This window comes from Hetaerina americana, unplaced genomic scaffold (genome assembly GCF_022747635.1).
Source record: "Hetaerina americana unplaced genomic scaffold, ioHetAmer1.1.p SCAF_1, whole genome shotgun sequence".
NCBI classification, from domain to species: domain Eukaryota; kingdom Metazoa; phylum Arthropoda; class Insecta; order Odonata; family Calopterygidae; genus Hetaerina; species Hetaerina americana.
In genome coordinates this window covers 116,461,199-116,533,287 of record NW_027286069.1, presented here as the reverse complement: position 1 = coordinate 116,533,287, position 72,089 = coordinate 116,461,199, and positions in this window count along the sequence as shown.

The window sequence follows — 72,089 nt, the reverse complement described above, 5'->3', positions numbered from 1 at the left end:
CACGAGTAATAATAATAATAGCCAATAAATAACAATGGATTGACGTTCACGAAATGAAGCGTGGAATTAAAATAAAAAGCCGCAATAACATATTCTGCTCTCAACTATTAGCATACCCATTCATTAAGAACGCGGTGTTTGGAATAATTTCCCACACACCTCTGCGCCAAGGAGACCAAGCTAGAGGGAGGGGTGAACGCCTAGGACAGAGGGCGTGGCCCACACGGCGAGTACGAAGGGCACCAAGGGGTCCTCGCCCCCGTCCCCCCTGCCCTTTCTCCCCTGCTCGACCCCCCTGCCCCCTTTCCTCTGCTCCAAACCCCCATCCCTCCGCCTCATTCTGTCCACTTCCCCTCTTTTAATCTCTGAGAGCACATCGCACGCTGTGCGTATCCACATCTTATTTACGTACTATTAAGCACCTTCTTATACCAGATACCTGCTGGTAGTTTATGTATTTATAGGACACATTCAAGCGTATATATATATATATATATATATATATATATATATATGCCCCCTGACGCCATCTCTTGGCTGAAAGAATCGGGGCGCTTGGCGACATATTAGACCCACGGATCTCAGGGTAAATTGACTATCCTCGATAGCTCAAGTGGTTAAGAGCATCCGCCCGGCAAGTGGAAAGATCCGGTGTTCGAGTCCCGGTTGAGGAAATATTTTTACTCTTGTGATCCGTTCGATTCCGCCTTCCCCACCTCTATTGTGTTCGTCCTTTATACGTGTTCCTATCCCTTTTCCTTATATATGTTTCTGTGTATATATGAGTATTTATTCGCCGTTTGGCGGGATTTCGTGTTTGAATGTATATATATATATATATATATATATATATATATATATATATATATATATATATATATATATATATATATATATATATATTCATATATTCTACATATGTGTGTGCATATATATAATTTATATATATATATGTATATAAATATACATATGTATATATATGTGTGTGTGCGTGCGTGCGTGTGTGTGTGTAGATGACGTTAGCAGTAGTCAAAAAAGAAAAAACACAGAAAGAGAAAAGAAACTTACAAATTTTCGTATTTTCGGTGGTACAAGCCACCCACCTTTCTCAAGGAGAAGAACGAAGGAAAATAGATAAGATTGAAAAAAATTTTTCCATGATTCGTTTTACATTAAGGTAATATTTATTTTTATAGGAAAATAAGGAAACTATCGAAATAACGAGGATATTGTATGTCATCATTAAGGTGAACATTTATTATTTCTATTGCAATCACTGTACCTCTTCTTCCATTTCCAAAAAATATATAGTTCTGGTTTGGAGAAGAATGGAGAAGGTGAAATGGACAGAGAAGAAAACAAATGAGGAAGTACTTGGTATGGTGGGCGAAGAGAGGGGTTTGTTGGGAGAAATCCTATGGAGGCAGGAAAAGTGGATGAAGGTGGTGTTGACCGGCAGTGGGATGTTGAAGACTGTGATAGAGGGTAGAATGTTTGGCAAACGAGGAAAGGGAAGGAACAGGATAGGGATGTTGGACGGGATGAAGGGAGGAAGAAGGTACTCAGAGCTGAAGAGGGACCTGATGTAAAGTAGGATGTTTTGTATTGCTAGGGGTCACAAATTGTTTAATTAGTAATTATGTCCATCTAAAAACCTACCTTAACCGGTATATTACCTAATAATATAATAATCATAATAATAATAATAATATAGTTCTGATCACATACATTTGGACTCTTTCAATAAATAGGGAAAGGAATAATTAGTAGGTTATGACCGAATATAAATTTTAACGTTGGCGAGATATATTAATATTTTCATCTCATCTTTCTTTAGGTGCGACGAAGCCTATAAAAACCCCTGTAAATGACCGTAAAAGCCATGGAAAAATTTAATATTTAGCATCATAGATGCGTGTTTAATATTGCACAGAGATGATTTTAACTAGCTTTAGCTTTCTGAATTTCTCTTGCTGCTTTACCATGTTCGTGTTCATATTGGCAATTAGCAGCCAACTTCACTGACGGAGATGGCGCCAATTTTGTGACAAAGGTGATATTTACTCACTGGAGGGAGAGGAAATCTTTTTAATTAACTCCTCTTCATCCTTTGTAGTACCCTTACCCTCAGTGAACCCTCCAAGTGGACCAATGGACAACAATATCGCACACAAGCATATAAAGAGCGTTAAAAAGGGAAGAAGCCAAATGAGGACCGCAATGTGAGGAATATTTTCCAGTAACGGCCTCCGCTGATGTGAGTAATTAAGGGCAGAAAACATCATTATACGCTGCAAATTTCGGCGAATCTCAACAAGCCTATTCACCCCAACGGATAAGTGCATAATATAACGCCATTTTCCCCTGTAATGTTGAATTCAATTCGACGTTACCTCATGCACTCAGTAAACTGCACGAAATTCTGACCACTCAAGCGAATTACTTCGCGAGAAGGGAGAGAGTTATCAACCGTATCTGCCTACAGTTATCAAAGTACATACCGAATAGAAATACATAAAAAACTTAAGACATTTTCGAATTAATTAAAATCAAAAGGTGCAATTCTCACGAAATCAATTGTAAGTGAACGTTATCTTTTTTTGCTTTGTTTTTGGATCAATGCCAACTCAAAACATTCGTCACTGGAAACGAAAACTATGGGTAAAACTTTTATTAAACAAGGAAACGAGTGCTGGAGGATGATCAAAGTATAGTTTCTAGAGTTCAATGATTAATTGACAAGTTTTGCTTCCCTCGGGGGTGGAAATTAAATTTTTAATTCAATTCGGTTAAATCTCTTGACGTTTTTCTGTATCTCGTTCTGTAATTCACTCGTAGAGGGCTCATTTCGCCATTTAATATGTAATGCACCCCTGCCACACACCCTAGCGATAGGTTGCAGTGTACTATGTACAGTAATGCAAAAAATCTCTCTTTTCTTTTCTAACTTATTGTCGATGATGCGCACGAAATGCAAATTCATCTCCTGCCCCATCCCAACCAACCTGGAGATGCAGCATCCTCTCAGGGCTAATGAGTACATTTCGCACAATGATTTTTGAATGCGTGCTTATTCCTTGGAAGATGTATTGTCGCCCTCTCCCAATTCCCCTTTCCCAGGGCCAGCCATTCCCGCCAACATCCACCGGGATGGCGGGACGCAACGGTGGGCCGTGGATGCCTCCCTCCCCCGCCCCGCCGCAAAACGCAGCAATTGTTCTTCCTCACTCTCCTTAAAAAAAGCCGATGCAAGAAGCCTATTGTCGCCGTCTTGGGAGGTCCGCGCTCTTCCCAGCCGCAGCGCACGCAAAATGGAATGAATAAATCATGACCGCCTCGCAAATGAAATGCGGTAAGGTGGAAGGTCTCATTTATGATGCCTTTTTTAATTAACGAAACGGGCGAGACGGTAATTGGGTTTACTTTTAACACCCCACCCATCCCCCCATACTCCAACCCTATCCTTCCCCCGCACATCCCCCCTCCCACCCCTTAGCTCGCGTCGCTCTTGGGTGCGCCTGAGTGTCGGAGTGGCGCTCCAGCGAGCCCTTTCTTCCGCTCCCCCTCCCTCGCTGTCCATTTTGAAAAGTCGTATAAATTCCCGTTCCCAGTCCATTCGCGAAAACACTCTCAACTCATTTTGTTTCCCTCAAACGCCGCAGAACTGACGATTCGAAATTACAAGGCGGAAATTTTTTTCGTTTTTTATTTCCCTTCTATTTTCCATCGTTTTTTTCATACCTAGCGACGCGTTGTCGAGGCGTCAAGTGCCTTCGCTCATTTGTTTCGTTCTTCCCCGCTGAACGCGGCCCGCCTCACTCGCACTCCTCCATCCCCCCAAACCCCACCACCTCCCCACTCACCAAAGAAACACCCTTCTCATCCATTCCATCATAACATCAAATCTCTAAATATATTTTGATACCTCCTGCTCTCCCAGCGAGCCCTTCCCCTCCCCGGCACTCAGTCGCGAGTATGCTCGTCTCGCCTATCCTTCTTTCCCACACGTGCCCACCCCTTAAACCACACCCCTCCACCTCATCCTCCCGAATAAATTACCATTCCCAACGCGAGAGGAATACGGAAAAGGCAAAGGAAAAAAATGGAGATAATGCGGTGGAGTTTTGGGATAGGATAAGGAGGTCACATTGCGGAAAGGGAATATCTCTCTCCCCCTCTTCTCACCCCCCCCTTCCCGTCCACCCTTCCGCCGCCTGCCTCGGTTGCTCGGGCGCGGCGTTGCGAGGTGACGGAACCGCAATTCCGTTAGCCACCGCCGGGCAGCCCCTGGGAGGCCGATGGGGCCTGATGGATTTTCGCGGCGGCGAAGAATGCGGCATCGCTCTAATCGAAGATAAGGGTAGAAAGGACTCGAAATTAAACGCGGTGCAAAGCTGTGCACACCACAATGCGGCCCTTTCTGCTGATTGGGGACTTAGAATAACTCGAATGTGCTGCATTTTCAGCGTAGACAGTGGACACTTTCACCTGTTCCTTTAAAACAATGCTCAGGGTATTATACGTATATGTATCTGGTTATCCATGGTATGAATAATGAACTTCATCGAATTAAGAAAAATAATGAATTTCATCAAACAATTTTGAAACTTCATATAATTAAGAGGATTGAAAAAAAATAATTTAACATGGTGGAAAACCTTCATGATTACTTTTCCACGCAAAGTGTCTTAAAATTGACCTTAAAAGTGACTGTTTACGGGGATAGGTTCCACTCCAGGGACAAAAAAAAGAGCTGATACCCTCACAATCACTCAGGAAAACAATCACTCACTCACATATTCAAAAAAGGGCCTCACTACTGGGAAAATATTACTCATATTGAGAATATTCAAGGGCTAAGCAACAAACGGGGAAAGTAGAGGGTGTGCGTCGGATGCGCGTATTTCGGATACAATGTGGCCCTACTCAGCAAACTGAAGGGAAATAGGCAATTGAAACAACAGAAGGGGGTAAGTGAAGTAAGTCAAACCATCACAGCAAATATACATACTCCTCGTTGCGGGACGAGTGGTGCTAACTTATTACGACCATGGGATTCTTCCTTGAATTTATTATTAAAAAATGTAACTTGACTTTAGAAGTGTGTGACTATCCTGACAGCGCGAATAGAAGTTTGCGTTCCTTTCTCCGTTCCTAAACGGAAACATATAACCAGGCAAAAAATGGAGAACTCATCGGAAGACGCCTCCACGTACAAGGATTTCATCCTTGCTTTCGTCGGGAGACGTCCAAATAAAGCTACAAATCGGAAGAGTGGGTGCGGGGGGTCGCGGGGGAACGGATCGCCGGGCGCAGAGGGGGGATCCGACGAAGGGAACGGCTCCTTTTCGAAGTTGGTTGGCATCGACGACTTTCGAGGGAGAGGGAGGGGAAAGGGAGAGGAGGGATGTGTGGCCTGGGAAGGCGGCTGATACGACACCCGGGGGGGCGGGGGGGAGGGAGAGAGAGAGAGTGAGGAAGGGGGCGGGAGGGTGCGGGGTGGTTCCTCAAGTACGCAGTCTAGAAAGTTATAAGCGAAAGGTTTTCAAATACGAGCGCGCAAGTCGGGGAGCAATAAAAGGAATCGTTTTCAGCAAGTTATACTCCTCGGGAGTTGCCGCGTCAGATCGAGATGAGGGGCTGAAGAGGGTGGGGAGAGGATAGGGGGGGTGGGTGGCCGGGAGGGAATCAAGACCGCCAACTGCAAGGAATGGACTTTTTTTAAGACCACGTCGATGTGAGAGCATTAGAAATTCATTTTTTGTGAGCTATCATTCCGCTCATGTTATCGTGGTGAAACCGAGGGTTGAAAGTTGCTAGGAATGAATAAATGTAAAAGAGTCTTAAAACAATTAAATCAAATCTTCTATTGAATAATATCACTCAAACCAATGCATACGCGGATCACTCTACGTTATAGGCAAGAAATATGTGTTTTACTTTACCGCTACGGCTCAAAATGGAGGGAGTTAGCGCAAGGTTAACGCAAAGTGGTACTTGCTGAATAACTACCAAAGAAATGGGTTTTATTAGATTGGGAATGCCATTTATTTTGGCGAATCGTCCGCATTCAAATACAAATACAAATTCAAGTACCAAAATAGGCCCTTATTTAATATAAAAATCAAATATTTGAAAATGAAAACCTTTTCAGCATTTCAACTCGGACATTTTCTTGGCATTGCATTAATGAATAATCCACCAAAGTGTAAGCCACGTTGACCTCAGAAATAATAATTAATTAACCTAATTACACTTATTCAGTAATAATAACTCAAATTCCAAAATTAAATTTAGGAATCCACTTTTTTATAAATTACGAAAAGCATTTCTATGTATATTTGTCCCACCTGACTACCAACTACCCGCGTCGGTGCATCTTTTTTTCTTTCAACTAATCATGTCTCTATGGAATCCTTGATAAATCCATGAATCTAGGTACTGCACACACACACACACACACACGCATCAAAACAAATCCCATTAAACACATTAATCGAGGTACATCCAACTTTTTAAAAGATTGTCAAATCATTGTCACGAAAGAGCACCCGTAACCTCGATGATCCTCCGTTGCGCTGCAGCTGCAACATTTCATTCACCTCTACCAAAATAACCTAATAATTTTGCGCCCCATGTAGGCTAACTGATTGATATTCACCCGCACCCGGCAATCTTTGGGTCGAGAATGATTTTTATCGATCCACAACTAATCGACCGTGTATTCACACAACATGCTGGAGCACATAACCGTGGAGGAATAGTTAGGTTGGCCGCACTGAGCGCAAGGCCGGGCGAGCGGGAGGCGGCCGGACGGTGCGGGGGTGGCGTGTGGACGGAAATATTGTCACCGCGCTTCCAATCCCCCCCCTCCCCTCTTCGAGTCTGTAATGGGGGCCTGGAACTGCTGGGGAGGGATCGCGAAAGGAAGGAAGGAGGGAGAGAGAGACAGAGAGGAGGAAGAGGGGAGGGTAAGAAGTGGCAAGGGGATCTGCGGGCCGCACTCTCTCGCTTCATTAGCTCTCGCCCTTCTCGCAAGCAGTCCTTTCCCGGGACGTCTATGAACACAACCGCTTAGTTGCTTCCAACCAAATTTATTGTTCGCGCTAAAAACGGAACCATAACCATTGTAATTGGGCGACAATCACAACAGCGGAAATGGGAGAGAAATAAAAAAGGAGTTTTAATTTCATGCATTCACAAAAGTGGCGATGACAATGACTACATCCATTTCCGCCCATGAGTCCATGATTAATGAAATGTGTAATCTGTATTAATATATTGAATATATTAAGGCCCGCCACGGAGTATACTAAGGATTCAGACGAATAAATTTCATTCGGATGTAATCGATACTTCATAAGTTATCGAACGCGATTACGTAGCTTAGCGTAATTTTGACAAACATTCATAAATAATCAAGAGATTAATCCTTAAGTGTCAATAAGGCATCAAATTATTCTCTGCGTTTACATACTCTTTGAGGTTATTTCGCAAATTTTCCTTTGTTGTGAACAAGTAATAACACCTTGCTAATTAGTACCAATGATGTAAAAAATGTGATGCTCTAAATATTACTTCCCTAAGTACAGCCCATTGCATTGAACTAAAAACGTACATTTCCACATGATTCCATTGTCATAGTTTTTATTAATATTGCTGTCAATTATAAGATACAATTTTCCCCATAATCATTTTGAAAAATAATCATGTACTAGGATCCTTAAGAGATATGACATAAATCCACTAGAAAATCAACAATTTAAAAAATTCTTCATGCTCAGAAAAAAATAATTTTTATGACGCACATTAACTGGAAAAATGAAATAAATTTGAATTTAGAAGAGAACGTTTAATGATGTATCGAATCAATCGGAATATTCTGAAAAATATATAACATTTATCAAAATAGTTTTGCTCACATGAATTCGTGACATTTAAATTAAAGGAAAGAGAGGACTACCAAAATAGCACAAATTTCCACGAGTTTCAATGTGAATGCATGCATTCCAAAATATATAAGTTGTCATAGTATAACATTACTATCTCACACTCATAGTATAGCATTATTTATTTTTCAGTGCATGGAAAATAGCAATACATTTAGACTAGCAGATAAAATGAAAGAATGATGACTAGTTTGCTACATCGAGGCATCTTCATGTATTATACTAAAAGAAAAGAAACTAGGCGTCATTAATTCCTCAATTTATTGGAACACTAAGGGTGAAATTATAATTTCAAAGTGGACTTTCACAACTCTTAGGCCTCAAAAATTTACTAAAATCTTCCTGCTTTTGTATTGCTCGTTCGTTTTTAAACGGTGTAATAAGAGTGTTTAAAAGAACATATCTTATTTGTTATTATAACAATTAAATTGACATAATTGAGACAGCTTTAATATGCTATCAGGTAAATGGTAGTTATATGAAAAAACTGATGTACACTATGCAGGAAGGTACACACTAAACTGAAGAAAAACTAGTAAACCCAAAGAAAACACGAAGAAACTGGATGGCATTTTTTTCTTCTGGGACCTTGATACTATCTACACGCTCTGTCGAGCACAGGACTACGTCTTGCCGTAAACATCAAGAAAGTACTATAGCGCACGTATGGATATATATATATATATATATATATATATATATATATATATATATATATATATATATATATATGTACACATATATCCCAACGATAAAATTCTCACCTTTTGAGAGAAATAGTCTCCGTGGACTGAAAGGAACTTCTCGGCCTCCTTCTTTCAAAAATCCCTCTTGACCAAAAAGTTAGCAAGTGAAAAGAAAGCATCCAGAAGATGCCTTTGTGCTTCCGTCTTTCAAGAAGTTGCAACGTCAGCCTTTACCGGAGAGAAAAAAAGTAACGCTATCCTGTGAAAGGAAATGAGTTTGGGGGAAAAGTTAAAAAAAATGTAGCATAAAAAAACTTTAACTATTCAAAATGGTTTCCGACCCGAGGGGATGAAGTGTGGGAAGTAGGTTGGTCGTGCAGGGGGAGGGAGGGTGGAGAGGGGGAGGGAGGGATTAGGATGGAGGTAAGAGAGTGGAAATGCAATGGTATGCAACGCGGCTCGCAGGCACGAGAATGAATGCATCTGCAGTCGCGGCTTCGGAGGAGGAGGAAGCGAAGGAGAGCAGGTGTGGGGGAGGGGAGGGGAGGGAGAGGTAACAAGGCAGCAGGAGGGTGGACGATGGAAGTGAGGAGGAGGGGGAGGACGAAATGGAAAAGTTAGCAGCGGCAAGTGCCGAACGGGGGCCTATTTCCGAAGATTGAATACCACTGAGGGTCAAAAGTCATGGCTGCTGCGATAAGGGACCTCCACTGCACTTGAAGTGGAGGCCAGGGGCGACGTAGGGGGTGGGGAGGGGCGAGAAAGGAGGGGAGACACCCCCATCCCCTTCCGAGCATCCATTCCCACACATCGCCAAATGCATTTCCGTACTCTATCTTACAAGCTCCGTCTCTACGAAGCAACCGGGTAGATACCATGGAAACTTAGAAGTTTGTTTTATTTGGGGCAGAACACGGCTACAGCTAGTACCTGGTATGCTTTTTACGCCTGAGGTACAGTATTCCCTTGTATTCAAATCAATTCAAACCTTCTTGAGTGAAAATGCTGAATAGAGAATCAAAAGTTGTATTCAGTGACCGGTTTCAGTCAAAAATGAAGTAATTGAATAATTCATTGACTACGCGAAGTTAGTAGGCGGCGTACTATTCCAGCCAACGCCACTGATTAACATATCCACTGATTATGGGTAAGAATGTCACTTAAGATTAACTACATGCATAAATGATGGCCTATGAGCAAAAATTCAGGTAGTACGCAGATAAAAAACGTAAAGGAAATATTATATGAGGCATATATGAGACAAATTTTGCAGCTAGGGCAAAACTTACCCTCTCATTATAGATAGATAGATAGATAGTGGTCTTTATTTGGGCGAAATTGAGACCAAATGGTCCCTTCTTCCATTTAACCCATCGTCGTATACATATTATATTAGGCATTAAACTTATAGTTACATTCATATGTACACATAAATACATATAGACAGACATCAATTCATTTAGCACAGATTTGCACATCGAAAAGAAAAAAGTATATATATATATATATATATATATATATATATATATATATATATATATATATACACACACACATACATACACATACACACACATACATACCTATATGCATACACATACCTACACATTATCAATATTCATTCAAGATTTCTATGACGGCTTCTGTCCTAAAGGCAATATGACATTCGTATGTTATTAATCAACGACTGACTTGGCTCTCGCTATTTTGATGTATTTGAAAAACATTGACGGAGAAAATAAAATACGTTGTATTTTTTTTATTTTGAACACACAACCTAGATCATGCATATAAGTTAAACGATGCATAATGCGTTAGGTAAACTCAAAATATTATGAACGATGACGAAAAAGACTACTATTATGGCCATTCGCTCTGTGTATGTTTAAAGTTTTCTCTGGGTCTGCTGCCAGAATGGAGGTAAGAACCTAGGAGTTGACACATATCTGGATGTAAAGGGCTATTCAACCGCAAGTTCAGCATACTAATTAAAAATGCCCACTAATCCCTTCCCGCCTCCAGGGAAACACCTCTCCACCGCTTCCCTTGCAACATCTTCCCCTCTCACCTTCCCCCGAGGAGCGTCATCCTCCTGCGACGGAAGACGGTGGCCTGCTCACCAAAACGTAACATATATTTCCGTCAATATATTTTTTGTTTGCGTCAATGTTTTAATAATTTTACAAATGCCCATACATTTTTTCCTATAAAAAATATAAGCCCAAAATTGCAGCGGCATCACGCAACGTGTTTCTTCCACACTTAGTTTATTCAGTACCAGAGGTCGAAAACTATTCAACTCCACCAATTGTTAAATGTCGCCACTACTTAGATAATGGACTTAATTTTACACACCTTTAGTTTCTGGTTCGACTCTAGATCAGCCACATTAACTTTCATAAGAAGTGTACGCACATAGAAGGGATCCAGTTACGAATATTAATCAGGGTGAATTTTTTTACAGTCTGAAATTGTTGCATTGTAACTCAAATACAGTGTATGACTCCATTAAAAGTTACTGTCGTGGCATCTTCCAGAGAATTCATTTAACCACGTTTAGGTGAGACCGTTTATAATAATTGGAATAATGTCTCTTTAGCAATGATGTTGAAAATGTGCTCCTAGTCCGATGTTTCTACGGTACGAGATATCATTTAAATAAAATTAGAGTTTTTAAAGGTATAACATTGATTTAAGTTGTTATTTTTCCCTAAGACAATAAGGAATCATAATAAAGTTGTCTGAAAGCGCTGGGAGGCAAAGTATTTTTGGTTAGAAGTAGTCGGGCGTATAATCAGCCCCTGCCACACACTCTAGCGGTGGATTTGCGTGCAAGCTTCATTGATAGCACTTCGGGTCCCATGGTGGTGCCCGAGGGGAGGTTTCACTTTTATGAATTGAAAATAGTGTACTGGTGAAAAATCGGGACTACTAGAAGGTTGGGGAGTCGTCGCGATGCTGTGGCAGAAGGTCCATGCAAGCATACACTCGACTCTACTCTTGGTCGTCCTTCAAGACTTTGGGGAGGACGAGCTTACCGCAGGTTTTTCAAATCGCCAAATTTTCTTGGATAAAGATGTGCACTGTCATCTTATCAATACCAATACGATGTACGACCATGCGATCACACTTAACCAACGGTTTGAATTCAGCACTTCACGCGCACGTTGCCCGTTGTCATCTATTTTGACGCTAGTGGTCGTCCCGGGTGTGGCCGGGAGAGTGTGGAGGACAGGCATGGGGTTTGTCCTCCACACTCCCTCGGTCATCTTTGAAGATATTTTACCAATTAAAAACTGCAGCTTGTGACATGTTTTCATCTTTTAACACTCGTAAAACGACGCCTAACGACTTCGTACCAGATTTCTCCAGTCCAACACAAAATTTGATGGCGTACCGCTGTTCAAAATCGTTCGCTGCATTTTTCGCTTGCACGGAGTCCTTCAGGGATTCAATAAAAACACGATCCAGCCTGAACAAATACTCGCAGGCGATTGGCGCTTGGACCGTTTTGCATGTAATTGCGCAGTGCGAGGCTCAGTTATATTGGGAAAAAAATGTTTTCGATATTTTTTATATAAAACTTTCATATTTAAAAAAACCCGAAGAACAAACAAATTATGAAAGACCCTTGCACGGATTTTATCCTTCGACAATGAGTTCGGATACAGTTCCATAAAAAGAGTTTCGGTGATTTTCTTAGGTACAAAGTTCACGATTCCCCTGAGATCAAAAAATAAGAGTGGGCGAAGCACGAAGACTAGGGAGCGTGTGTGCGAAAGAGATAAAGTTGCCGCACCCTGTCTTTGGCGAGGTTTGCTTTTTTTCCTTCACCTCCGCGCTGTTCAAAAGCAAGGACTCCGAGAGCAATGATCCTTTTGCGGGAGGGTGATCTCCGGAGAGGATGCTTTCGCCCTTACTTGGACCGAGTGGATAGGTACAATTCGGTGGGCGGAGTGGTTGGCACAGTTCGTGGAGAGGCTGGAAGATGGCCGAGCCCTGCTAAGAGGTTGCCAAGGGGAAAACTTTTGATTGGTAGTGTCTTATATCCTTCGCCCGAGCGAAGTAAGAAGTAACTGACCAATTATTCTGAAGCCGGTGCTTTTTCTTCCATTCATACTTCCGAAGAAAGACATCGGCAGACGCACACATACACAAATAAAGAGGCGAAAAAATTCTCCCGCTCCACACATTCTGACGTCGGCCATCCAACGTCGACCCACCCCCCACGCCCACTCACCCCGTGCCACAACTCATGCATCGCTCCCGAACTTACTCTTTCGCCGTTCGAAGATTTTTCACGGAAAAAATAGAGCATTTATCACATCCAAGAAAAACTTATGAAATGCGAGAGAGGCAGTGATTTTTTTCATGCTCGCAAGACGAGATCGAGGGAAATTCAAGAAGATGTAACTCATTAAAAACAAAAGATAGCCCACGATGACCAATATTTTTTCAAACTCCGTGTTTTTAACGTTTATTAAAGTCTCCACGAGTCATCCAAGAAAATAATACTGGGCGAAGTGAGTACTTTGAAAATGAATACCGCTTCTCTCATGAAATATTTGGTTAGACAAATGTATAATCAGACTTCACTTTTAGAAAGGAGCCATCGCTAACTTCAAAGTCATATATTTCTGTTGACAAAAGCATTGCTAAGGCTGACTAAATTTTATATTTTTGGCATACTCTTCATGATAGAGTAGAGATCTCCCTGAACTGGTTTAAGGCGTGCTAAGTTCAGAGATTTAGGATATGGGGACGCATTCCCTTCCGTGTAGTCCCTAACTACAAAAAATACCACCGCTTTGACCACTTATATCCTTGTCTCCCTATGGCATGGTCTTACAGAACCACAGATATATTGGCTCGGGTTAAAAAGCATATCGAGCCAACACGGTATGGCCATAAGATACGTCAAACTCGAATTCAAATCAAGCAAAACTAAATTAAACTAAACAAATCTCAAAAATCGTCATTAGGTGGATATTGATTTTTGCGCATGCGTTCACAATGGATTAAAACTTTTAAAATAGCGATTGAGTAAAAATATGTATGAATATTTGAGGATAAAAAATGGATATGTATCTTATAAGCTAGTATATGAAAATTTTCATGTGAAATAAACAATATCAACATTTAATGATATTTTTAAATGCGTATCAAACAACTACAGTGGTGTAGATATTATTACTAAAGAGTTTGAAAGCATCAAAAAATTACTAAGAATTTAAACGCCGAAACAAATTTACAAAGAAAATATTCAAACAGTCGAAATAAAATTTTATGGAAAAGAGATTTAATCATATTTTTAAATGCCTATCAAATAACTACAGTGATGTAGATATTATACTTACAAAAAGTTTGAAAGCTTTGAAAAAGGTACCAAGAATTTAAACGCCAACACAAATTAACACAAAAAATATTTTAACAGTAGAATAAAAATTTTGTCGAAGGGAGAGGGTACCATTACAATTAGAACCCACTACGATTACGAAATTATGAATCCAGAGGATCAAATAGCTTTATCAGATGACCTTAATGCCATACAACACTGGGGAAACACTTGAAAACTAGAATGAAACGTAAAAAAGTGCGTAATTTTTGGAAAAAGATCAATTCTCTCGAGAAATCCTCGGCATACTGACATGGAATAAGTAGCCTCGATTAAGTATCTTGGCGTTAACCTTAACTCACGACCTTTCCTGGCGAAAAAATGCACTTAAGTTGTGGCCAAGCTAACAACAAATTAGGCTGTTTTAAAAAAGTACAGCGTAAATGTGATGAAGGTAAAAGATAAATGTTATCTTTCGCTGGTTAGGCCTCATTTAGAAAATGCCGCTAGTGTGTGGAATTCCCATTAAATTGGCTTGATTGCTTAATTGGATCGCGTGAAGCGTAGAGGAGCTAGATTTGTAAAACTTTGTCATGATAAACGTAGTCGTGTGTCCAAAATATAAGAGCAGCTAGGCTAAAAATCACTCACGGAGCGAAGGCTAAATTACAGATTAAATCTTTTGTATAAATTGGAAGGGTGTCTTTTGAGCAGTGATGCTGCAAATGTATTATTACCCCTATCGTTCTACCGCCGGATAGATCATGCCAATAAAATTAGAGGGATTGAGTGTAGAACAGATAGATTTAAGATATCATTTATTCCACGAAATATAACACCTCAGTGTAAATTACGTTTCCTGGATAGCTCAAGCGGTCAGAGTATCCACCCGGCAAGTGGAAAGATCCGGAGTTCAAGTCCTGGTCTGGGAAATATTTTTGCACTTTAGATTTGCCTGATTCCCAACCTCTACTGTGTTCGTCCTTCATATGTATAAGCTTGTGTGATATATATATATATATATATATATATATATATATATATATATCACGTTCTAAAATCAATATTTCTTTGGAAACCACAAAATATACACTAAATATCAAATTTTATTTCTTAATAGTTTTCATTAATATTGCAATTGTAGCTCGTATTTATTAAGCTAAGAAATTTATTTCCTAAAAAGCTATTTCTATACTTCATTGCGCCTTTATGGTCACCGGTTTTGAATTTAACAGCACGCAATTCCAGGTTTACTATCGAACAAGAACTATTGCAAGTACCTAGCTAAAAAATGACACAGTGTATCTATTAGTATGCTTCCTATTGCCATTCATAAATTATGACACTTGGAAAAATTATATTTGACTATGAAATTCACTTCACTCAAAAGTTTAGATATGAAAACAATTCAAATGTTCGCATAATCGTAAAATTCAAGTTTTTATCGTATTAAGCCACGGAACAATAAATCACCGCGCGAATATGTCAATAATAGGAAACGAATCTGTAATGAGTAAGACGTATTTAAATGAAATTTTTGGTGCTTTAGGTTTTCAATGCGCTCGCGTTCAAACGTGCTTTGGAGGAAAAGGGCGCTCATCCGGAAGGTTACCTTATTAGACCAGCCTGGCGCTTCCCCTCACCTTAGCGCCGCCACGGGAATAGCTTCGAAAAAATACAAAGGGCAATAATCTAAAAATGCGTGTTTCGGTTGCTCAAATTCCCGCTCGCTCATTTCTTCATCCCCGCTCTGCAATATGCATGCAGCTTTATTTCGGCGCCTTTTCCCCAAAAGATCACGCGTCCCTGCCCCCCGTTCGAGATGCAATATTAATCGTCTCATTCCCACCGCGGTGAGGAGAGTCCTCGCACCTCTCACCCGTACCATCCCTCCCACTCTTAAACCCCCCATTCAACTCCCTCTCCTCCCTCCTTCCACCAACCCCGGCCACCTTCATTCCGCTAATCTGGAACCTCACGCCTCGCGCTGCCAACCAAAAAAGCGAACCCTCTAAAATCCCCACTTCCTCGACATCCAATTCCCCACTCTGTCGCACCATCTCACGCCCACCTCTTTACCCCCCCCCATCGCCTCCCTTGGGCAAATTCTCCCCCCTCCTCCACGAGTCGGGCGAATCCCAGAACGTCGCCGTCTTCCTCCTCCTCCACGAATACTACTCCAGCTATCACAAAAGCTCCCTCCTCTGCCTCCATGCAAAATTTATTCCGAATGAAAAGCTTCAATCTGGGATTCTTGCGAAGTTTTAATTCCGCATTCTTGACACTTTTCTAACGTCCCTTCCTCCCCTCTTTCGCCTCCACCTTCCATTATTAATATCCCGGCTTACCCTACCTCAACCCTCCCTCCTCTCCCCCGCGAACACCCCCGCCCCGCCCCACCGCTCGCCGCCTCAACCCATAAACCAAACCTTGTGTCCTCCAAGAGGTCGCCCCGAGAGCTCTTCCGCCCTTGAAAGGAAAGGGTGTGAATCCACAACTTGCTGGGCACCCATACGCATCACTCATGCCGAATAGCATTTTTCAAGTGTTTTGCTTCAGTTTTCAACGATGGCCTTGTTCCTTTTCCGAAAGAGCGATTAATATCATAAGAAAATAATTACTAATTCAAAATAACCCAGCAATTAGTATAATCATCCATTCTTTGAACTTTCATTTGATTCAATGCCTAATGGTCTACTTTGTTGTAAAACGGTTGCATAATTTGATTTAATAGGATTCGTATTAAATGAGATGAGTGCTCTTTTAATTGGGATGATTGATATTTGAAGTTAGGCACAGAAAATATCTTAACGAAGCAACAATCGGCAACAGCAAAGTCCGCTATTAAATATTCCATTTAACATAATATAACTTAAATCCAATAACTCTTCCAAAAATATGATATATTCCCATTACTCAATCATAGGTTTTCCAGTCAAAGTACAAACGCTCTCTCCAGATTTAAGGTATTATACCATTCAAATTAACTTAGACCTATTGCTTTATGAGAATACCTCAAAAATCTCTACCTAAGGACCCCAATGAGAAACTTGCAAGTTGGCTCACGAACACCTCCGGCTTCCATTGAATACAGGGTTCGTCCGGAAAATAAGTGTACTGATTTTTTCCCGCCGCTCCAGGCGCGCCCAGCACCGCTCTGACGGACTACGATTGGAGGGGGGTATGTTGGCAAGCGACGCTGAAAAAGGCAGTCGGCCCTGAGCTGTGGTGTAGTGAGGAGCTTTGTTAACGCGAACCTCCACGCTCGACCCACGTCACGGAACGCGATGCCGAAGCTTTTGGAGCAGCGTTATTCCATCAAATTTGCGGTAAAGCTTGGGAAATCGTCTACCGAAACTGTCGGTATGATTAACCAGGCTTACGGGGAGTCAGCCATGTCCAGAAACATGATCTTTCGGTGGCACAAGATGTTCGTGGAGGGCAGAGAAGAGGTCGACGACGAACCACGGCCTGGACGCCCATCAACAACACTCACCGACGAAAATGTGCGAAAAGTTCACGATGTACTGAACTCTGATCGTCATCTTAGTGTTCGGATGATAGCAGAGCAGTGTAATGTGCCAAAAACAATAGTGCACGAGATTATTAGGGAGCAATTACAGATGCGAAAAATTTGTGCAAAGTTGTTGCCGAAAGTGCTCAGTGATGATCAAAGACTCAATCGTTTGGAAATCGCGACACAACTTGCGGATCACTGCAAAAATGATCCACATTTTTTAGAGAACGTTGTTTCGGGTGACGAGACGTGGATATTTGAGTACGACCCGGAGTCGAAGAGACAAAGTGCGGAGTGGCACACCCCATCATCACCCCGTCAAAAGAAAGCTCGCATGAGCAAATCTCGGATCAAGGCGATGCTCATTGTCTTTTTTGACAAAAGGGGAGTCGTCCACTACGAATTTGTGCCTGAACGACAAACTGTTAATGCTGCATTTTACGTCCAAGTGGTCGACAGGCTTCGAAAACGAGTCGCCCGCGTCCGGCCAGCGATCAAAAACATCTGGCGGCTGCATCACGACAATGCGCCGTCTCACACCGCGCTTGTCGTGTCGGACTTCTTGGCCAAGCACAGCGTGGCAACGCTGCCGCACCCGCCCTACAGCCCGGACTTGGCACCACCGGACTTCTTTCTGTTCCCGAAGATAAAGAGGAGTTTGAAAGGAACGCGATACGGGACTTTGGACGCCGTCAAAGAGGCCGTGACGACGTGTCTTCGAGAGGTTCCCAATGATGCCTTCGCGGGAGCGTTCCAGGAATGGGAACGCCGCTGAAACAAGTGTATCGACTCACAAGGGTCCTATTTTGAGGAATATTAGCGTAAGATATGTAAAAGTGTACAAATTTTTTTTCCTGAGCTCAGTACACTTATTTTCCGGACGAACCCTGTACTGTACAAATGTGTACATCCGACTTTTCAGAAACTAAAAAAGGTAAAAAAGGTGGGAGACATGAACCACCGCGTGGGCGCGGTGGTTTATGTCTCCCACCATACCCTGCCTTGCCCATGTAGATGTGTGGTTGTGGAATTATGTCGTTAAAAAATTCGTTCTCCTTGGAATCAGGAGAAGAGCCTTCATTAGGAAGAGGCGATCAAGTTTTTTTTCTTTTCCATTAAATTGTAAGGTAAATGTTAGGCAAACGAGAAAAAGGCAGAAAGAGGATAGGGATGTTGGGCGGAATGGAGGGAAGAAGGAAGTACTCAGAGATGAAGGAGGACTTGATTTAGAGTAGGTTGCTGGATTGTGTTTGTTGGGAGTCACAACATATTTATTTGGTAGCTGTGTCCATCCAAAACCTACCTTCACCGGTAGATTACTTAATAATAATAATCCATGCCTCATTCACTGATAATATATCCACAATTATTAAATGATTCGGAGGACGAAGAAACCTGAGAGGAATCAGAGATCTTCGATTCATTTCTCCGTTGATCAGATTGGTGTTTGGACTCGAATTTCCAAAGCGTTGTGTAAAATATTTTATCCCATCCCACCACATTTATTGCACCAGGAATTTCTCTACTGACTGCCTGATATCTCAAAGTAAAAAATATCTTTAAATTCTGGCTTTTCAACAGGCAATTCTCTCCCATATATTTTCGAACCTATCCGACTGGTACCCTAGTTAAATACCTAGTCTCTTTTCTCTCCAGACACCAAATAGCAGATCGAAATCACTGAATCATTCGCGCGCAACATAGTGTGAACGCGACCCGAATCCCAGTTCTCTCGTCAGCCTCATAGTCGCTCCATAGCCCTGAGTAATGGAGTCACCGCAACCCAAAGTCTGGAGGTTTGAGCCGCAGTTGGGAGTGCGCGCGTGCAATGGCTAATCGAGGCACGGCATTCATGACGCGATCCCTTAAACCGCACAGTCCAGTTTCTACAAGTGGCAACAACAATTTCCATCTCCGTAACATCCAGCGCCGGCCACTTTGTCCACAAAACTACCCAAACCTAACGTCGTCTATGGCGAGCAATGGAGGCCACGATTGCAGTTTAATGCGGTGCTCGTGTCCCCTGGGATCTGGATCGGGATGAACGCTAATACCTAGGAGTACGTGAGTACACACCATGGACCAAAACTAAGAGGGACACAACTTCGGGTCTTCTAGAAGAGAAGTCCGAAGATTAGTTGATCTTGGGGCATCGAATGGAGACATATGAGAAATGAGAGGATCTTAATAAAGTTGAATGTTGAAAACACAATAAAATACATACACTATAAGGGAAAAAATAAGTGACTGGACGGGAACAAGCATAAACCCTAACTATTTTTTTAAAAGCATGATACGTGAAGAGGTTGAAGGAAAATAAGGATAAAGAAATAATAAATTCAATTGGGGACATTCAAAAGAAGACTTAGTGAAAAGTTTTAGCATCAGAGCTAGACAGAAAAGGGTCTTAGATGACAAACCTTATATTTGGAAGATTGTAGATGGATTCACATTAAAACGTCATACAAACATGAAAATAGAAAACTCTCGAAGGTTACTTCAATTCTTTAATACAATGAAAGTATACATCACTAAATAAAAACATATTACTTTCATTGATGGCAATCAATTGAAACACAATGATGTGATAAGAATAATTATCCCTAAAAAAATAGAATGTCAAGTTTTCTGATTCTGTGACTAGAAAATGCGGAAGTTATTAATAATGAAAAATTAAAATGAACAAAAAAGAGAAGAATAAATAAAGCCAAACAATCTCCATGATTGGTCTCAATAAAGCAATCCACCATAAGAGCAACAAAAAACGTCGACAAAAATAGATCCGCATTCCCAGAATGTCCCATTCACAGCTGTACAATGCTCACAATTTGACACGCAATAAATCAAATGTACTATTTCTCAGGGACCCTTTTTTGTTTCCCGTTTACTTCTGAACAACTTCATTCTTACCCGCAAGTTTATAACGTTCGGAAAAGACTCGCCAAGTTTTTGAGAGCGCTTCATTCAAACCAAGGTATGTATATTTTACCACCATCGATTTCAGCATAAAATTATATTTCACGTGTATAAAGATAACGCCTCAATTGTAGGTCCGATGTAAAATTTTAAAAATGTTATTTTTTTTTGGAAATGCGTATTTTTACTCTACGAATTTTTTTCCGTTTGGAAAAAAATTGATTTCATCAAAAGTAACGTACATCATAGCCCATACAAGGACAATAGCACTATCTCAATGGGATCCAGGTGAAACTTGGTATTAATAATTATTAATATTCTAAACGCTATGATGGAGATGGGATGGAGATAGGATGGAGAACTACCCTTTTCATTGGCTGATTCATTGAGAACGTCCAGCAATATATAGTGACGTGATAACAAATAACATTGGTGATTGGTGCTACGCGATAAAGGCAGCATTAAAAGAACATTGTCCTTGCCAAAATAAAGGTTTATGCAAGTGGCATCAAAGTTAAATGTGAGAAATCAAGTGAAATGCTTTCCATAATCGTGGGAAATAGCAATTAACTGACTATTTCGTCGTTTGAGGAAGTTTGATTACTGTGATAAGAAGAACCACAACGTTGGTAATGGAAGATGACAAAGAATGTTTCATTTTTCACCACATTTATTCCACAAGCTAATGGATTACGTGGTAAAATGCCTAAATACACATACAATAAAATATAATACGATTTGACTCACATGAATAGGGCATTACTAATTAAAAAGACCAATTATTCTACGAAAGTACTGGGCTTTAATCTGAATGCAATTATTAATGAGTGAACAATGAAAACTGGCACCTGTGAAAGGGAAAAATACATGTTGGTGATAAGCAATTGAAAAATTAGGCATTTCCATTCTGCATCAACACATTCACATGCTTTCCTGAAACATTACTATTAACGCTTATTGTCAGCCAGCCTCATGGAACGCCAATCGTTAAATAGCAGTATTTTCTTCGCCTCCTCCCCTTTGTTCTGCCTCACCCCACTCAACTCCAAAACTACCGATGAAATAAATCAACTTGTCCCTTTGTTAATCACTTTGTTTGATATTTTATTGCTTCTCATATTAGTGCACTCAATTAGGGATGGTTCTCGTGGTTCTTGCGTGTATTCGTATCCCAATGAGCCGCTCGGAAGTTGACATGACACCCGACATTAAGCAGAAACACCACGATACAAAAGGCGGGAAGCAAAGGAGGGTCAGCCGACAATAAGCCCTACTCACATGTTCGTGTGTTATCAATCCTATTTGATAGGTTTTCATTGAAATGGTAACGATTTTTGCTGCGTTTCTCAGTAAATCCGAATCCATTCCTTGAGCAAAAACTGTTTAGTGCAAAATTTGGCAGCAATTAAGGCCGTTTTGCAAAACAAAAAGTGTTCTACCGGTTATGTATCAGCTAAGGACGTCATTTTACTTGGCTTTTATTTGTTATGGTAAAATTTATTCCCAATGATCGATTGGCCATAAATCATTTAATTATGGAGAAAAGGATAGAAAATTATTTATTCATCAGGGCATCATTTTTTCAACGCCATCAGTACTTTTGAGAATTTTTTAGAAAACGTCAACCCGTCCATAGTATACACGCTTCCTTGCGTGCTACAGGGTTTCTGGCCGAGTGTCTCCTCACACCTGCAACGGTGGACTGGCGATGTGCGCCACAGTCTAAACTCAACCGAAATGATAGTGAATTTTCTTCATCAGCGCTGGGAGTTAGGACGGAGCTGATGTCGTGTGCGACTTCATGCGTAAAGGTAAGCAACGGGTCCCGGGAGAGAGATGGCGGTGGCCATTTCTGTCTGCCCTTTCCCCAAGGGGGCGGGGGGGGGGGGACCGCGCTCCTTGGATGTCTACTAGGAGAACGCATTTGCAAATTGATGGAACGTAGCTTGTTGGGGATAAAAGGGAGAACGCGAGTGGGCGGGGGGGGGGGGGTAGGCTGCTGACAGAGAAACTAGAGGCGGTCGCAATGGGAAGTTACGAAAACGGGTTATACCGGGAGAATGCAAAGAATCGTGGTACAAAAACGCAGTTCCGAAGGATATTAAAGTCGAAGCAAACGGAATTTGGAAGATATTTGATTAGTAACCTAATTAGCCTAAGATTTCAATAGGGATCATTAGAGTAACGGTGGCGGAAAAAACTTGCGGCATCAGGAATATAACCGTAGTTAAAGCAAGGAGTATTATTTTATTTCAATCGTTTTTCAAGCCATTAGTTACTGCGAACTATGCGGCCATTCTATATATATATATATATATATATAATATATATATATATATATATATATATATATATATATATATATATATATATATATATATATATATGCACACAAATATTTATTAGCATTCTGAAGTAACATAGTCATCAGTGTTTCCTACTTGATCACACTGTCGAAAAGCAATATATAATGAACTTCAATATTTATAGAAGTTAATGTGAAAATCTCACACCAGAATCACTTAGATCCACACATTCTTGCTTAACTTTCACAACTACCTTAACAACTTACAAACTGCGAAAGAAACGTCGCACTCGCAGAAGCACTGAAGAACTCCCTCAAAAGCAATATAATGTTTTTAAAAAATGCCTCGTTAAATTAACCTCAACTTTCAAACCATCAGCCGTTACCTCAAATGTGAAAATTGTTAGAATAAGTACGAAAATGATTTTCTAATTCGAAAATCATTTTGATACAATTTTTTTTAAATGCTGAAATATATTTCAACGGCAAATCTAAATATTAGATTATTCTTCAAACATATATAATAAACGGCAGACAATGTTAAGGTCTACATACCATTTGAATCTCAGTGTTGAGCTACGAACATTTTACAAAAAGCGCCTTTGGGAGGAATTCGAAGTGATTACCATAAGATTTTCCATAGCTATTCAAAGAAAAACGCCGTCCAATGTTTTTATGGCGGTAGTCTAAGGAAAGATAAATAGCGTGACCAAGGAAGAAATAAACGAAATGAAAATACAATTTTCAGCTGAAAGAGAAGATCTCATTCCTCGTGGGTGTTGGAAGGAGGAATATTCTAACCTTGTCAACAAGTAGCGAATATTAATACGTAAAAATAACGGATGTAGAAGAGAGAGAGAGAGAGAGGCCGTCTATTCTAGAAAGCAATCATACTACTCGTAAGAGGTAATTAAAAAAATTAATTCTAGAACACCCCGGAGCAAACAAATAAATGACAAAAATTAAGAGAAAAATATGAGGGGGTCTGAATGTTTTCAGAGGAGCTGAACGGGCGCTTCACAAGGCAAAAGAAGCCACACGGAGATGCTTATATTAAATTCCAGTCCTCACGTTTCTAAAAATATAGTATTATTAATACGCTCATCAGAGCAGAAACATCTACCAGATGTAAAACCTTGCTAGCGTAAAAGCCTGAACTAGTAATAGAAAAAGGAGGCACGCGTGCCATTATTTGAATTTGGATTATTAAAATTGCAAAGAATCCTGTTTGTGGTTTTCCAGGTCACATGACTGCGCAATTCATTTGTTTACTTTTTATGAGCAAGATATCAGGACTAAATAAACGCAGGTTTCATTCCAATACAAATCTATATCGGGTTAAAACATTCCAGGTGGCAATATACACTTGGCAAATTGTGGGAAACTGTGCATCAGTTTTGAACCAAAACTCAATGCAAGTTTTAAGTTCTGTGGCGAAAATATGTGAAAAGGGATCAAAATGAGATTCTATGGGTGTGGAAGGACGCTTGGACCTCAGACTTTCAAATGACATCACAACACATTAGAAGAGCGTTCAAAACGAAAAAGCAGTGTGTAGCAGGTGATCGATTTTACGGATAAAACGAAGAGATTTAACAAGGTTACCAAAAGCATTACAGACAGGCAATCAATCCTTTTCCATGCTATTAATTATATAATGTATAACTCGTCAAACCGTGCAAAGTGCTGATCATATGAAAGATGACGCTGCAAGGTAAATTGCATTATGCCATTTTTTTCATTTGTTTCATTACAAATGCACAGATGTTGAAGGGTGAAGTTGAAACCTTGGTCAAGAATGTACAGCATTCGGTTGGGAAAATGAGAGTGGAGAGGGAGTTTAGCAGAAACAGAAATGGAGCTTTCATTTAAATAAGCTAACACAATTCAAAGCGAAATCAATAACATTTAAATATTTTCCATTGCTCCTAAGGCTTTCCTTTTTCTCATTTCCATTTCAACTTTGCATGTCGCCGCCGCTCCATTTGGAAAGAAAAGAGGATTCCTCGTGCACATTTCCACGCAGTGGGGGAGTGGAGAAAGCGAGAGTGGGGTGTGATGGGGGGGGGGGTATTGTGTTCAATTGGCGCCTCTACATGGGTGAACGTGGCGCACTGCGCCTCCGGAATGGGCGGAGACACACGCGGGGGTTGCGGCGGTCGTCTCCGCCCACGACGATGTCCACCACTCGGTTATGCCCGAGTAAACGGCCGTCCTGCTGTGCATGCTTTCTTCCTCTCTCTCTCTCTTTCTCCCTCCCAGAGCAAATTAAATGGCGCACTTATGCGCACCACAGCGGGGAAATAAAGACATATTTAAAAAAAATTAAATATCAAGTCACTGGAAGAGAAGGAAGTTTTGGTCGATGGACAATCATATTTCCCAGATATTGGTGAGGTCGCAAAAATCAGGTTCAAGTAAAAAAAAGAAGTTATTTTATGAATTGATTTTTATGCGCAGTTCAATTTGGCTCATGGACTTAAGAGTTTTTCATGCCAAGAGTCATGCGTAAAAATTTTAACCAAAACTGAATTACCATAAACAATTTTCGGATTAATTTTATAACCAACCCGTATTAAACATAAAAAAATATTCAATAATGATGATAATGTATTAATTGGAATCATAGGTTAAAGTAAATTGGCCCTTAAATCCATTATCTTTTACGCTGAGGCATCGTACTCTAAAAAGACGAATGTGAAGAGGGTAGTTTATTCAAATAAAAGTTTATGCACAAGAAAAATACATCCTTTCCCATACTTGAATACGACTTACATGCGTTTTTAACGCAAACCACAGACCATATTCACAATATTTCGGAATACTTTTCAATGACATAGATATACGGTCTAAACATACTTCAGTAAAGCTTTCATAAATAATAAATTTTTGGTTCAAAATGGGGTTAAAGGCATTGTAGAATCAAATCATGTGAAAAGAGATAAATAGTTAAACATTTTATTGTTGACATTGGTCTACAATCTTTGTGCACTTTTTAAGCAAGCTAAAATACCACGTCAATTTTTAATCATTGGGCGTCGAGCTAAACGTTCTCGCGTCACGAAAACTTTCACGTATCAAACAAATCAAGTTCCTGGATTCGGACATCATACGAAATGATTTTCAGATTAAATTGAATGCCATGCCAATCATAGTCCCTTTCTAAGAAATGCCAACACCACCCTTACGGATACTCCCTCAGTTTACGGATTTTCAGGGATGCGGATATTGCGAGTAGGAGTCACTTAATAAATAACACACCAGGTTCACACCCTGACAGCGTCATTTTAAAACATCGAGAGCGAATAAATTGTTTCACAAATAATCAACGAAGCAAGTTAAATCAAAATAAAGAGAGGGAATTCCACACCGCATGCCGCATCCACTCGCACAGCCAATAGTTTCATTTGGGCAAATAAAAAGGAAGCAAGGTGATAAGTAATAAAACACGATTTATTTAAGCATAATTTTTCAGAAGGATTTCAAATCGAAGATTTTTCTTATTTTCACGGTTGACTGTTCAAAAACTTAAACTGTCGAAATCATTATTCCCACTACTGGGTAGATAAGTCGTATATTGTAGTGAAACAGCATTCAGTGGACTCCTTAAAAAAAATGGTCCTTAAGAATAAAGTTTCCCTGCATATTTTTTGGAATGTTTAAACTGGATAAAAATATCCGGCTGGTTATTTTTTACCTTTTGTCTTGTTCTTTCTCTTTTGAGGTAAAATAAAATAACTTTAATTTGTTCTCCACTCTCAAACACGAAAGTGCTCGACACAAACTAAGTCATTGCTACTTCAGCCTTATTGATGGACTTAATTTTAAAAAATACACTATAACAACGGAGTAAATTCATTTTTTCTAGAATTGCTGATTTGGATGATGACAATAACAATTAATATAAACTCTCAAATAGAATAATGATCCGAGACAGAATGTGGATAATAGAATTTTTGAATAATGACAACTGATTATCCTACCATTCGCTTTACTAGCCTGATAATGGTCGACTGAAGTCAGACAATAAGTGTCAATGAGTTAAAAATAGGAACTTCACAATTATTGAGATATTTGGAAATCTCAAAAATTCAAATTTTTTAACGATGGTTTTTTACGTATTAATGTGAAAATTGGAAAAGAAGTTAATTTAAGGTACACCGTTCACCGCAAAAAAATTGATACAATTCAAGGAAAACGGGCCTAAAAAAATGAAGTTCCTTTTGGGAGAATCATCTAGTCCGTACTATATACTGCGTTCTATGGCTCGCCCTTTACCTCCACAGCTTTCAAAAATACTGAAGGAGCCCGGCATGGCTGGTGAATGTGACCTTCAAAAAGTGTGTTTTATCAGTGAACCGAGTAATAGAAAAGAAAGGAAAAAGATGAGACGATGGAAGGAAAAATGGAGTGAAAGGAGACACAAGGAAAGTTGCAGGAGATTGGGAGGTGAGATGAAGGGTAGTGCGCGCGTGGGAGGGAGGGTGTGGTGGGAAAGTGGTGAAACAAAACAAGGTCTGGAAGCGAAGAGCATTTTCCCCTGAAGCCGGAGGGAACGGAGGCGGAGAGAGACGGGAGATGGCGGGAGAGAAAGTAAAAGGAGATCGAGGGAAATGAATGGGAAAAGGTATTAGAAGGAGCAGGACGCGAGGGGATGGAGAGGGCGGGGGCGGGGTGGTCAATGGGCAGGACGGAAACGAGAGGGAGGACCGTGGGGAGGAATTTGGGTCGATGAGGGGGTGGGCCGGACACCACGAGTGCAGCCCGAGGGCAGCCCGATGGCTGGCGGCTGCGAGGCGAGAAATGTCGGTGGCGGCGCAGGGTGGGAGGGGGGTTGGGGGGGGGTTGGGGGGAGAGTTGACAAAGGCGACGGTTTGAAGGAAGCGAGGCGGCACTGCGCCGGGCAAGCGAGAAGCGGGCGGGGGTGGATGGAGGTTGCCTCCGGGGGCGGGCGGGGGGTGTGGGGGGTGGTGTGTGTGTTACGATTGAGGGACACGTCACCCGCAGGATGGAGACGGTTATTCTCGCAGAGCAGCACCAGTGTCTCTTTCTCTCCCTTTCTTCCCCCAAGAGTGTGGGAGGGGGTGGGCGGCGAGGATGTTCTTCTTCTGTTCGAATGACAGACCCTAGGGGGGAGGGGGGGGTGCGGGGTGGGATTGAAGTAAAGCCCTCCCTCGGTCCATCAGCGCGGCCACCGGGGTGGAGGGGAGAGGAATGAGGGGGGGGGAGGGGGTGGAGGCGCGTCGCGGGTGTTCGCGAGGGGGTGGGAAGGAGAGTGATTCGTGGGGGCGAGGGAACACCTAGGCCCCCATGTTTGTTCCTTCCGGATTCAACCGAGCGAGCCATTATTGATTCCGCAAATATGGATTACCTTTAAAAGATATCAAACTCGGGAGGAGGCTTCCCGTTCCTCTTTTATGCGTCCGTGTTGGATTTTAAGGGCATTCCCTTTGTCTCGTCTACTGAAATGGAATATTTATTTGCGTCAATTGATTATTTTTCAGACTTTTTCCAGACGTCTTGGAAAAATGTGCCACATTTCGGAGGAAAACGTACTTGTTTTCCGCTCCAGGTACAAATTCAAGCAAAAAAGGTTTTCACTACATTACTGTGAACAACTCACATCATATAGGTACTACTGCATTCATTCATAGGATAAGTATTTCCTATAATTCCTAACAGCAATATCATTATTGCCATTGATTATTGATTTACATCATTAACGGAGTCATTTACGCGTTAACGTGCATAATGCTACGTGGTATGCATGTTTTACAGCATTTATGTTTTAAACTAAATAACCCAGAGTTGAATGTAGAAGACCAAACTGGTGATATATATATATATATATATATATATATATATATATATATTATATATATATATATATATATATTATATATATATATATATATATATATATATATATATATTATATATATATATATTATTATTAATAACATATATGTTATTAATAATAAATTAAAAATGTAATAATGAATTAATGTGATTATTTTGAAATTACAAAGCAACGCCAACATCAAACCCCTTCCAAAATCACGCACCGTGGTGGCACCACAAACTTTTACAATCCAAATTCTCAAGCCTTCCACATCAAGTACGAAACATTATTTTTTATAAATAAAATAGTATAAAAGTCACCGACCGGTAAAGTTATCACGCTGTCCTTTGTCGGGAGGCACTCCTTATATTTTATGGAAAGGGCCCAAATATCCCTTCAGGTGTTCCATTCAACAATACCTATTTCATTTGCTTATTTGCTTCGTGGTCGTTTTTTTCCCTTAAAAATTGGTTTTCCTCTCTCTTTCTATAATTCTTCCCACGCTTCGTCATTTTTAGCCATTAAATTCATCGCCCCTAATCTATTCATTTTTCTACTATTATCCAAACTCTTCCATTTCAGGATACCCAACATTTCCGCTACGCTATCTTACCTTTAGTACCTTCCGAATACGTATCTCACTACCTTTCGTTTCACTTTTTCTATCTTTTTATATATAAACCATAAACACAGTAATAAACCCGAAGGTCGGTTTGGTAGGTGATGGTAGAGTTCACCCAGTACTAAGCCCGGCGGAGTGTGAAATTCACACATCAGGGTAGGGGGGCCAGTTCCTTTCCCGGTTATGGTTTCCCAGGGGAAGACCTGGTACCCGAAAAATCACTTAGTTTTGGTGGAGCTGCAGGTGCCCAGAATGCCTCGCCCGAGAATCGAACCCGGGAACCCTCCGGTCAGCAGTCCAACGCTCTACCCACTGGACTACCGCGACCTATATAGATATATATATAGGAACAATTTACCGTGTGAGTGTCCTTTTAAATATTGCTATTCTATGTCTCTCTTGAAGAAGGCCCCTGAGAGGGCCGAAAGCTCGAACAATTTACCGTGTAAGTGTTCTTTTATATGTGTCTATTCTTTTCTATTTGCGTTATGTTGTGTCAGCCAATTATATATATATATATATATATATATATATATATATATATATATATATATATATATATATATATACATATATATATGTGTGTGTAAAACATGTATATTACAAAAGTCATTCTTTTGTACAAAAATTGGTAATTCCATTTAAATTCGACTAACCCAATTTTTTGAAACTGAAATACCTTCATCAAATTAAACACTCCGAAATTCCAAACTAAAAAAATTTTTCAAAATATTTCCAACGCAAAGAAAGGGGATGTAGTATCCCATGAAAATGTAATTTGATTACCATTCAGATCCACTGCGGCGATGTCCTCAAGAGGGCAAAGATATCTTCAGAGTGAAATGGGTGGGAGGGGAGGAAGGATAGAAGACTGGAGAGAAAGAGAGAAAGAAAGAGAAAGAAAAGGTGAGGGTCACGGGGACGAGGGCTAGATTTTTGAGGAGTTTTCAGAGAACAAAAAATATGTACACCTTCTTCTCGGTCCAAGAAACGAACGAAAATTAAATATAATATATAAATCTATTATGTGATGAAGGAGGTAAGGGCAACGTTTGTGGGAGCATGCGTTCGTCAAAAATCTGAGGTCAATAGTCGAAACGTTACAAAGGTATGAAACGGGAATGACTTGGGCAGAGGGAGGAACAAATGTATAAGTCAACACTTAGATTCCGAGGGGCACATTAATGAATGGGGGGAGGAGGGAAATCGATCAAAAGGGGGCGGAATGGAGTGGCCGCTTAGGGATAGAGGGAAGAGTGAGGGCGCGGATGGATACACATATATACATATATATAGATGAGGAGACTCTCTCAAAGGTATTCGGCTTCATTACAACGAGAGGGGAACGAGGCTGGCCCCAAAACTTTTTATAAAAGCGGGATCTGATGGGGGGAGGGGAGAGGAAAGGGGGCCGAGGGGTCCTTCGGAGAGGGAGGCTAAGGGGTAGGCGGACGACGAGGAGAAAGGTCCAGGCTTCGTTGAATATTAACGTGCGTGAGCCGTTCCCCCTCCGCCGTCTACCCGCCCCCTGGGGCCCTCCCTTACCTCAGTCCTTTGTCCCCCCCTCCCCAACCCACCCTTCCCTATTCCCTCATAACCAGCGCCCTTCGCCCCATTCCCGTCCCCTCCCACAACTACCGCATCTCCAGTGGTTATCTCGTTATAATATATTACTGCTCTTTATAATCGGAAAAACCGTGTTTTTTTGTTTGGTCGACACCGGGTCACATTGGGTAAAAAGGAAATCATAGTTCCCCAACCCCCCCCCGTCCTAGTAATTGAGTCCTTTGTTTCTCGGTCCACTTCTCTAGCACTCTAACCCCCCCCCCACACACACACACACAGACACACGCCCCTTGTGTGTCTGTATGGAGCATCTCGTCCTTCCTCTTCCCTTCACCTCCCACCCCCCCGCCATTCATAACCCCCCCTCGCCCCCCCCCTCTCCCTAATCATCCTTTGGGAAAAGGAACCGAAAACCGGGAGAGAAGGGAAAAAACGCATTGGAGTGGAAAAAATGAAAACGAGCAGATGGAAAAATCTTTCAAAAGTCCGCCTAAAGAGATTTGTGAGGGCTTTGATCTGGTACTTGAGTTCTGGAGCTAGGAGACGCGGGTTTCTCCTTATTTCACACGTGTTCCGTTATTAATTTAGGTATCTCATGTATTATAAAATGGAGAATAACAATAAATGGGAATATCTATTTATATTGGAAGGGCAATGAGGAGAAGTTTTAGCTGAGAGTTGAAATAAAAGAATGAGAATCCACATCAGTCATTTCGATGGATGCTCATGGGGATGGATGCCCGACCATGCCAAAATAAACTATCCAAAACAAATATTGCGAGAGTGAAATAAAATATACCCTATTTAGGTATGAGACTCGGAAATCATACAAATAAAACCGATTTCCCTCTGGGTGTATATTTAAGTGCAGAAAACTGCATGCATTTTCTTGTAGTCAAATGAAGTAGAATATCTACGTCCCGTAAAAGTCATTCTCTGACAGAAAAATCTTAAAATCCTCAGCATTCTTTTCCACTTGATCTTTCGTCGCATTCATCGTTGCAGCAGAATTCTAATATTATGCATTCCTTCATTAAGTCCGTTTAGGGCTTGCTTAACTTTAGGGCTTTAACTTAGGGTTTGGTGACGAAGAACTGAAATGGGATAGAATTCAGCACAAAATCATTTCTTCAAAAGATGCGGGCAGTAAATGCCAAAAAGGGTATACGGCTTGATGGAAATGGCGGGAGATGAGTCAAGTGTCTTTTCAGGCTAGAGAGTCAACCTGCCCTCGGCACAAGAAGGGCAAGAGAAATACCAAATCGAGTAAAATTCATACGCAGACCATTGGATGAAAAATCAATTCTGCCATTCACAATTTTCAAATAATTTATTACTTACTCCAACGTGCCGAATTTCTATTGAATTCAATTGGCTTTGAAATCATATGCCAAATAAGTCTCTGATATATTATAATTTATACCAAATTGAAAGATGTAGCATGTAAAGCATTATTCTCCATACATTTAAAGAATATACTATATTAAACATAAATCATAAAAAAATGGTTTATAGTTACTATTAGAATTTTAAAATGGGCTAGGAAAATTTCTAATGTTTTCGCACAAGACTACTCTACACACACAAACACACACACACACACATACATAAATAAATAAATAAATAAATAAATATATATATATATATATATATGTATATATATATATATATATATATATATATATATATATATATATATATGTATATATATATATATATATATATATATATACATACATGTGTGTGTGTGTATGTCTATAGTTTATCCTCCTGCTTCAAGACCGTTTCCGCGCCGTGCATAGCTACGCTCCATATCAAAGTTCACACACACACACACACACATACATATATATATATATATATATATATATATATATATATATATATGTATATACACACACATACATATATGTGTTTGTGTGTCTATAGTTTATCCTCCTGCTTCAAGACCACGTTTCCGCGCCGTGCATAGCTACGCTCCATATCAAAGTTTTTACGAGTCTTTTCTTAACATCCCTGTCTTTACTCAAAGTCCCTGTCATCCACTCCCTCCTCCTTGTGGAAGCCTCTTTGCCTAGCGCAATTCTTCTCCCTACGTCCCTACTATTTTGACCGAGTTGGTTCAAAATGTTTCCGAGATACGTAAACTACTCTAGTTTTTACCCTCCTATTTTAATGTTTAGCTTAGCCTTTTTCTTTCTAGAAAATCGCATAACCTTTGTTAGATTAATATTGATTCTCATCCTATACCTGTCGCACTGAATTTCCAATTCACTAAACAATGCTTGCAAACCCTTGGCTGACTGACAAACTAAAGCTTGGTCATCAGCAAACCTAACTGATTTTACGCATTCCCCGCCCACTTTCATTCCTACCTCCAGTTCTTCCCATGCCTCTTTAATCTTTTCCTCTTCATACATGTTGAACAGCAACGGTGATAATGGGCAACCCTGCCTTACACCTCTTCCTAACACAACCCAACCGGACTCCCCGTTCCCCACTGGGACCTTTGCAGTCTGCGACATATTCCTGCAATGGCATCACGCGTATTACTACATGGCATTCTATTACTGAAATGGCATCACGCGTACCTCTCCCCTTCCTAAACCCAAATTTATCATCCCCTAAGTAATCATTTGCCCTACTCTCTACCCTTTTGTTTGCAATCCTGAGAACAACGTTAACTGCGTGGGATATCAAACTTACGGTCCTCAAAAGATGTAGCCTTCCCAGTTTTCGGAATAAGAACTAAAACTGATCTAACAAAGTCTTCCCGCCAGATTCCTTCCTCATAGATACGCCCATGTAGCCTCTTCCTCCCACATTTTCGTAAATATTTCAGTTTCCGCAGCAATTTGATCCACCCCCACGGCCTTAGTTATTTTTTCTCCCCTAATGCCCTTTCTATCTTATCGTCGATTATGCCTGGATCTTCCTCTACGTCATGTTCCTTTTCTGTGTCTAATTTTGTTGGTCGAAGTTCTTTACTATACAGTTCTTCTATATACTCCTTCCATCTCTCTTGGATCTTTCCTGCGTCAAATATTACCTTACCCGGCTTATATCTAACTGCAATCGTTGATCTCCCTTTCTTACTTCCCGATAAAGATTTAACTTTGCTGTACAGCGCACCAATTTCACCCTTCCTCTGCAGACTTTCCATATCCTCGCACTGCGTCTTCCACCATTCTTCTTTGCTTTATTTGTTTTCCACCTCAATTTATTGTTTAAATCTTTGTGCTTCATTTTTACTAACTCTGTATTTACATTCTTCCATTTTCGCCGCTCAACCATCTTTGCCATCATTTCATCCATGATCGATGATTTCCTAGTCTTTCTAGCGTTAACGGGTGCAATAGTTTATTTTGCAGCTTTCGATAACCGTTTCTTGATACTTTCCCATTTGTCTGCGATAGCACTTAGCTCTTTATCATCCTCCATGATTTCGTTTACCACCTGTTCATATTCCTTCCTTTTCAAACATTTTAACGCTTCTACATTCCATTTTCTAACCCGCTGCCGTTGCCTTATCTTTTTGAAACGGACGCTAAATTTCATAACAACTAAATTGTGTCAGAGTCCGCATCCGCTCCCGGTAAGCCGTGCGAATTTTTCACACTTTTTCTAAACCTGTGTCTAACCAGAATATAACCTATCTGATACCTCTCTGAGTCACCTGACACTTTCCATGTATCCCTGCGTCTTTTGTGGTGCCTAAACCAAGTGTTGGTGATGACTAACCCCCGTCTCCTGCAGAACTCAAAGCTTCCTCCCCGCTGTCATTCCTCGTGCCTAATCCGTAGTCCCCCACCTCATCACCATCTCTTCCTTCGCCTAGCATCGCAGTCCAATCCCCCATCACTATCAAATGTTTCGCTGTAGGAACACGCGATTATGTCCTCTAATTGATCGTACATCCTATCGAACTCTTCCTCCGTATGGTTTCTTGGTGGCATGTATGCCTGAATAATATCCAAGTTCGTCGGTTCTGCTCTTATCTCTACTAGTAATAAACTATCCGTTACCTGTTCTATTTTGTCTACGCTTCTTCCTACCACTTCATTTAATACTATGGCAACCCTTCGTTGGCTCTCGTCCCCACCGCTGTATATTATTCTACAATTATCACTCCAGTAATCCCCGCTATCCTTCCATCTCACCTCGCAAAGACCTAAAATATCTATTTTTCCAATTCCACCTTTCGCTTAATATTTCCAGTTTCCCTGTCCTAATCATTGTCTTAACATTCCACATCCTATTCTTACTCATGTGGTCTTCTTCTTTTTTGTCTTCTGTCCTGCTGCTGCCGGTTTTCCCTTTCAAGGGTTTCGTGGGATGGCGACCGCGGAAGCCTTGCCTCCCCCGCTGCCTAGCATGACACACGGCCGATTGGGCCGAGCCCCGTGGTTTCCAGGACTCAAAATCTCTCTATTGTCCATCATTTAAATCTTGGGAATGTCAATTGAGGTGGTTTCCCGTTGCCTTCCTCAATAGTGTTTTTAACGTGACACCATCACTTACTGGCCGCTCCACTGGGGTCAGACGCCATTGCAGCCGCCTCACTGAGGAACAGACGCTGCGTGGACTACCTTTCGTCCGGCTCCTAACGTTCGACCTATCTGGCATGGGAGACTCTACCAGGAGAATTATTATTACTCCCGCCAGCACAGCGGGGGGGAGTAATAGGGGTCATCGGAACGCACAAGCTTTTCCACCACGCCAAGGTTGTAGTCCGGGGTGGGCTTTATAGACTGTGTACATTCTAATACAGTGATATTTTACCAACAACTACCGCCATCGCTAGGTCAGGCCGAGTACTTTTGGGACCACCCTCAAATGGTATGTGGACGGCATAGGGTAGTTGTAATGCAAGAATTAATGATGTGTTAACTTAGCGTGATTTTGAGCGATACATGAAATAGAAGAGTGCGTGATTATGGACGGAGCGTTGCACGTATGGTGTGAACCTAGGGCTTGTGTGATGGTAAAGGTGCTGTTGGTATTCTTAAAATGTCATTGTATATAAATGCATTTTGTCTCATATCTGTTACTCTTGTGTAATTATGTATGTCCATTGTAAGAGTGACCATTGACCAGACTTGACCGTTGGCACCTGGAAATTCGCCTGATTGCACCGCGATTCATATAAATATAATAATAATAAGTAATGCATGACTTAAGGATTCGATAGATTTCAGCAAATTGTCTGCTTATCGTAATGTAAATGTGAAATATAAAAAAATGCAAACATGACACGTTCACGAAGATGACACAGATGTTTAAAATTTATTGATTGAAATAAAGTTTAGTTTCGAATAAGCAAGACTTTATCTTGCAGAAATGGAACAGTGCTTTGACCGTGACAGCAATGCGAGAAAAGAAAGGGCTGTAGATTGCACACGAACTTACATGACACCTTGTCCTCAGGAAAGTCTACCTTGGCTCGGAGAGCGAAGGATGGCTTACCGGGGGAAAATACGTAAAGGTAGACTGAACGGAGGGATTGCGAGGGGGGGGTTGATCTTGTCGCCATGGGGGGAAATAATGAAGGAAAAAGACTCAGAAAACAAATTCCGAGGAAAGTTTTTCACTCGAGACGGAGAAAATACGTGCGTAAGTTATAGCATCCGCGAAAAAGTTAGCGCCGAGAATGCGAGATTTGATGAAAGAAGTTTTCATAAAAAGACGGAAAATTGGAACATGAAGAGAATTGGAGGGAGAGGATGATGAGATGGAGAAATGGCGTTGAGGAAAGGGATGATGGGAGGGGGTTCCTGGGAAGGGAATGAAGAGAAGAGTGCCGGAGGAGGGGGTGGAAGGGGGGGGGGCGGGAGGGGGTGTGGGAGACGGAGGGCTCTTGATTGGGACGAACTCGAGGTCTGCAACTTCAACCTTACTCGGAATCTTTTATTTTTAAAAGAGGTGCCCGCGGCTACATTTTCAAATACCCTTGGAAAGCAAGGTCATTTACACACTTAGACGCTTAGTCCGTGAATAATCAGAGCAGGTATATGGGAGTGAATGCAGGTGGGAATATGTTGAGATCACAGATACTCTGTATTCTTATAAACCCTCCGGAGCGAGTTACGAGTTAAAAGCACTTCAAATTCGTAAAAATTATTCCAAAAAAGTTCATATATACTTCCATGAACATGTCATTTGTTTACAACGTGATTTTAATTTTGTTTGAGTTATCATTTGAATAATTTCACACACCATGAACATTTAAAAACACTGGAGAACGTTGGAGGAACTGACGAATGAAGATCAACGGTGGACCGAGGTGAGAAATCCGCATCGTGCGTTTCATGTCCATCTACCGAAGCGGCTCCGCGATTCGGGAGCACTCTCGACTAATGGGCACTTCACAGGTGCCACTCCCATCCGCCAGAATACAAGATCCGTCCTAAAAACAAATAAAATTCATCTGGGGGAAAATTAATAGCAGATCAAAGTGTAACTGACAAAAAAATATTCATGAGAGCACCTTCTTGTATCGACACATCAATACTACTGCCTCCGCTAGTTGTGGTACGTTTCCTGTAAGGCATCAACAGGGCCTTCATTAAGGCATCTCGTCATACCCTGCAGACTTCCGAAAACAAAACTGCTGTCTCGAAATCAGCTGAACTTCTCGGGAAATCGAATTCACGACCACAGCAACCGGATACGATCCCTAAAATGAATTTCATCGGATCTCGATGTATCTGAGTCGGATTAAAAAATTATAAAAAAATGGTGCAAAAGAAAACCACATGAACTAAACAAATGACACCACATCGCGCAATTGTCGAAACACGTTTTTGTTTTATTTATTTCCCTTCAATTTTTTTTGGCAAACATGTAAAAGTATATTTTTTTTAATTTTATGAAAAGTTTCCGGAAGAGTGGAACCATCGATTCGATATCTATTTTTAGTTTCGATCCGATATAATTGGATAGAGGGAAACTTGTGAAAGCAAACAGAGTTCCAGTTAATTCGTGAAAAGAGGAGCGAACGGCTTGAGAACGAGTGAAGGCTCAAGCTGGGCTCGAGTTGCACGACCGCAAGAAACACAAACTCGAAACAAAGAAAGTGAAGGAGGGGGAAGGGGGAGGGGGAGAGAGACAGATTAAAAGGGGGTGGATCACTTGTCGCTAGGTTGAGGCCGACGGGGCCGAAAGTTTTCCGCGGAAGTCCAGATGGAAGAAGAGAGAGAGAGGGAGGAAGGGGGAGAAATAGAAGGGGGGAAAGGAGAGCGAGTGAGGGAAGGACGGAGGAGAGTGGAGGGATGGGGGTGGCTGAGGGTGAGGGGGAGGGAGAGATTTAGGGTTGGTTTTTTGGGGACGGGAGAGAGGACAGGGGAGGGCGGCAGGCGGGAGAGAGAGAAAATGAAACTTCGTTCGTGGACCACGACGTGTCCCTAAATGAGCACGTTGATGTAAAGACTTCAGATACCGTCCCCTAAATTTCCAAAATTCCGGCGTTTGAGACTGCCTCGCAAGAGAAATGGGAACGTGGATCTCGTGATGTATGTAGCGAAGGCGTGCACCGCAGTGAGTGATGGGATGATTGCGAAACCCTCTTGCGAAGTCAAACCCTCCATATAACTTCGAAGCAATACCTTATCCGTTAAAAGACTCGATTAAAAAAAGTAGGAAGTTTATGTCGTGGAAGTTTATCCGATTCCATTATTTTCCAAAATAATGATTAATCTTAAAGGATGGATTCTCGTTTAATCGCAAATAATTTAAACGGCTAAATCATCTGACTAACAATTCGACTCCCAGTGAAGATTTTTTTGGTAAAATTTTGTCCGCGGTTTTTTTTCAATTTCTGCGGTTTGCCCCATTCACATTTCAGACGATGACTCGCTTCCCAGTAATATTGAAGTCAAATTTTTGATCAATATCAAAGTTTAAAATCAAATGATTCATATCTATGCTTTCTCAGTTTAGACAGAGCATATCGCTTAAGATATTTAAAAAAGTCTCACAAGCTTAATGAAAAAATAATCAGAAAGAAGAATTTTACTATTAGTCATCAGTATTTCATAATTTTATTATATCATGAAAGTATAACATATTTCATAAAATATATGGATTAAGGCTACACCTTGAGGGCGTTATACATATCGACACTCATTCATTGATGAACGAACGAATATTTTCGGAGACTTCTGTACGCCAAGAATGATCTGGTACTTTCCCGGCGAATAATGTTTTCCAAGATTATTCGGGTCTCCCACCGGGTCCACGTTCGTAGGTTCGTAGGTCCATTAACCGAGACAGCGGATACTCCCTCAGTAACGCGTGGAAACCCATTTTGAGGAACATCAAGGAAAAAAAGAGGCGGAAAGCGTCCGACCAATCAGACGTGACCTGAACTCCCGACCAAACTATATAAGGCGGCCAAATACCTGAGTACCGACATGCCCTGAAGACGATGGACGACTCGGCCATCGAAACGTCGGCAAACCTACGAACGTGGACCCGGTGGGAGACCCGAATAATTCTGTACGCCATATTACGTTTTTCCATCTGCTGTTCTGTTTTCATTACTATTTATTATCTTTCATTCACCACCGCCAATTCTATTTGAGGAAAATTTGGCAATAATAAGTAAGACAGCATTTCTATAACTTATTCTATAATTTGACAACATTTGTTGCCGTGTGATTGCCCAGTGTACACGTTTTACTATTCCGAGGAATTAAATTTGTAGTATGCCTAATGAGAAAAAGTACCATGGTAGACACCACGAAAATCCTTAGTTCTAAGAAATTGGCATTAGCATATTCCATTTGGAACGGGAGTTCCTGCCTCGCATCGAGAATCAATGTTTTCTCTAATGCCAAGTATTTTACCTTGTAAATCCCGAAGACAGAATTGACGTCTCCACAGGAGAGAATTTATTGATGCCGACTAGTTTCGCTAAACTGAAGCGTTGTACCTCCACCACCTCTCACAACTATTTTGCCTTGAATAAATTTACTGTGCAATACAGCCTCAGCAGTCAAAGAATCTCAAAAATACTATATATTAACTGTTATGAGACCGGGTCTATTTTTTCCATCTTTATGTCCTTCTTTAGTTTCACCTTAATTTCCTACAGTGCTTAAAATTTGCAGCGGGTCTTTCTTTTTGTCCAAATCATCTCCTCGATTTTTTTACAAATCCACATCTCTAATTCTTCTGATCTACACCCATCTCTGCGACACAAATATCAGGATAAAAGACCATAAATCCCTTCACTCCATGATTAGCTTTGAGTAATGTTTTGCCCACATCTTTACTAGTGCATCTGATATCCACTATCATCTTCATCCCTCTTTCTCTTGCCTCATCTTACCCAACCCAACCTTTTATTACCAAACAATATTTCAGTAACTCAATCTAATGCCTCCACAACTGCACCCATATTCATCCCAAATACGACCGAGAGAGATGTGAAATCCTCCGCTTGGCTCAGTGTATTCCATCCTATTTGAGCCTCAGTCTATCTATATCTATCTATCAGTACACCATATCTATCTATCCTACTACATGATTGTCTTTTCCTTCTCTTGCATTTAAATTTCACCTCGTACTTCAGAAATTGATGCTGCAATAACTAAAATCGGGGATCGGGATTTTTGCGGTGGCTAACGTACTGGCTTCCCACCCAGAGGGCTCGGGTTCAAACCCCGGCGGTGTTGAATATTTTTCAGAGATATCTCGATCCCTACTTGAGGTGCTTTGTGGAGGGCACTTTGAGTGAATACGCCGTCCGTCGGATGGGACGTTAAACTGCGGACCCCTTGGCGCCTTTCGTAAAGAGCAGGCTAATCCCGACGCCGGGTTTCTCCCCACCCTTCATCCTTTTCTGAGCATCCCCTATGGCGCAAATGACCTCAGCAGTCGGTCGCCTCCCCTAAATACTACTACTAATAACTGAAATCTCTGATAAGTTCTCATTTGAAATAACAAGCATGGCTATCGAGTGTAGGAGGAATGCTCGTGACATAGGCCCGTGACGTTCATTTCTCTGAGACGTGGAATGCGGGGGGGTGGGGGGGGAGAAGTGGTGCGGGGGAGGGAGGGGGAGGTTGGTGCATTAAACTGATTATTATTCAGTGCTAGGGATGGTCGACGAGATTTCCAAGCATAAAAAGAAGAGTGGACAATATCACCTCAATTGTTCCTTCGACAATAGGCATCGTTCTTTTGAAACACGGACAATATTTATTGGGTTCCAACATATCAGCTGCGGCCAAATTACCCGCATCGCCCGCGTCGATATGAATGCACGTCGCCGCATCGCCCATACCCACCCCGGGAGTGGGCAGGAGAGGTAAGGAGAGAGAGAAAGAGGGCGCCGCGGTGTGAGTGCAGAGGAGGCGTTGAAGCGGAAGGGAGAGGTGGCGGCGTCGGAGTGCGAGGGTCGCGTCCCACTGAGTTCATTTGGAAAAAACACGGCGGATCAGCAGCGGCGTGTCCCCGTTGGGGGGGGGGTCAAAAGGGGGGGAAGGGAAAGGGCGCGGAGCACGTATCATTTCCCTTGCGACATTGATCACGTGTAACTTTGAATCCTCTCGGGGACGTTAAACCAAGAAGTCCCATTTAACATTACGCGACATTTTCGCGAAAGAATTTTCCTTTTTCGGTCGCACCGAAAGAGACGACAAATGAAGACAATTTGCGTGTGGGTCACGTTCGTCCTTTGAGCGAGTCCTTGGCCTAGTCTCGGAGGGCGCTCCAAAAAGAGTCTCGAAGCCATATTGCGCGAAGGACCGAAAAAGGAAGGGAGGGAGGGACTCCCTTACACGATACATCGATAATCCCATGCAAAACACTTAGGTTCGTTCCTGTCATCCTATATTCTAGTAAGTTAAATTAAGCGAAGCATCATGCAGATAGTGATGAAACTACAATTGTCAAAAATGTAGTAAATGTAATAAAATAGTAAATATAAGTAATGTTTTTTCCGAAGTTCCTTGTTTCTGAAAGGAGAAGACTACTAATGGAAAATAATTTTAATCAAGAACGTTGACATATTTTGCGTGATAAGTCGGTATGTTTTCTGTTACATTTAATAGGAAATAATTAAATTAAGGAAATCATCCTCCTTCAAGTTTGTACTTTTAGTTATTCATCCTCCTACTTTGTATTTTTAGATGAATTATACATTCAATCACTTGAATTTCGACCCACAAGTAATTATCACTTGAACATAACGCAATGGTTATTACTTCAGAATGAAATATTTCGACAATTTAACGCCTCTAGTTTCTCAGTTCACTCGCTCTTCCACCTGGTGTCCCTTGACTAAATACATTCTCATTGAGGACAATTTTCGTGTGTCGTCTGAATTTTTCTGCCATTCGTTTTCTTCAAATGAGACGTGCATACTAAGATTGATCATTGAAGGTACGTACTCACCAACCAATATGCCACTATCAGATAGCCAGGAAAATCCCCGGTTCCCTCGCGACCAATGAGTTACACCTTATCTTGAATAACTAACTCAAAGTAAGAGTACTAATCCCGTTATAATGCATATGGTAATAATTTCCAGGCTCTATATTTTCCTGGATGATCTTATACGGCGTAAATTCCAGCGTGGAAAATAGATGGCCACACTCGGGCATTCATTTCATCCGCATGTAAATAGTGCTGCCCTCCCTCCGGCCCCAAACACAAACACAGGATCCCCCGCCGCCGCCGTATAACACACCAACACCAACCAAACACCTCAAACCACCGACCTTTTGTCCCAGCAACCCTTCTGCCCCAACCCACTTGCGAGAGTTCTTTTCCGGCAGGGTCCGTAGAAGGGCCAAGTCCCTTTCCACCCTGACGATTCACTTTGTCTCCCTTGCCGCTCAACTCTATGCACACAGACTGCCTTCCAAGACAGCCTAATGTGTACATTTGTTTTTGTGTATGCGTGTGTGTGTGTATATACATACATATATATATATATATATATATATATATATATATATATATATATATATATATATATATATATATATATATGTGTGTGTGTGTGTGTATATATATATATATATGCATGGATATATATATGTAAATGTATATATATATATATACACACACACACGAGGGTCATCCGGAAAGTAGTACCCGTTCGTGCCGCATGAAGTGCTGACGACGCGAGTAGCCGCTGGACGAGGTCAGATAGCTTCAGTGGCTTGTCTGCCTTCTCTGAGCCAAGTTGCGTGACGCTAGCATTGCCTGTGTTGTTTCTGTGATTGTTTACAATGTTTAAAAAAATTGAGAACGCCGCCAGTTGTGAAGTGAGGGCAGTGATTAAATTCCTCAATGCAAGAAACGTTCGCCCATGTGATATTCATCGCCAATTAAAGGAGGTGTATGGAGACAATGTAATGGACGAGTCGTCTGTTCGGCGGTGGTGTCGCAACTTCAACATGGGGAGGGGGAACACACACGACGATGAGCGTTCGGGTAGACCGTCTGTCATTACAGACCAACTGGTGAGCTCAGTTGACGAATTCGTGAGGAACGATCGGCGCGTCACAATTGATGACATCTGTGAGCATTTTCCCAATGTTTCTCGAACAATTGTTCATGAAATTGTTAAACACCATCTGCATTATGCAAAAATTTGTGCAAGATGGGTCCCTCGCGTATCTCAATGAGCTGGCGGCGAAGGACTATGCAGCAGGAATACAGAAACTTGTCACACGTTATGACAAATGCCTTAATTTGCTTGGAGATTATGTTGAGAAGTAGTTTAAAGTATCCTCTTTCAAATAAAATGTTTTATGTTTGTTAATATTTACTTTTGTCTCTTTATTTCACGAACGGGTACTACTTTCCGGATGACCCTCGTGTGTGTGTATATATATATATATACATATATACGGGACGGGAGAAGAGAGGAATGAAGTACTCAGAGATGAAGAGGGACCTGATGTAGCGTAGGATGCTGGATTTTGTGTTTTGTTAGGAGTCACAAAATATTTTGACTTAAACGTCATAACTACATATGTGAGTGTCCTTACTTTGTGTTTCTATGTTTAAAAAAAATATACATCTGAGTCAATACATGAATGTGCGCATATATATATATATATATATATATATATATATATATATATATATATATATATATATATATATATATATATATATATACACATTCAAACACGAAATCCCGCCAAACGGCGAATAAATACTCATATATACACACATACACACACTTGAAGGTTTCTTGTGCCGGGCACTTGTTTCCCTAGGTCTCCATTCGCCCACTCCAACGTACTTTCACCGCGCCACTCTCTCCCAAATCTCGTAATCCATTTCTCCAACTTACACACATTTCTATTTCCATTCCTCAGTCTACTGCAAACGTTCCACCAATCCCAGAGTATCTAGTTCCAACCCGCACAGATGATTGCTAGCAGCCTCGACAAGACAGTGAAGTGGGCTGAGATGGAACGGGACGGATATTTTCAATGGAATAATCCAAAGACTGGCTAGCGTCTTGGAAAATCTTCCTATATTTTGTGAAAACTATTACCCTGCCTCGCACTGGACATGGCTCGCAGCGGAATGGACGGCAGTGCCCCCTTTTCATTCCTCCTCTCTAAAGTTTTTTATTCAGAGTGCCAACCAAGAATATTTACTCAGGTCATTCAGGGATAAAATCGAACAACTCTTTGAACGAAAGGGACATAATGGTTATGTTTTTCCATCTCGTATTTAATGGGGAAATTTTAATAAATAAGGGTATTAAAACACATAATTTTTTCAAATATTAATAAATACATGTACCTACAAAATAAATTCATACTATTGCTCTTAGTATTAAAAATAGTATACCAGTTATGGTAGGTTGTGACCAGACACACTAAACACTGCTCCATTGCTTTGCCACACGGAACACGGTATAACGCGACACACCATACATAATGTTAAGCCCTTATTCAACTCCGCATAGTTACTGCCGCCCTTCACGCTATCCAACATTCTAATAGTTAATAAATAAAAGATTTCCTCTCCTCCGTCCCTCCTCTCCTTCCACATCCTCCCCTTTTCCCTTCCCGGGATGCAAAAATGTATGAGAGACGGCTCTTGAATTCACTTTGCTACCTGAAGACGATGTGATACATCGAAACCGGGTCGCACTATTTAACTCATGAAGGGGACAATTGATACTTACTATCTTTTCTTAATTATTTCCTCTTTCCACCACATTACACCAGAAACTACTCAACTTATATTAATAGTTTTCATCCCCATTCTCGCCTACTTTTCGTTCTCCCTTCTATTACATTCTTTAACATTCCATCACCCAACGTTATGCATCCAATATTCTTGCCTCCTTTGGATTTCTCCTAGCAACCGTCTGTCCGCCCCAATATCTATTTCTATGTGAATGGATATTTGTTCGCCATATGGCGGGATTTCCTGTTTGAATGTGTATTTGGCCAATGTGGCTCGTCCCTTTCTTCTGGCTATGCGCGCCATGAAACGTACTGTTCTTATCCTTTATGACGTGGTATGATTGTTTTCCTACCATAATTTCCGTGTGTCGTCTATTTATCCTTTGGTGGGTGAAACAGCCCCCTAACGCCATCTATTGACCATTGAATCGGGGCACTTGGTTGCATAAACCCCCCACAGATTTCAGTGCCAATTACGTTTTATTGATAGCTCATGTGGTTGGTTATAGGTTATAGGTTTTAGGTTTGGTTGTGGGTGGTCCGGCAAATCAAAATATCCGGTGAATCCCATTTAAGTGAACATTAGAATAAAATTCGAATAAAATTAGGATGTAGTCAAAGAATGAATAGAAACGAAAAAGATGTGCAAAATAAACGAAGAATCGTCCCGCTGAATACATTGTGAAAATATGAATTCACTGCAATGAAAAGTCATCCATTGCTTAGGTGACTCAGTCGCCATATTATAATATTCCAGTTCTGCCATGATTTACCCACAAATTTTAACTTTTTTGATACTTCGTCAATTGTTTTAATACCATTTCATTTATTTCAATGTACTCACAAAATAAACCTCTTTTTTTCCTTAGATAACTCTACATAAGAAAGTATTGAAAAGTGAAATTGAATATTACTTTGATGTTTTAAGGAATTAGAAAAAATGCGTAGATTTTGTACTTCTTCTAGTAGGCGTTCGGGAGGGAATTACTCCTTTTTCAAAAATGTATGACTACGCATTTTTTTAAGTTAAATCCTCATTACGAAGTGTCTCACCAGTATTGTATAGCATTTAGGTCCTCTGATAAAGCTCCTGTGTCCTCAGGATTACGGGCATCACGATAAACCACTGCATTGTCCATGCGCAGCCATCTGACATCTCGTCAAAGAATTAGCCATGGGACGGTTGTTCGACGGAATGGACCACTTTCTCCGACCCCCTCCCTGCCCACCGCGGTCGAGTCGAACGATGGGGCAGGGCCCTGCTTCGACCTTATCCCCACACCCCTTTCGTCGGGAGGCCAGGGGCGGGGAAGGAAGGCCGCATTTGTCTAGCTCCCTCTGCGGGGGCACCAATCATCCCATTTGGTGGCGTCGCGCCGGCCGGCGAGCGTGGGAGGGGGAAAGCCCCATCCGGCCGTCTGTCTTGGAGAGAACAGGGGCCGCGGGAGCTTCCCACGCCGACCGGGGGCGCGAGGGGGGACAGGGTGGGAAGGGGTGCCCGCAGGAAGGTGGAAGCGATTCAGGACTCGTGCAAGTGGGTGGAGGCGGTCTGATTGAGATGATTAAGGAAGGAATCTTTAAAAAAGGAACGCCCTTCGGCGACGACTCAAAAGCATGCTTAAACTTTGATTCAAAACTAAAATAAATACAGAAACACGAAGAAAGGAAAATCATGAATATGTTTGACTTTTTGATGGGCTGGCCGTTATCTTTATAATGCCCGTTTAAACGTCGAATATTTAATATTTTAGATATTTTAGTGCGCCGCAAGCCACCAAGTGAGTGTGGCAGGGGTTGAATACACATCATACTAAATATTCGTGTAAGTCCTTTCCCTGTGTTTCTGTCTCCAGTTAAGTTTAGAATCAAAGTGAAATGTGTGCATACATTTGTGTAAATTATCATATAGGTATAAATTATGACGTTTTCGGACGAAAACCTTTGTCCTTTTATGTTGCCACGGTTTATGTCCTTACCTATATACCCTAATCCTTTCTTCACCAATCCCAATTAACCTCAAACTTCCCGCAAATATCTTCACCATTCCTTTTTTGCCTAGCTCCATTCGTTAAAATCAATTTACTTTTACAATATATTGGAATTATGGTGCACTCCTACTCGTAAATTAATTGAAATGTTGCTCAATTCCACGAATAAATTTAATACTGATTGAATAATGTTGTGGGAGGCATCCGTTTCGACTCAATAGATCGGTGTATGCTGACATATACATCAAGAAATTTTTCCTGTCGACACTTAACAAATATTTTTTCTTGAGAAACGGATACAAATTTCTCAACACATTAAGGTTATACATTTCTCCACATTCCAGCCCGTACGACCCGCAATGCACAAACTTTACACCAGCCCGAATTCCGACTCTCACTTTCGCAAAGATCCCTTTTTTACCGTTTACCTTCCCTCTTCAATTCCCTCTCTAATACTTCTCTTCTCTTGACCTCTTTGATTCCCGCACAAGCTTCAACAGCCAACTGCCAAGCCTTTTCTGATACCCCCTCTAATATGTTGTTTTTTGTTTTTTTATTAATCACCATTGTTATTTATGAGATTATTTTAATATTTGTTGTTATCATGTATGCCTAGTTTATTGTTTATTATTTTTATATAACCCAATGTAAAGGCCTTAGTGCTGTTTTTGGCGTTAAATAAATAAATTTCTTGTAGTTTTTTAATTTCCGAGGAATTTCGCGATAAATAATTACTGCATTTCTACCATACTGATACAATCCGCTGAAAATATCCTATAATTGGGTTTTAACAACTGGTTCAGAACCGAAAATCTCTTTCAAAACCGCTTTGACGAAATCCTAATTTCGCCCACGACAAAAAAGAGTAAGTTATAAACGCTTGGATGGAGAGTGTCCCCCCTCTTTCGTTCCCTTTCGTTCATCCCCCGCAGTCATCACTCTGGAACACCAACCACTCCGCCCTCGATCCCATTTCGACCGCGAATATGTGAGCATTTCTTCGCGAAGAGAAGCACTCATGACTTGGAAACGTTTATTCCAGCTGGGAAAGCACGACTTCATAACCCTTGGAGGAAAATCACGAGTTGGTTCGAGCATGGATTGTGTGTGGGAATCATTGCACCAATCACGTGCATGACACTTGTGACCGAACCTTTGAATGCTTGAGGAATAATTCCACCCTTGCCACTGAGCCTTGAAAATCAGGATTACCACCGCACAGGCGGTGATGTCGCGGTAAGCTGTAATGGGACTCCACCCAATTTTAACAGTCGAGAAAATTCTGATTCAGTTCAGAATGCAATAAGTGCGCCTCCAAAGACCTCCATCAAACTCGAAATGGTTTAATCTGACGCTGGCTGAGATCAACCCATAAACTACAAGGTATGTTTAAAAAATATAGGTAACAATGTTTTCCTGACCTTTGCCAGAAGTGCTGAATTCAGACGGTGAGCCAAGTGTGCGCAAGATCACAGATTGCATTGTCATTGATGAGATAACAATGCACACACCATTGTCACTGAAAATTTGGCAATACGAAAGATCTGCGCCAAACTCGTCCTGGTGAAGGTCTTTGGACGGACGATCAAGAGCAGAGTCGAGTGTCTGCTCGCGAAAACCATTCTCCAACGACATCGCGACGATTCCCCAAACCCCTTACAGTAACGACTTGGCACCAGCAGACTATTTTCTATTCCCAAAAGTGAAATTCTGTCTGAAAGGACACCACCTTAAATGTTAGGGACCCTAAGCCAAGCCGTCGAAGAAGCTTGCACTCGTACCCTTAAGGGCCTTTCGGAATCCAATAGTGTGATGAACTTCAATCGAAACGAATTAGAAGAACTCAAAGAGTGATTTCAAAATTTTCCCGAGGAGGCGTTATGATTGAAACCAACTGTTCTATATGGAAAAAGAGTATTTCATATCAGCAATACATTTTTGCCATGGCAATTGCCACTCACAGTTTTTCAATGGTTGAAGATATCAATTACTGGTGAAAGTCGACCAGGCGTTCCTGCCAGCTTCATCGGGTCATCGGAGCACTTTAGGACAGATTCTCGGTAGAGAACTTCTGGACGTTTGACGTCAGTTGGGATGAATGGGAGACTAACATTTCTACAGTAAACCAAAGCGGTAAAATTATATGAAAATCTTAATCATAGAGATCACTTGCTGCAATCCGTCAATCGATCCATTACCATTTTGGCATGATCTTTTGCAGATCAACCTTATGAACGTGATCTCATTGATCAAGCAAAGAGTATTCAATGGGACGCCACATTCAGTGTAGTTGTCGCTCATGTTCTCAGTAATATTTTAAAACTTAAAATAATATGGAAATTTACAATAAAACGCTATGTTTTTAGAAAATGAAGTTAAGCGAAAACCTCCACCTGCAAGGCAAAAGTCGTTTGCTAAGCTTTATATAGGAATAATTGCCAAGGAGCCCATTGACAATGGTCATCTGATTGCTAAAAAAAACGTTGAAATGATTGTTACACGTTGCTAGACGTTTTAGAGAAGGTAAGAGATGAAGAATATTCCAATTAATGGCCATTTATTTTTCGTATACTTATTCGTCCTCCTGGAAATAAATGATTTTTCTTCCACATTATTATTGTACAATAAGTCATTATTTGCGTGAATTTAAATAACTAAAATACATATCTAATAAAAATCCGGTATCAATCAAAAATCATTAAATTAAACCTATTAAGGAATCTGAAAATTTTGATGAAATAAAGTAGGCATATATGACCGCCTAAAAATCATTCTTTAAGTAAATTAATCACCCACGTCAAAGAATTAAAAATTTTCGTCGGCGCTTTCCAGTTCTTTTCCTTGGCATCCTGAATAGGTACTACATTCTTTTTTTCCAAACATTCCTAAGTAGGCTCTTCTATGAAAGATAGCCATTCTCATCCTACTTTGTTTCTTCACCTCTCAAACATTATTATTCCGTCCTTTTTGAAGGAACAAATTTTTTTTCTGAGGAAAAATGGGAACGTTTCCCTGAGAGAAAGTTCCATTTCTCTCTGGCGTTCTGTTTAGAGTTTTCAAGAGAATAACGCGACACATTCCCCGAGTGCTGAGGACGGAAAAGCGAAGCAGGTAAGTAGGGAGGTGTTGGGAGGACGGGGAGGGGGAAGGCGGAAGTCAAGGGACAGGGGGGGACCTTATCAGCCGACCCCCATACCCTCTCCCCACCCCCCCCCCTCATCCGCCACCTCTGCCGCCCCCCCCCCGCTCTCCGGTGCTAAACCAACCGGCAAACACAAAAGTCCAGTGAAAAAGCGCCGAGTTATCGCGCAACCTCCTTTCACAAGTTCATTACGGTGGAATCCCATCAACGGGGGAATGCAAAAACAGCAGCGGTTGGAATCTTCCTTAAATTCCTGCAAAACGACGCAGGAAGGAGTGAAAGTTGTTTTGTCTCGCGAGCGTGTGACGGCGTCTGCGGAGATTATTATGGCGAGGGCCGACGGGGGAGGAAGGAGGGCGGGCGAGCGAGGGAAGTTCACCCCCCGCCGCCCCCAATCGAGAGTGCTTGGGGGGGAATGATAGGAATAATTCCGATCGCAAAACCCACCCCCGGAGGAGAGAGGGGGGGCGACAGGCGGGGGGGTGGAGGGTGGGGTCTTTCTCTCGCGCTTTCCTTTCCCACGCAAGGATCCACGTCGTCCCTCCGCCCCATGTTATTACTCCTACTCCATCACCCCTTCCCCCCTCCTTCACTCCCTTCGCCCCTCTTCGAACTTCCCCGCCCACGCCTCAACCCCTTGCACTCCCACAATTCCCCAGATTAATTCTGCTCTCTCCCTTCGGAATTTTTTCGTCACACAACAAACAACTCCAACATCCCTCTTCCATCCCCAGCCCTTTCTGGGTGTCGTCCCTTCCCCCTCTCAAACCCTAACAACGTTTTTTTACTTCCTCCGCCCCCGCCGACCACAAAAAAATACCTCATGAGGTCTTTTCTTCGTGTACGGGCGTCCTTTTAAAGCAGAACTATTCCTAGTATGCAAAACTGCAAACTCCACCACTCGTGAAAGGGTTACCTCAAGAAGAAAAAACAATTTTTTGAGGAAAAGACGCTTTTCAAGCTATGCTGCCGCAAACGCACAGCCAGGGCCGGACGACCGTGGGGGCAGAGAGCCGAGAAGGCAAAGAAAGCCTTCACTTTTGCAGCGGCGAGAAGCGGGCAAAAATTCATAAACGCATAAACGAATCCGGTACTCACGGGTTGAGCGATTTCTCCCAAAAAACAAGTCCAAAGTCAAACAGGAGCGAAGTTTACTCACCTGGAAATAGAAAGAAAAGAGGTTATTCAATTGAAGAAGGACAAAAGGACATTTATTTGTTTAAATAAATGTCCTTCAAAGAGGGACATTTATTCAAACAAATAAAATTTACAAAATGTAATCTTAATTAATCACATTCAACTGTGTGTCAACCCTATGCCAACACTGAAGAGAAAATATGTAAAAATATACAAATTATCGGAAACCTAAAGTATCATATACCCTCGGAATGATTAATACTCGTACACCATTCGATAAAGGGAAAATTATCATAAATACCCTTCATTTTCAATGCTTACGAAAAGAAAAAACTAAATGCCTAAATGTTTTCAGCCGTCCTTGGATAAAAAACTAAGCCACTTCTGTTGCTATTATCTACATATAAGTCAACAATATCGAGATGCTAAAGAGTTATCTATGGAGAGAATCAGCTCCACCATAGAGATTAACTGAAGGCATAATTGCAACAGACAATATATGGTAAAAAACTATAAGCACAGTAATAAACCCGAATATTTGTTTGATAGTCAGGTGTAGAGGTCACTTAGGGCCTAAGACAAACGGCGTGTGAAATTCACACATCAGGGTAACAAGGAGGTCAGGGGGAGGGTTGGTTCCTTTCCTTGTGCTTCCCAAAAAGTTCACGTACAATAAAAATCACACCGTTTGGGTGGAGCTTAATACTAAATTAAAAAAATGAGGCTTCTAAATAAATTCAATTATATTGAAATTTCATTAAATTCCAAAAATGAGCACTAAAAAACTCTGAAATTAAGACAAGATAATCAATAATGTAAAAAATGCTTAAAATTATCGATGCAACATTATGAACTGATGAAGTTTTCCATATTGGTCAACGTTTCGACGCTCGACTCGTGCATCGTCCTCAGGGTGTATGGCCCATGCCGAGCATCGAAACGTCGGCCAACATGAAACCCCTGACCTGTTGCAAGACCCGAGAAAACTTCACCAAAAAAATACGCCGGGAAAGCATCAGATCTTACTTCGTCTGGGCTAAGTTTATTTTGAATTTATCGATCCGTTTGGTATTTGATATAAAATTCTTTTCAAGGTCTAATGTTTGAAAACAATGGTTAAAGGGGTCCTACCATTCTTGAAGAGTACATTGGGATGGACCCAGAAACTGTAGTGTGTGTTTTTTTTCTTCTAAAATAAGACCCTTTTAGAGTTTTTTCTATCGCCAAGATCGAAGGCGCGTATCACAACATCCTGTTCAGATGAAACATTTTTCAAAAACGATTATCCAATTCAAATAAAACATTTCTGCTAAAAATGTCCCTTACGGTTAGTTCAGCAAATAATGTTATTTTTCAGTTATCATAGACTCAAAATTGAATGTGAGCAAATGCGAACACAAGAGTTATCGTCTGTGAAGGCCGTGTTGCTGCAAGTTGCGAATTTCGTGTTTAGGAATTTTTATGGACCCTTAGAAACAAAACGTAATGGTGGATATATTGGAATATTTCTTGTTTATAAATGTAATTTCATTATTTTCTTTAGGTACAAGCATTATTAAGGCAACAATGCAAAAATTGATACCAACGGACGCATTGCAATAAACAGTAGAGTAAATTGCAAAACTGTGCATTATTATAATTATGAGTAATGACATAAATTCAGTGAACCCAGTGAAACTTATTGAAAGTGAAATTTTACGAGGGTCATCCGGAAAGTAGTACCCGTTCGTGCCGCATGAAGTGCTGACGACGCGAGTAGCCGCTGGACGAGGTCAGATAGCTTCAGTGGCTTGTCTGCCTTCTCTGAGCCAAGTTGCGTGACGCTAGCATTGCCTGTGTTGTTTCTGTGATTGTTTACAATGTTTAAAAAAATTGAGAACGCCGCCAGTTGTGAAGTGAGGGCAGTGATTAAATTCCTCAATGCAAGAAACGTTCGCCCATGTGATATTCATCGCCAATTAAAGGAGGTGTATGGAGACAATGTAATGGACGAGTCGTCTGTTCGGCGGTGGTGTCGCAACTTCAACATGGGGAGGGGGAACACACACGACGATGAGCGTTCGGGTAGACCGTCTGTCATTACAGACCAACTGGTGAGCTCAGTTGACGAATTCGTGAGGAACGATCGGCGCGTCACAATTGATGACATCTGTGAGCATTTTCCCAATGTTTCTCGAACAATTGTTCATGAAATTGTTAAACACCATCTGCATTATGCAAAAATTTGTGCAAGATGGGTCCCTCGCGTATCTCAATGAGCTGGCGGCGAAGGACTATGCAGCAGGAATACAGAAACTTGTCACACGTTATGACAAATGCCTTAATTTGCTTGGAGATTATGTTGAGAAGTAGTTTAAAGTATCCTCTTTCAAATAAAATTTTTTATGTTTGTTAATATTTACTTTTGTGTCTTTATTTCACGAACGGGTACTACTTTCCGGATGACCCTCGTATATGGCCTTTCAATATCTTAGTAAAAATTTGAAGAACATAGGACTTTACTTTATAAAACCTAATCCAAAACTCATGTGTATATGGCGGTAGATTTAAATAAATTTCATTATTCCAAGAAACTGCGGGAGATGCCGCAACAGTAACTTTTAACGGAGCCATCTGATAATATATATTTCAATGCAACAATTTCGGCGTGTAAAAATCGTGCACCTTGACCGGGATTTCAATCAATTCTAGAGACCGGGAATTGAAATAAAATATCAGAGTTTACAGGAACACCTCGATAGGTGACTAAAGCACTCGGCCAGACATCGAGGGATCCGGATTCGGATCCCGATCAAGACGAATGATTTTATACTCTGATAAAGTCGCATTGAAATTTCATTATATTAAGATTTAACGAACATTTAAACTTACGCGTAGAGTAAATTAAACAATGATTTGATTTACATTGCGCATAGAGGTATTTTTATGCTACCGTGGGCGCCATGGGGTTGTAAAACGCAGGCCAATGCAAAAAAAGCGCCGTTCCACTAATAGAAACAACCATTATTAGACAGATTAGATGATTCAGAAGCGGCTCAGAGACTTCTTTTTCACTTAAAGAGAAATTTTACGGCATCCAATTATAAATTTGCGACTCGAACGCTAAACTACTGCCGTTAAAAGTTGCGCAAAATCTGTTCCCAATTAAAAAAAAAATTTACTGCACCATAGAACTGACTATCAGAAGCAGTTAGAGCACCAAGGACCATGAAAACTAGAAGGAAATGTGCCTCTAGGTGCTTCAAGGCCATTAATGGCCTCTCGACATAAAATTCCGTGCACGGCGCCGTTCAAAGGGGGCCGGTTCTCTCGAAGGGTGGAAGGGGAGGAGGGAATCCCATTACCAGCGCCGACTACCTCTCTTATGTCAAATGTATATGTGTGCATATGCATCTGAAGGAAAATTCAAGATAAGTGCCGAACAAAAGTAAGCATGTAGAGCATAAATGCTGCCTGTACAACCGGCTTATTTTATTCAGTGTCGACCAGGTGAGATGCTGTTGCCAATTCTTGAAAATATGACGGAAAGACTATAAGTGAGATGATTCAGAAATAATGATTTTTATTGCTCAGTAATTGAAATGATTTGAAATATTACTGCCGGCGCGCATGTTGAAAACTCGTTAAGTACCCATCAAGAAAATCTGTCGCAAAAACTGCATCAACATATTCGTTTTATTTCCAAAAAAAGCAAGTAATTTATGGAATAGGCGTTACCACTAACTACGTCACATGCAAAGAGCCAATCAATCAACGTAGTGCATATCCTTAAACAAATAGCAGGTAATTCCAGCGTTGCGCGAAGAATTTTAAATTTTATTATAGAACTGGCCTGGCTTCTCTTATTAATTATCAATGTGATCGTTTCATATGCCACTTCTTACCCAATTTAATGATGTGAAAACTATACGCTAACCCAATCCATATAATTCCACATGATGCAGAATAGCAATTTTCGTCTGTTATGGGGTGTGATCAATTGTCGAATGACGTCATAATATCGACTTGTAATATAGCTTGCTTTGCAAATGTAATCCATGGACTATACTCACAAGTCTCGCGGCAACAAATAAATGCTACAGATATGAACTAATTTTCAATTTAATCAGTTTTGTCCTTACCATGGCTCCATTCTACGAGGTCTATTCAATAAATACGCGAACTGGTGCAATCTGGAGGCCATGGCGTTGACTATAAGCCCCGCCCACTAGCGGCGCTATTTGCCTGAGATCCAATGAGTCATCTGTGCTTGGCGGATCGTTGAGCTGTGCGTATGGTATTCCAGTTATGTTAGTTTCAGTTGTCTTTGTTTTTACTGTTTTTCGAAAATGGAACTTGACGAAATCACGGAACAACGAAACAGCAAAGGTTTTTTGGTGAAGTGCGGTAAACTTTATCAAGAAATAACTGAAATGTTGACAGCTGTTTACGGTGATGATGTTCTGAAGAAAACATCCGTTTTCAAGTGGATTAAACCAAAACAAAAAATCAAGAAAAAGCCGATTGGAAATCAAAGTCATGCTCCTGGTTTTATTTGATGTCGAAGGTGCTGTTCATACTGAATTTCTTCCTGAAGGACAAATATTAAATCCGAGTTCTACCTTACAGTTTTCAAGCGTTGGAGAGATCACGTCTGTTGTGTGCGACTAAATTTGACTCAAAGGGATGGATAGGTCCTTGATCCCGTCCGAATGATAACTGATGAACTGAATTTAGGAAAATCCACAGAGCACGCAATTTTAACCGAACATAATAGATGGATCCTTCACCATGGCAATGCACCTGCACATTCAGCATTGATTGCTCGCAAGTTTCTGGCAAAAAATTCAATCACCATCCTTGATCATCCTCCTTACTCACTAGATCCCATCCTCTGCGACTTATTCCTATTCCCAATTTGCAGAAACGTGATGAGGGGACATCACTTGGAAGATGTGGACACAATGAAGCAAGAAACGACGAGAAAATTAAAACCTAACTACCGAGGACTTCAAGGGTGCTTTAAACAGTGGAAAAGAAGAAGATGGAATAAGTGCATAGCCATACGAATGGAGAGTGCTTTGAACAGGGGACAAAATCGACGAATACTAAATTTTGTAAAATGAAGGTTTTATGGCATCAGTTCGCGTATTTATTGGACATACTTCGTACAATGGAAATTAGTAATGATTCCACGAATAAAAGAAAAATGTTCTGTTAACATGGAACAGTGAAAATTGTTGAAAAATTCAAGTAGGAAGAGAAATTTATTGCCTGCAAATATATTCAATCAGTTATTCAAATGCATAATAAATAAAATAATTTTAACAAAATTATTGTTAACATCCCTTCGCAACAATTGTTTCGACTCTCAGAGACAATTTTTGAGACTCATTACAACATACTGTAGCACCTCAGTTTGATTTATAACCGATAAAACATACAAGACCTAAAATAACAAGCAATTTCCATGACTTTCCTTTACGCTTATTCCCTTCGAGTTGCTATTCCTAGATCAGTGAAGTTCCTTTTCTTCCGAATAAAAATATTTTTCTTGAGTAACACACGCATTTTCATGAAAATAAATTCTGCATTGAGAAATGACATGCAAGTATGTTTTTATGTTTCAATTGTTTAAAGCTAATTACTTTGCTAAATAAAAGTTAGAAACATCAAGTCTATGCTTTCATCCGGAAGCACAAATCCACATCTCAATAAATCTGGAAGGATGGACCGGCGAAGATGAGTCTGGCGTCCGTATTGCTAGGGGATGGCCCATCGTATTGAAATCCGATGCTCACGTTCATGACGACAATTTGCTTTGGTCTGAAGAGACACGAACGCCTCGTGTTCATCGAGATGGACCCCTCAAAAATAAAAGACACTCTTCACATCGTTGATCCAAACGCTCAATTAAGTCTGAGCAATGGAATATTGGGAAACGCTGTTACGCGGACCTCTATCGCTCTGGATGGTAACGAGAGATATGATCTCCAAGACCAGTGCCGACGGAAGATGGAGAGAGACATTCCTAACCCATTTCTATCCAGGATAATTAGACGAACCGTAGTCTGCATTGATTGGGTGACATTTGGCGCGATCACGCTTGTTCATAATACACGCTCTTCACTGTTGATAACACAACGGATCGGGAAAATGTGAAGCTGAATCAAAGGGTCAATGATCGCAAACCATGCAATCAAGTAAAATCATGCAATTGGGATACGATAGCAAAAACAACGTGCAAGAAAAACACATGATGGATGGAGACCCTTAGCGTACGAGAAAATTGATGAAGCTTGGAGAGGTATCGGGAACATAGGGGACACATTGATTGCAAAAAATGAATCATTCCTTAAAGCGATGACAATACATAAAAAAGACTTAACTTGGGGGACTCACATACGTAAAGTCTGCGGTCAAGCATATAAAAAATTGGGATTCATTAGACACGTTGTCGGCAAAAGTGACTCGAAGGTCAAGGAACGCTGTTACCACGCTCTTGTAAGGCCTCATTTAGAATACGCATGCAGCGTGTGGGATCCGAGTGAAAAAGGTCTCATTCGGGAAATTGAGAAGGTTCAACGCCGGGCAGCCCGTTTTGTAAAAAATTCCTACGATAAAACGCAAAGCGTCACCGAAATGCTCATGGATTTGGGGTGGGAATCATTGGCTGAGAGACGATTCAATGCAAGATTGAAATTATTAAATAAATTTAGATCCGCATGTTTCACCACCGAGGTCTCGCAAATTATTCGTACTCCTACATACATTGGTCGCTCGGATCATGCATATAAAATTCGGGAAATAGATGCCAGAACTAGCCGACTAAAGGACTCCTTCTTCCCACGGACAATACGGGATAGCAACTGCAGGGTTATAGATAGCAAAAATTCCCTCCTCCTCACCACCCTCAGCGTCTAAAAAATAATTAGTTCTACTTAAATGCATGCTCTTCCACTAACCTTATGTGTTTTGCTATAATAACCCATTCTTTCCGAAAGACCTCATTCGTGTTCTGTTCATCTGTTTTTAAGTTTCCCTTTCAATCCCTCGCCCCTCTCCGCGGGGGCAAATTCCTGCTACCTGCAACGTTGGGTCGCATTCCCTGCCTTTTACAGACTCTTTGGGGGTAGAGTGTTTCGTGGTGCATTTTCATGTGGTGTTTCAATTTCTTGCTTGTTGTGTCCTGGCTTCCGTGTTGTAGGATGGCTTTCGTGCTGCATCATGGGGTGCAGTTTTTTAGTTGTTTTGCGGTATATGTGTTTGCATGAGTATTGGATGAAGGGATTTTTGCATGAGTGTGTGCGCTGCTGTGGGTGTAATTTTCCGTGTTGTTTCTTTTGCATGTGGTATTTTTCCTTTTTACGGTTGGTGACCTAACACCCCCCGCCACACGCCCTTGCGGCGGCTTGCGGGGTATTATGTAGATGTAGATGTAGATGTACATGAATATCATACACCGATGAGTTAAGCTAAATTTCAGAAGACAATTAAGAGATTGAATATTTTAAAATGTTTCATATCGAATTACCAATTAAGAGTTTATCTGACAATATCGCTTATCAGAAAATCACCTAAAGGAATTCACGTAAATTTGTAGGGTTCTATAATTGAACCTCTTAATATTATTGTTTTGAATAATTCCGTAGATTAACCGCCAAAACTAAAACCTAAAACTGCATAAAAATATTTCTTAGATGCCCGAGATGTATTTTTAAGTTTCTAGGAAGCCATTCTGAAGAATTATATCGGCTTAAAATGGAATTGGTCAAAAAGAATATATATATATATATATATGCATGCTCTGCAGAATATTAAGGCGTGGATAATTTAAGCGAAGACAATATAATAGGTCTGGAGCCAGAACTAATAACAAAGGAGGGAGGAGGATCGGGCGGGGGTGGAAAGGGGCGGGGGGTCTTGAGTTGGGCTTCGAAGGTGAAGGAGGGGTAAGGGAGAGGACTACTCCGACAAAGCGAGGTAGGGGGGAAGGCGAGGGGAGGGGGGGAGTGCGAGGAGAGGGGTGGGGGGAGAAATCCTTTCGCGAATGCGAGCGCTCCGTGGACAATTACGCACCGAATAATGCACGCGGGCGGCGTCCGTTACATTTCCTGGAGCCCTCCTCTCCAACCCCCTTCCCCCCCGTAACGCACGGCGCGCCTCCTCCCCTCCACGCCATCTGTACGCTCTCCGGCCTCCGCAAACCCCGCGGGAGATAATTGGATAGCAGTAGCGAAAGCAAACATTGGCCGGGGATACGTGTACGGGTGGAGTGCACGAGATGATGAGAGACAATGGGGGAAAATGGAGTGGGGGGAGGGGGTAAGGGATGGGGGCTCGCGGTGGGGGGGAGGATGGGTGGGGTGGAGGGGAGTGTTTGCCGGCGGAGAAGTGCGAAGATGCCTGAGGGAAGAGAGGGAGATAATAGGACGGAAACAAGGGCGTCAATGGCGCCCTACGAACTCGAGAGAGCAGTGCAAAAATATGCACCACCCGTCCCTCCGAGAAACACACACGAGTGTTATAAAATTATCTTTAAGAAATGAAACACTGTCGTGATAGAAAATATTGAGAGTTGAGGATAATAACTTTTGGATCTAACATTGTATCAATATGCAAAACGTTGTTATGGTAAACTGAGCAGCGCATGTAAAAAATTAGAGGATTTAGGCTCAGAATCAGTACCGGAGCAAAGGTTAAATTACAGAATAAATCTCTCGCAAAAAAATTTGAAGAGTGTCTCTTTAGAAGTGATGTTGAAAATGTATCATTATCCCCATCGTACTATGGTAGGCAAGATCATTTAAATAAAATTCGAGGGATTAAGTAGAGAAGAGTTTAATTTAAGATTTCATTTTTCCAACGAACGGTAAGGGATCCAGATAAAATTGTCCGACCGCAGTTGGGGTAAAAGTATTCGAGTCAAATGTAGTCTTGTGTGTATTCACCCTCTGCAACACACCCTAGCAGTGGCTCACATGGTACTAAAAATGAAAATGAAACCTTTAAAAGTGAGAGATATTAGATATTTTAGGTTTTAAATATTTAAGTACCCTTTTAAGTAAATATTCACCCCCTGCCACACCCCGCTAGGATGTGTGACAGGGGGTGAATACACACCAGATTAGTTTCGACCCGAAAACTTTTACCCCTACCGCAGTCGGACAAAGCAATTCTGATCCCTAATCTTTCGTGGAAAAAATGACTCTCAAGAAAGGGCGTCCTTTGGGCAGGGCATGACACCGCTCTGGGTAATCCTGCGAATGCGTATCTCGTGTTGCGTGAATCTCGTGCCACAGTCACGAGATTCACGAAACCGAATGCCCTTAAAACGTTGGATGATCACAGTTGGTATATCACGCCCAGCAACTGTCGCTAATTCACGTTCAGTGTAATGGTTTCATGCCCCCGGGAAAGGGTTGAGGTGGATTCGGGATTAAGTGCCCTTAAGAAGGGGAGGGGTTAGGGGTAATTCCTTAAATAATCCTCCACAGTCGAAGCACTTTCGCAATCGCAGAACAGCTTTAACAGCAGAAGATTCCGAGGGAGGGGAGCGATGGACGGGCGATTGCGTCTATTTTGTATAGTTGGCTGATTTGAAAGGTAAGGAGGGGATGGTGAGGGCATTAGAAGTGATGTGCCCTTAAGAGAAAGACCTCCAGGGCTGTAACGTTGCACCAGAGGGACGAAACGTTGAGTTTCAAGTGCTCTCACACGACGCCAAGCAGAGAGTGTTAACGTACGATCGAGGAATATGTCGGCCCATAAACCTGGGTCTCTGGCCAGAGTTAGCGCTCTGGGATCTGCCTGGACTCTCTTATATTACGGCGGTAATAACAAGCGCATTATTAAGAATTCCATAACATTATTACAAATATTTACAAAATTCCTTCAATAGTGGAATAATAATTGTCAAAAAGAAAATTCCGCTACTATTTTGATTAATGAGTACGGAAACACCAAAGCACATATTTCCGTCGCAGAACGACAGAAATCAAATAGACTGTTGGTATACCATTACCATGCAGTTACCGTCATCCCTAACTCATGCGAGTTAGGGATGACGGTAACTGCATTGTAATGGCCTCATGTATTCATTAACATTCAAATGGCTTTAAAGTTCGCCGGAGTTCTTCCACAGGGATGACTCTCCGTTTCCGCGACATTCAGTGTTCCGTTTTAGGGGACTCTTACACTGGCTTGACATCATTTCAGGTGTACATAGTCTTTTGGTTCCATATTACATATCACTCTTCAGTAGCGATATCGAGAATGTATTATCACCCCCATCGTACCACTATGGGAGAGGATCATGAAAACAAAATAATAGATATCAAGTATAGAACACGTAGATTTAAGATGCCATTTTTACCACGAACGATAAGGGATCAGAATAACACTGTCCCATAGCGGTCGGGGTGAAATTCGGGTGAAAAATTAGCCTGGTGTGTATTCACCCCCTACCACACACCTTAGCGGTGACTTTTAGGGCACTGAAAATATAACAGGAAAAAAGCCCTATCACAAAGAGAAATGCTGGTAATGAAATCACATTAAAAAGAGTTCAAAAGATTACATAGGACGGAAAACAAGGGAAACCGACATGATAACAAAGAAATGTTTTCACTAGCGTCGTATCTCCTAAATTTTAGTTTGCAGTTTGTATCGAAACAGATTTACCATATGGATATTCATAAGGTTGCAACATTAAACAGATTTACCTTTCAGTATGATTTAATAGTGAAAATATCACTTAATGACAAAAATGAGCCTACGATTAGGCTGAGCTTCCCCACACCTAAACAGTTCAATGTCAAAATTGCAGTAAGATACACGTTTGATGAAAAGTATTTAAAATAAAAAATTAATGATGAAACATTGCATGAAAATTAGGGAATTCATATTTTTGATAGGAGAAATAATACACAAGATGCAATATAAAATCAAAAAATTACCGTGATTTAAACAATTGCCTACATTTGAGCCGATATATCAGCCCACCACACTAAAAGAGATAGGTGTGTATGTGCGTGGGGTGTACCGACATTTTCGGGAGGGGAGGGAGGAAAGAAACAATTTTGGAGGGTGGGATGATTGCTGTTTAATCTTAATCCCTGGGTAATTACAGGCGTCTAAAAGCCATATGTGTGCATGGTCTATTGCCTTAAATCCCAATCCCGAAGCACGTCTTCCACCACTACACTCCCTTTTACAATTGCTACAGCGTCTCCACTGTACCATTCTTCCCACCTTTCAGCTTTCTCCTGACGCTTAGCGCAGTAAATTTTTATTTAGGGGGAGAAAGTACAAGATGAAAGAAGCTTGATGAAGGCCACATTGCGAGGATGTACAGAGTTCAAAACGGAAAGATGTAATTAGGTGCACTGCACTGAAAAATGAAAGATCTTTTAAGAAGACAGAAGAGAAATTCCGTGAAAACTATCGAAGGTGAATAATTAATATTATTGATGCAACCAGCAAAGGCTCGAATGAGATAGATAGAATACATGGAGGTGTTAGGACATGGAAAGTATGCGATATAGATATTTGGCCAGTTAGTTTACAGAATATAAATTAGATGGAGATAGCTTAGAACCAATCATATTTCATTGAGAGACAATGAAGACATGGCCATGGGCATAGATAACATTCCAGTGGAACTACTGTTTCGAGCAACGTATAAGGTAGGAAGAGTGTCTATTGGCTAATTTGTAGCATTGAAGGTTGAACAATTAAACCGGATAATTTTGCCAGATTAGGTTTAGTTCCTATCCCAATAAAATAAATGTTTGAAGTTACTTTGTTTGAGGATGATCAACATATAGTTAACTGATTAGTGGATGCAATTTTTACTAAGCGAAATGAAAAATCTTTGTGAAAGGTACAGGAAAAAAATCAGTGTCTACAAAATAATGACTATGAGGTTTTGGAGGTAGAAAAAATTTAAGTTTCTCGCTAAAATAGAAGGCCGAAAACCAAAGGAATTGTAAAATGTTATGCACACATATTGGAAGTGTCCTCTAAGATTTCTACAGTATTAGGGATGCAAAAGAAAAATTGCAGTTAGAAGAGATGCTTTCAAAATAAGGAGGGGTTGATTGCAGGGCACTTGAATAAATGGTTTAAGGAAAGATCGGTGACTTTGATATGAGTATGTAGTTCTGCTGATATGTGAATGTAATTTTGTATGGCGCGGAAACTTGGTAATTGAAGCAAGACGATAGACTAGGACGGGCGATAGATATAGACAAGACTGTCCGTTGATATAAGTCTTTTGAAATGTAGTTTGGGGAAAGAATGGAAGAGATTATAAAAAAACCATAAATACAGTAATGAACCCGAAGTTCGGTTCGGTAGGTGATGGCGGAGTTCACCCAGTACTAAGCCCTATACGGCGTGTGAAATTCACACATCAGGGTAGGGGGGCCAGTTGCCAGGGCACCGAACCCGGGACCCTCCGATCGGCAGTCCAACACTCTACCCCCTGGACTATCGCGACCCACGGAAGAGATTATATGTCTGAAAATAAAACAAACAAAGCACTAGGCATAGTAGTGGAGGAGAGGGGAGCGGTGGGAGAAATTTATAGGAGTCAAGGAAAATGGATGAAGGGCGTATTGATCGGCGGTGAGATGTTGAGGGCTGTGAAAGAGGGGAGGTAGTTAAGTAAACGAAAGTGTAGGAAAAGGAGGGGGATGATGAATGCAGAGAAGAGGGATAGAACGTATATAAAATTGAAGAACAATTTACTTTGGAGTGGGGTGCCATGTTTTGCATGGTTAGGAGAAGCTAAGAAATATATGAGAGCTATTTGATGGTCATTCAGCGCCAAACATAATCGTTAGACTACCATACGTGCATAGTAATTATTATTCATCGTGTAATTAATCATTAACTAATATTGCACACGTGACAAAATTAAATTTCATTTTAATGATATAATTCATTAAGTTTTTTATCAACTATTAAATATAATATGAAGAACTAATAGTATGAAAATTAAACCTGTAAGGAACTAATGAATATTCATCAGTATTGCATTAGTGCAGTACAAATTTAATTTTCATACTATTAGTTCCTTATAGTGTTTTTTATAGGTAATCAGTTACCAAGTGGAAAAGTGCTTCAATCAGTTATTCATCATGTCCGACTGCCACCACATCACGCTTGAAGCTACTCAATGTGCACTGCGCTAATCCTTGACGGAAAATGGAATGCATGTCGTTGTCTTCCTCAACTTTGATGGGTCATCAACTACCCCGGTTGACAATGAATATTTGAAATTTATACAAATCGCAGGTCTCATCCTGTAGAAACCAAAATTCTCACCCGGTCATTCCGCCAAGCGAATCCACTCGAACTTTCTCGTAGGGTGCTGAGATTCTCCGTGGCATCAACAATTTGGGTTCCTATTCAGTTTTCTAATTTTCTGAGGGAAACGTGAATTCACATTGGAATGTGGAATTAAATGAGGAATTCAGTTGAACCCGTTTATTGGTATAGTAGTTGAATCGATCACTCAAGAGGAAACCTCGCAATCCATGTCATTATTTTCGGCTCTCTCACTCGTGGGGGCAGTGCGCCTCTCTTTCCCGCGACTCGGCCCCGGACGCGGTCCTCAATTAGCAAGGGGCAAGGGCAGTAGTGTGCGCGCGGGTGTTCGTTCCGGTTCCCCACTCCCTCCCCCAAGAGGGCCGGCACAAACACTCGTGAACGCCGCTGCAAACGAGCGATAATCCCCGTGCGTTTATCATTTGGAGGCGCAGTTGCGGGCCGGCAACCGCGTCTCTCTCTCCCTCTCTCTCTCTCTCTCTCTCTCTCTCTCTCTCTCTCTCTCTCTATCTATCTCTCTCTCCCTCTCTCCCTCCCTTTGCCGTCAGAGAGCACCCGATATTGGATCCAATTCCCGCATCCCCTCCCCTCATCCACGGTTCAAAAACAAGGACTTCCCGAACCCACTTTAAAGTCCTCGTTCTCACTTCCTTGCAGATATTTCCATCGCCCCAAACGAGTTTTGGATGACGCCTGCTCAATAGACACCGCGTTTTATGTAACCGTGCTTTTGAATTTAGAATCACTACATTCCGTAAATTGGTGTAAGGCTGTAACACCTCATTTAATTCCACCCTACTCGTTCTAGAGTCTTCCGACGACACAACAATGATATGCCCTTAGAATATTGAGATTAGTTTCCTCTCGGCTTCATACGCTTTTAATTTCCTTTTAAATACACCCCAAAAACAGTTTTTATTATTTTAATCACAGAAGCAGTAATAATTTGTCTTCTGTCCTAAGCATCGGAAGATAGTTCCTTCGGTATATGGAATTATCCACATAGATTGCTAGATTTGTAAACCGTTGTCATGATAAACTTAGTAACCTATCTAAAATATTAGAAGAGCTAGATTGGGAGTCATTCCCGGAGCGAAGCTTAAATTACAGATTTAATCTATTGCATAGATCAGAAGTGCATTTCTTTAGCTGTGATATTTAAAATGTATTATTACCTCCATCGTACTACGGTGGGAGATATAATGTCAATAAAATTTGAGAGAATGAGTAGAGACCAAATAGATTTAAGTTGTCACTCGGAAGCGCCGAGGCGGAAGGCCACGAATTCTAGTGAGCATGTAAATGGGGGAGAAGCAAAAAGGTTGTGGGGCGGGCGGAGAGGGGAGGGTTATTCGGGAGGGGAAGAAGGGGGGACCACTGCCCCCACACACAAAGAGTGGACCACGCCCCCCATCGAGCAAAGTTGGATTAATTGCCGAATTGTATCGCATGTGGCGTAGAGAAGGTATATTTGTAAAATATTGTTATGATAAACTTAGTAGCTAATCCAAAATAGCAGAGCAGCTAGGCTGGGAATCACTCACGGAGCGAAGGTAAACTTAGAGATAAAACCTCTTGCATATGATATGGGAGGACGTCTCTTTAGCAGTGATGCTGAAAATTTATTATTACCCCCATCTTACCACGGTAGGAGAAATTATGTGAGTAAAATTAGAGAGATCGAGTATAAACCAGATGGATTTAAGATGCCATTTTTTGCACGATGGAGAAGGGTTCAAAATAATATTCATTCGAACGTGGTAGAGTCATATTCGTGTCAAAATTAGTCTGGTGTGTATTCAGCCCCTGCCACACACCCTAGCGGTGGCTTGCAGGGTACCAAAAATACATAACTCATATATTTTGATTTGAATATTTCAATTCCTTTGATAACTAAATCATTACTAAATTATGTTAATTTAATAAATGATATTACTCTCCAACCATACTTATTTATTAACTCCGTGCCATACTGCAACTTTGACCAGAGTAATTTTAACTTTTAATTTAATACAGTGGAATATTTCTGATTTTGATAAGGATTTCTTCGTTACCTCGTGAATTTTTCATTCAATTTGGGTTTGATTCATACGGAATATTCCGCAATCTCATGGCAAAAGTGATATTTTATAAATTATCAAGGTAGTACTCGAGGTGATAATTTTGGGAAAAGCTTATTTTACGCATTAATTCAATGAGCTTTTCCGCGCACCTTTTCCGTAAATCCATAACTACTTCATGACCATTGTTTGTCGTGATATAAGGGAAATTTTTCTGTCATGTAGAATGACCGCACACGTATCAGTGTTTTCCTTTAATTTACAAGTATTGATTTATTTTAGTCGTACAATGTGCCATTGACGGTGTTCTTTTCTTTAAAATTCATTGGCCGAGATCAGTTTTCATAGAATTCGGAGGGTGGATGCATTACATAATTTAATGGAGCAGTAGCCAAAGGTGATAGTAGTAACTAATGTGCCTTCCAGGATATATTTCGGTAATGAAATTCTAGCACACCTTTGGGTCAGTCGGTGAGAACCCCACTCACTCACCCGGCTAGTGACGGAGGCGGATCACCTATTACGAAGAATACCATGCGACCACGTGGGATCGATCCCCCGTAAATAATGAGTTGTTCATTGCTGTCGTTTCCCGTTTCTCATCCGAGTTCAATCCTATAGCCCTCCTTCCCCTCTCCAATGCATTCCCCCCCCCCTTTCATCGCTTCGCTGGTTCAAGTCATCGCCGAACCGCTCCCCTACCGAAGCAAGCTGCCCCACCAGCATTGCACAGCTCCCCCCGCCTCAACCCTCTGCCCCCACCTCCAATTATCACAGAGGGCACACTCTGAAGAAATTGATGAACTGGATCGAGTGACCTCTTGGGAAATTTTTTCATTAACGCCAGAACTACGGACTTTTTTGAAAACAGTGTGATTCGTATCGTTCGGGAGCTCATTTACCGGGTAAATGAGGGAGAAATGACCACCAATAAATAGAGCTTCCTCGTTTATCTTCCCACCATTAGAATAATACAACTAACAAATTTGAAGTACACTCAGTTCTGAATTCCTAGATCCAATTATTTTTCGATCACATTACCTTTCTCAATGATTGTTTTTCTCCCGTCCTTAGTATTGTTTAGAGAGAGAGAGACTAATTACATGTCATTAATTACGTACATTATCTCTTTTTCAACCAATGAAATGACAATATTTCTAAATATTTACGCAGGTGATTTATTAAATATACACTTTTACAATATCGTGACTTATATGTAACATTTATTTTATGATATATTCGGTGTCGCAACCTGAAAAATCACCTCTATACTTCCGTCCACCTTACTCCGTGATTCCATTGTTCCAGTTTCTTCTATCATTTGTCTTCTTAATCTCTATTGATTATATCTCTACCAGTAATAATCTATTCGTTACATGCTCTATGTTGACTACGCTTCTTCCTACCTCTTTATTCAATATTATGGCAACCCCTCGTTGGCTCTCGTCCCCTCCGCTCTTTATTATTCCATTAGTATAATTTCAGTAATCCTCGCTATCCTTCCATTTCACCTTGCATAAACCTAAAATATCGGTATACACTCTTCCCATCTCTCCCTTAATATTCTATAACTTCCCTGTCGTCAACATTGTTCAAACATTCCACGTTCCTATTCTAACTAATGTGGTCTTCTTCTCCTGCGTCTTTTGCCCTGCTGCTGCCGGTTTTCCCTTGCAAGAGTTTCGTGGGATGACAACGCGAAAGTTTTGCCTCCCCGCTACCGGGCACGACGCACGGCCGATTGGGCCGAGCCCCGCAGTCCCCAGAACTCAAACTCTCTGTAATGACCAACATATTTATCTTGAGAATGATAATTGAGGTGGTTTCCTAAATAGTGTTTTAAACGAGACATCATCACTCAAAGGCTGCCCCACTGGGGTCAGACGCCATTGCTGGCCGCTCACTGAGGAACAGACGCTGCGTGGACTACCTATCGTCTGGCTCCTAACCTTCGACCTATCTGGCATGGGTGACCCTACCAGGAGCAATTATTATTACTCCCATATATATATATATATACTACCTTGATCAAAAAGTTCCCGGAATAACCACCGTTTGGCGCTCCCATCGTTCCGATTTGAGTTCTGTTTTTTTGTTAAATTGGTACATCTGTTGTTGATATTCCCTTTAAATCTTAGTGTCATAACTTGACATTTGCAAAAGTTACGTAGCCAAGAGTACATCTATCTCTGTGTGTGTTGGCGATTTTTTACAATTTCAGAAATGGATTTAAATTTGCAACAACGAACTTGTATTAAATTTTGCGTAAAAAACGGATTTAGTGGCGCACGGACGTTGGAAATGTTGGAAAAGTGTTTCGGCAACGATTCTCTAAAAAAAACGGTCGTTTACCAGTGGCACGAGCGGTTCAGAAGTGGTCGTGAGTCAATCGAAGATGATGAACGCAGTGGCAGACCATCGACATCGAAAGTCGGTGAAAAAATTGATAAAGTAAAAGAAATGTTGGTCAATAACCGCAAATTAACCATCAGAGAAATAGTGGGGGACTTGAACATTGCCTATGGATCCGCCCAAGACATTGTGGTTAATGATTTGGGTTTCCGTCGTGTAGCAGCAAAGTTGGTGCCAAAAGACCTCAATTTCATGCAAAAAAGAGACCGTGTTGACGTCGCAAAAGACATGATTTGCGAGGCTGAATCCGATCCCACATTCATCAAAAGGATCATTACTGGAGACGAGACGTGGGTTTATGAGTACGACACGCAATCCAGACATCAGGCAAGTGAATGGCGTTCACCCAATGAGCCGAGACCAAAAAAACCACGTCGTTTTCAGTCAAAAAAGAAGGCAATGCTGACGGTTTTCATGGATTACAACGGTGTAGTCATCATGAATTTTTGCCAGACAGTAAACAAAGAGTATTATTTGGGCGTTATGAGACGTTTGCGTGAAGCAATTCGCCGAAAGAGACCAGAAATGTGGGCAGAAAACTCGTGGATTTTGCACCATGATAACGCACCGTCGCACAGTGCTATCATTATTCGTAATTTTTTGACGAAAAATGCAACAAATACCATCCAACAGCCACCGAATTCACCTGATTTGGCTCCCTGTGACTTCTTTCTGTTCAATCGAGTAAAAAACCATTACGGGGAACGCGTTTTAGCAGCCGAGAGGAAGTAATGGAAAAATCGCAGGAAGCACTGATGGACATACCGAAAACCGAATATAAAAAATGTTTCGAGGATTGGATCAAGCGCTGGCATAAGTGTGTTGCAGTCGATGGGGATTACTTTGAAGGGGACAATATAGATTTAGATGAATAAACTTGTATTTTTAATTTTCTGAATAAATTCCGGGAAAATTTTGATCAAGGTAGTATAATATATATATATATATATATATATATATATATATATATATATATATATATATATATATATATATATATATAACGATTGTACGGAAAAACTCACACGAGCGACACAACAATGGGCTGACACAATATAAGACAAATAGAACAGAATAGCAACATTTAAAAGGGCTCTAACATGGTAAATTATTCGAGCTTTCGGCCCTCTCAGAGGCCTTCTTCAAGTGAGACAGTACAATAATGAGCTTACACAATGTAACACAAATAGAATAGAATAGCAACATTTAAAAGGACACTCACACGGTAAATTGTTCGAGCTTTCGGCCCTCTCAGAGGCCTTCTTCAACTGAGTCTCAATTCTTCTCCCTACGTCCCTACTACTTTGACCGTGTTGGTCCAAAACACTACCGAGATAGGTAAACTGTTTCACCTGCTCTAGTTTATGCCCTCCTATTTTAATGTTTAGCTTAGCCTTTTTTCTTTCTAGAAAATCGCATAACCTTTGTTTTATTAACATTGATTTTCATCCCATACCTGTCGCACTGAATTTCCAATTCTCTCAGCAATGCTTGCAGCCCCTTGGCTGACTGACAAACTAAAGCTTGGTCATCAGCGAACCTAACTGATTTCACGAATTCCCCGCCCACTTTTATTCCTACCTCCAGTTCTTCCCATGCCTCTTTAATCATATTCTCTACATACAGGTTGAACAGCAACGGTGATAATGGGCAGCCCTGCCTTATACCTCTTCCTAACACTGTCCATCCCCGTTCCCCAGCCGCGCCTGAGCAGTCTGAGACATGTACAGGGTGCGGATTAGCCTCATTTCCCTCCAATCTATTCCTATTTTCTGCAATGTAATCATTAGTTTTTACCAATTCACTCTATCAAACGCTTTTTCGAAATCTACGTAACAGGCAAATACCTCCTGGTTGTGTTCTATATTTCTCTCGATTAATAATCTCATTACTGCAATGGCATCATGCGTACCTCTCCCCTTCCTAAACCCAAACTGATCATCCCCTAAGTAATCATTTGCCCTACTCTCTATCCTTTTATTTATGATCCTGAGAACAACTTTAGGTGCGTGGGATATCAAACTTATTGTCCTGTAGTCCTCACATGATGTAGCCTTATATATGTATAAATAAATAAATAAATAAATATATATATATATATATATATATATATATATACATATATATATATATAAATGCATACATACATACACTTATACAATGGCACCGGGGTCTATACAAAGTGGGGATGGGCAACGGCAGGGTTGTGTATCACAGCCCGCTTTAAAAACAGTCGGTGAGTATTGAGATGGCAAAGTATGAAACAGGGATAGATACTTAATTATAAATTAAATGGTAGAATTAGTTTTCACTGGGACTATAAATGCATTACATCAAAAAGACAAGTCTATATTCCATTGATCACAAAATCACGAAAATCCAATTCTAGGCGGTGAACAGTTAATTACGAAGAGAGCCTCAATTAATGGAATTCACTGCAATTCCCAAGCTCACGTGTTATCATTAACTATCAACCTACAGTAATTATTGATAAAAGTATTTAGAAATATATCGTTTTGCTAAAATATAACTTGGGTACAGTAATACAACCATGCCAGTAGTTAGTTAATGTTAAAATGGGGTGGATTTTAACCCGGCTCACTTGAATGGCGTTTGGCGCAATAGATTAGGAAAAGAAAGTCGGTGTTTTGCGGGGTCGTAGGGCGGGACGGAGCTGGGGTAGGGTGGAGTGCCGTCGCGCGACCGAGGACCTCGTGGGAATCCGCGGCCGCCGTCCAACACCACCACCACCCCCCAACCCCTGCCCCAAGACGATCCCTCGTCCCCCACCCACACCTCCCGCCGCCGACTGCAAACAACGGCGGGCGACCGGGCGGCGCCCCACACCCCTCCCCCCCCACCCACCGCTCCCCGATGGCCCCCTTCCCTCCCCCCCCACCCACCGCTCCCCGATGGCCCCCTTCCCTCCCCCGACACCCTCAAACAACCCCTCCGCTACCCTGCGAGCCACAACCGAACACATCTCCGCCGCAACCACGGCAACCGATCCGAAACCACAGCCAGTCCACAAGTCCGCCGTCGAAAAACAAAAGCAACCGGCTCCGCGTCTCGGCGCCAAAAGTCCTCCTCCCCCTCCCCTTGTCCTTCGCTACGGACGACTCACGGT